Genomic DNA, 72089 nt, shown 5'->3' with positions numbered 1-72089 from the left:
GCAACCAGTAACTAGTGGTGTTCCACAGGGGTCAGTGCTGGGTCCCCAACTCTTTACAATCTATATTAACGATTTGGAGGAGGGGACCGAGTGTAACATATCAAAGTTTGCAGATGATACAAAGATGGGAGGGAAAGTAGTGAGTGAGGAGGACATAAAAAACCTGCAAAGGGACATAGACAGGCTAAGTAAGTGGGCAGAGATTTGGCAGATGGAATACAATACTGGAAAGTGTGAGGTTATGCACTTTGGCAGGAAAAATCATAGAGCAAGTTATTATCTTAATGGCAAGAAACTGGAAAGTACTGTAGTACAAAGGGATCTGGGGGTCCTGGTGCACGAAACTCAAAAAGTTAGTATGCAGGTGCAGCAAGTGATTAAGAAGGCCAATGGAATGTTGGCTTTTATTGCTAGGGGGTTGGAATATAAAAACAGGGAGGTATTGCTGCAGTTGTACAAGGTATTGGTGAGGCCGCACCTGGAATACTGCATACAGTTTTGGTGTCCATACTTAAGAAAAGACACACTTGCTCTCGAGTCAGTACAAAGAAGGTTCACTCGGTTAATCCCGGGGATGAGGTGGTGGTCATATGAGCAGAGGTTGAGTAGATTGGGACTCTACTCATTGGAGTTCAGAAGAATGAGAGGCGATCTTATTGAAACATATAAGATTGTGAAGGGGCTTGATCGGGTGGATGCGGTGAGGATGTTCCCAATGATGGGTGAAACTAGAACTAGGGGGCATAATCTTAAAATAAGGGGCTGCTCATTCAAAACTGAGATGAGGAGAAACTTCTTCACTCAGAGGGTGGTAGGTTTGTGGAATTTGCTGCCCCAGAAAGCTGTGGAAGCTACATCATTAAATAAATTTAAAACAGAAATAGATAGTTTCCTAGAAGTAAAGGGAATAAAGGGTTACGGGGAGCAGGCAGGAAATTGGACATGAGTCTGGGTTCGGAATGGTCATGGCCCTGTGGGTAGTGGAGCGGGCCCAGGGGCCGTGTAGCCTTGTTCTGCTCCTACTGTGTTCTAATTCTGTTAGATTTCAGGAGATGGTTTTATTCCTGTTCCTGGCTGGAGATCGCCTTTACAGAAGGTAAGTACTGTAGAAAATATAGGGACAGAGTGATCTCCTGGAAGAATTTCGATCGCCTAGATGGGTCGGAGAGGAATTTCCCAGATTTTTTTCTCCCAAATTGGCCATTGGGTCTTTATCTGGTTTTTCGCCTCTCCCGGGAGATCACATGGGTTCGGGTGGATGCAGAGTGATAGAAGATTTGAGGTTAGGATCAGATCAGCCATGATCTTATTGAATGGTGGAGCAGGCTCGAGGGGCCGATTGGCCTACTCCTGCTCCTATTTCTTATGTTCTTATGTTCTTAACTTAGTCTCCTGCTCCTGGAGTCATTATCACTCTCCTGATCTTCCGAACTACTGTCTGTCATTTTTTTTACTTTCTTGTACTTTTCCTTAGTAGTTCTTGTAGTGTTGGTTTTCTTTCCCGACCTGCAGACTCTTGCTATATGTCCCATTTTCCCACATTGCCTGCATACTTTGTCCTTAAACCAGCAGTCCTTCTGATCATGGGTTGTTCTGCCGCAGCGATGGCACTTTTCTGCTCCATACGCCATTTCGTTAGCGCTGTATTCTTGTGGTTTCTGTTGTATTTCCGCAGCTCCCCGTGCTGCTGCTTCGTAGGATACTGCCACGCTGAAAGCCTGTTCTAGCGTCAGGTCCTTTTCCGAAAGTAGTCGTTTCTGGGTTCCTTCACTCTGGAGCCCGCAGACAAACTTATCCCGTAAGGTATCTGCCAGTCCTGCTCCGAACTGGCAGCGCTTCGATAACTTGGGTAGTTCCGTAAGATAGTCAGCATTGCTCTCATCTTTGTGCTGGTTTCTTTTATAGAACTTGAATCTTTCTGCTATCAGCAGTGGTGTAGGGTTTAGGTGTTCCTGTAAGATATTAACAATCTCTTCAAAACCTTTCTCCATTGGTTTAGCTGGGGTAATTAAATTCCGCAATACGTCGTACGTTCTCGCGCCCATCAAATTTAATAATACCGACACCTTCTTTCCATCGGCCACCTCATTTGCCTTGCAGTACACTTCAATTCTTTCCACATACGTGGTCCAGTCTTCTAACTCGTTGTCGAAAGCAGTGATACTGCCACTCTTCGGCATCTTGAGTGATTTAAAATGGCGCCTCCCGCGCTTTTTCTTCTTCCCCAATGGAATAAAATGGCGCCTCCCATGCTTTTCCTTCTTCCCCAATGGAATAAAATGGCACCTCCCGCACCTTTCCTTCTTCCCCTTGCTGCCACGCTGCTCCTAGCGTTCCACAGGGTAATGGCGGCGACCCGCGGCTTCGGCGCGTATCACTTTTCCTTCCCCTCTTTTATTTTCTCTACGCTGCCCGGTTCTTGAGCACCGACCGCGCCCTGTGTGCTCCACCCTCTCTCTCTCTCTTCCTCCCGACGACGCTGCGCGGCCCCTTTGCAGAGCCGCTCGATCGAGCCCGAGCCCGCCGCAGTCCGGAAGGGTCAGCGCACTACCTGCTACCAGCACAACTTGCTGGAACACCTCGACTGGGGAGCCAGGCCCAGCTCTCCACAGCCTCCCCTGCAACTCTCCGATAGATCCCTGGGCGGTTGCCCGCGGTCGATGCCCCCCGTTCTGACTTCGACTTCCAAGAAGCTTCTCTTCAGGGAAAAGATCCCCGTGAGGTGATGCAGTACTGCAGGTGAGTTCGAACCTGCCCGTCGCCAGTGTAGTGTCCGGGTATCAATAATACTCGGACTGCAGGAGAACAATAAAACAGGTATTTACTGAACAGAGGTTAACTCTTTTGCTTGTACCCAAAAAAAACCCCAAATTGAACTGTAAACAAAAGTTCAACTAAAACTTAACAAATCATATTAACATTTGGTTATCTGGGTTGATGATGCACTCCAGTCCCCGCGGCGCCCACCGGTCGCGGAAATACTCAAGCGCACCGGCGGACACCGCGTGCTCCATCTCCAGGGCCACCCGGGCGCGAACATGGCCGCGGAAGAGAGGCAGGCAATCCGGCTGGATGACCCCCTCGACCGCCCGCTGCCTGGACCAATTGATGGCTCTTTTAGCCAGGCCCAGGAGCAGGCCCACAAGGAGGTCCTCCAACCTGTCCGCTCCCCTCCGCACCGGGTGACCGTAGATCAAGAGCGTGGGACTGAAGTGCAACCAAAAATCGAGGAGCAGCCCCTTCAAGTAGTGAAAGAAGGGCTGCAACCTCTCACACTCCATATAAACGTGAAACACGGACTCCTCCAGGCCGCAAAAAATGCAGGCGGCCTGGGAGTCCGTGAACCTACTTAAAACCTTATTGCACGGGACCACTCCGTGCAACACCCTCCAGGCCAAGCCCCCGATGGAACAAGGGAGGACTCCCGCGTAGAGAGCCCTCCATTGGGGACCTCCGCCACCGCCAGTCGGCAAGACGCCACGCCAAGGCGTGTCCGGACGGTAGACGAAGATGGCAAAGTGGAGAGTGTGCAGGAGCAGCCCGTACAGGAAACCCCTCCGCGCGGAATGAAAAGGCACGGAGGGTATTTCCTCGAGACGGCTCAAGTTGTGAGGCGTCGGTTCCCGAGGGGAGTTTCGGGGCCGGGCGCCGAAGAGGAATTCCGTCTGAATGGGGGTAAGCTTGGACGGGATCGCCCCACGTGCTTGAGCTGCCTCGATACACCTAGTGGAGTCGGGGCCCAGTGCCGCTTTCACCGATTCGATGGCTTCGACCGCGAGCCGGACGTTGGCCCAGGACAGGCGCCGCGCCAGCTCCTCCGGCGCCATCCAGCCCGCTCCTCCGCCATCGAGCAGGTCCCCGACTCTGGTCACCTTGCCAGGCACAGCCCTGCCCTCTGTCAGCCGCCCGAAACCGCGTTCGTGGAGGTGCGGATTCCTGAGCAGCGGCTCCCGAAGGAGAGCCGCCCTCCTGATGGGGGAGAGCTCCGCCTGGAAGCGACGTAGTTCCAAACCCATAGTAGTTCCTGGTAGAAGACAGGCAGCTCCTGCAGGCCGGCATGCCTGCCGCCCACATTCGCGAACAGCAGCTGCGTGTCGTAATTGAGGCCGTGCAGCTGGCGGAAGAAAAACGTCGCCAGCGCACACCATCTCGGAGGATTCTCGATGTACAGGTATCTCTGCAGCGTCTGAAGACGGAAAGTCGCAGCCTGGGTGCGAAGGCACACCAGCGCCTGACCTCCCTCCCTAAGCGGGAGACACAGAACCGCGGCAGAGACCCAGTGCTTCCTTTTGTCCCAGAAGAAGTCGATGAGCTTCTTCTGCATTTTGGCGACAAACGCAGGGGGAGGGATCAAAGTGACCAACCGGTACCACAGCATGGCGGCCACCAGCTGGTTTATGACCAGCACTCGACCCCTGTAGGACAACACTCGGAGCAGTCCTGTCCAGCGTCCTAGGCGAGCGGTGACTTTGGCCTCCAGCTCTTGCCAGTTCGCCGGCCAGGCGTCCTCGGCAGGGCTAAGGTAGACTCCCAAATAGAGGAGGTGCGTGGTGCTCCAGGCGAAAGGCCTGAACTCCTCCGGCAGGGAGTCCACCTGCCACTGACCCACCAGGAGTCCGGAACATTTCTCCCAGTTGATCTTGGCGGAGGATGCGTCCGAGTAAATCTGCTGGCATTCCCGCATCCTCCACAAGTCAGCGGGATCCGTGACCGTGAGGAGCACGTCATTGGCGTAAGCCGAGAGGACCACCTCCACGCCCGGCCCTTGCAGAGCCAGTCCCGTCAACCTCTTCTGCAAGAGGCGCAGGAATGGCTCCACGCAAACGGCGTATAACTGACCGGACATGGGGCATCCCTGACGCACCCCCCTCCCGAAGCGAAGGGGCGCCGTCAAGGACCCGTTAACTTTAATCAGACACTCCGTGGCGGCGTACAGAAGTCGGATCCGGGTGACGAAATGAGTCCCGAACCTGAATGCGCGCAGAGTCCCGAAGAGATACTCGTGATCCACCCTGTCGAACGCCTTCTCCTGATCCAGGGAAAGGAAGGCGACCGACAGACCAGCCCTCTGGGAGTGGTGGACCAGGTCCCGGACCAGATGGATGTTATCGTGGATGGTCCGGCCCGGGACCGTGTAGGACTGGTCGGGGTGGATCATGTGGGCCAGCACGGTGCCAAGGCGAGCAGACATGGCCCTGGCAAAAACTTTATAGTCCTTGCTGAGGAGGGAGACCGGGCGCCAGTTCTTAAGGAGGCGGAGATCACCCTTCTTAGGCAGCAGGACAATGACCGCCCTGCGCCAAGAGAGGGGCATCTCCCCGGTCGCCAAACTTTCCCCCAGGACCCGCGCGTAGTCGCCCCCAAGACGTCCCAGAACGCCCTGTGGAAGTCCACGGTCAGCCCGTCCAGCCCCGGGGACATTCCCCTAGAGAGCTGGCGGAGGGCGCCGGTCAGCTCCGCCAGGCTTAGCGGAGCGTCCAATTTTTCGGCGCCCTCCGGGCTGACCTTCGGCAGGTCCTCCCACAAAATTCTGCGCGCATCCTCGCTGGACGGATCCGCAGAGAACAGAGCCCCGTAGTAGGTGCGGGTCTCCGCGCTGATTCCCTCTGGATACGAGACCAGAGATCCGTCGTCGGCCAGCAGCCCCAAGAGCTGCTTACGGAACCCCCATCTTTTTCTAGCGAGTAGAAGAAAGGGGAGCCGCGGTCCAGGTCCCGCAGGAGCTGGATCCGCGACCTCACGTACGCGCCTCGGGACCCGACGAGCTGCAGGTCCTTCAGCGCGCCCTTCTTCTCTTCGTACACCTTCCGCAGGGCCGGGTCCTCGACGGCCTGACCGAGACGGGACTCCAGGTCGAGCACCTCCTTCTCCAACCGCCTGACCCGGGCCTCCCGCCTCTTGGTCGACCCCTTCGCGTACTCCTGACAGAAGAGACGGATGTGAGCCTTGCCCACATCCCACCATAGCCTCAAGGAGGGGAAGCCCCCCTGCTTCCTTCTCCAGTCGGCCCAGAACAGACGAAACGAATCCCGGAACCGTGCGTCCTCCAGCAGCAGGTTGCTAAAATGCCAGTACGCGGACCCCCCCCGCGCGTGCAGCGGAGCGAGCTCCGCCCACACCAGGTGGTGGTTCATGCACGGCACCGGCCACATGGAAGCCGCCGGAACGCCCGGGAAATGTAAAGGCGGTCGATTCTGGACCTTCCTCCCCCAGACCTCACGCTAGTGAAGGCGTTGGAGTCGGGGTGGAGATTTCGCCAGACGTCCACCAAGTCGAAGGACCCAACCAGGTCCCTCAACTTCTCCATCGCCGCCGGGCTTCGCGGGGGACCCGAACGGTCCCTCGCCTCGAGGGTGCAGTTAAAATCCCCCCCAAGGATGACGCACTCGCCCACGTCGACGGAGCCCAACAGAGCGGACACTTCTTTGAAGAAGCGCATTTGCTGCGCACCGGTCTGAGGGGCGTACACGTTCACTAGATGGAGCGGCACGCCCCCCAGGCGAACAGCGACCTGGAGCAAGCGGCCCGGCACGTGCTCCTTGACCCCCAAGATCTCCGGCTGAAAATGCGGGGCCAGCAAGATAGCCACCCCGCTGGAATTGTTGGAGAGGTGACTCATGCTGACCCCTCCTTGCCACTCCAGGAGCCACGTGGCTTCGTCTCCTGGAACGGTGTGGGTTTCTTGCAGGAAGCACACCGCATACTTCCCGTCCCGAAGGACTGAGAAGTTATTGAATCTGCGGCGCGCCTCCCTGCTGCCGTTGATGTTGAGGCTGGCGATGGTTATCTTCATGTCAGAAGCATAGTGCAACCTCTACCTACACCTAACGGGGGGAGGAAGCGCAGCCGGTGGTCAGCTGCCACTTCCTCAGCAGCCCAGTGAGAAACGTTGTGAGCCAACGCAGCTCGAGTGGGTTCACACCCTCGTCCGCGCCCATGATATTAACGGCAGCGCGGACGGATACGATGAGCAGCGCCAGCTCCGACCACCTGTCGAGGGGCAGCCGGACCTTATTGCGCCGACCCAGGCATGTGGCCATAAAATCCCGGAGTTCCCTTACGGGCTGCGCCAGCCAGCCCCGCCTCCGCCCGGATCCCACCCCTAGGATCGGCAGCAGAGGATTTCTCCCTGGTCTCCTCTAGGGGTGCTGGGCCAGAAGACGGCGGCGGTTCAGAGCTCCCCTCCGCCTCAGACGCCGGAACGACCGGAGAAACCGGGGAGAGAACAATTCCCAGCTCCTCCAGTACGTCCGGCACCAGAGACGCAGCCAGGGGGCCATCCTCCCCCCGCCACCAACCTCCGACCCAGCGGATGGAGGGTTTTGAATTAAAAGCTCTACCAGGACGAACAGCCCCTGGGAGATGTCCGGGTCGCATTGGGCGAGCTCATTATCCTTGAGCTCGCCTGACCCAGACCCCAGGCCGCCCGACCCGGCGAGGGGTAACGGCACCGATAGAAGGTCAATTTCAATTACCACCACGGGTTGTTCTGCGACCCCCCCCGCGGGCATGGTCTCGTCCCCATCCCCGGGAGGCACGCGTCGGACAGACACATCTGCCTCAGCCTCCCGAGGGACAGGCGACCCCTGCCGATCGCTGGTGATGAAGACAGCGGGGGGGGGGGGGGGCGCAGTACATGCGGCGGGCGACGACTCCCCCTGCTCGGAGGGACCTTCCTCCTCCCGGACCTCCTCCTCTTCCAGGGGGTCGCGCCTTCTTTTTAGCATGGAGGGAGCGAGGGAGACCTCCATGTCTGCAAAGGCCTCCTCCTCAGCTCCCTCCGGCGGAGCAGGTTTGTCGGGTTCCTCAGGCCCGAGTTCGGCTGCAGGTATCAGCGTTACCGCTGCGGCGGTTGTGGCCACAGGCTCGGGCACGAGGCCCCTCCCGCTCGCGTCTGCTGCGATTAACTCCGCGAGGAGCGCGGGTGTGAGGGGCTCAAGGGGCAAGGGCTGGCCATCCCCGGGGGGACCCGCCCTAAGGTGTTTATTTTTTCGCCGCGCCTTCTTTCCGGCCGGACACGCTCCCTCCCCCCCGCCGGAGGCCTTGGTGGCATCGGCCCCCGACGTCGACCGCGCATCAGACGTTCCCGACGCGCGGGCAGATCCGGGGGGAGGAGCGGCGGCGGCGCCAGCCTCGGCCGCATGAGATGATCCGGCGGCCTTGGAGGCGGGGCAGTTTTTCCGGATGTGCCCCACCTCCTTGCAGGCGTGGCACCGCACACCGTCCGACATCCAGAAGACGCGATAGGCGGTCCCCCCGTGGTGGACGACGAATGCCCCGTCAGTGTCCTCCTCCCGTGCCAGCTGGATAAACAGCTGGCGCCGGAAGGAGAAGACGTGGCGAAGGCTGGCCTCCCGGAAGCCGAGTGGGATGGGTGTGATCCCCAACCTCACCTCCCCAAGTTGAAGTAGATGGGGAAGGAGGAGCTCACCAGGAACATAGGGCGGGACGTTGGAAACGACGATCCTCTGCGCGGTGGCCTCGAGAGGATCCACCGGCAGGAAGGTCCCGCCCACGGTGAGCCCCTTGGCGACGGCCAGGGACACCGCCCGCTCCGACCCCCGGAAGAACACAGCCTTCCCATACATTTTTGAGGCCACGACGATGGCTGAGGGGCCAACAATCCCAGCCATGGCTTTAACGCAGGCCTCAATGGTCATAGTGGGGTGAGTGTAGCTCTTCACCCCAAGCTTTTTTGTTATTAATCTGAATGGTGACGGGGCAGCAGAAGCAGCGGGAGCAGCTGTGGCTGTGGCTGCCACTCCCGCATAAGTCCTGGCTTGCCCCGCCACCGGCGAAGATGCAGTCGCCATTATGGGGTGTTTTTATAAGGGCTACACTCACCCCAAGTCACAGGCCTGAAGGTGTTAATGGCCTCGGGTTAAAAAAGTCATCCCTTGAGCAGAGGGAGCTGTTTAAATTGAAGGCACACCTCTCCCCCTTATTGATTGAAATTGGGAGAGGGGCCTTCTCCCCTCTGCTCAATAGGCAATTAATAATTAAAGATGAAATGAGGTGCCTCAGAGAGAAAGGCAGAGAAAGACAAAGAGAGATAGGGCGGGTGGGAAGGAGGGAGGCCGCAAAGGCAGGGTCATCACTCAGGATGGTGGGTGGGTGGGTGTCGGCAGGGGTGCACTCTCCGATGAAAAATTAAAGTCTTTGAAGGTGGTCTTCTAGCAGGGGGAGAAGATGTCTTCACCTGGGAAAGCTGGAGATGCCCCAGGCTCAGTCCCACACCAAGTCTTAATGATGTACAATTGGGCAGATCACCTAGGCAGCTCCAGCTATCCCAGGTCAGGCAATAGGAAGGGGTGCTTAATTAGTGGTGTGTGTGGCCTAGTGTTTTACAAGAGCCACACACACACACACCCCTTGATGATCCGGCCCTTTTTTCTTCTTTTCTCCCCCCACCTAAAATACAAAGTCTTTGGGAGAGTGCACCAAATAACACCCACCTGAAAGATGATGTTGTTCTTCCCTCCTTCCAAACAGTTGGTGGTTGTTGGATGTTTCTCTCCCCTCTCCCCTGGAATGGAGGCCAATTTGGGGAGGCAGTAATGGGAAAGGCCTCTCCCCTGGTTGGTGTTGCTGCTGGCCTCCCTTCTCCTTCTCCTCCTCCGTCCTCTCCCTCCAGGCACCTCAGTTGCTATGATGATGGTAGAGGTGGAGGTGGTGGTGGTCCAGCGTTCTCCTCCTCTGCTTGGTCAGGGGACCACTACTTTAGTCCACTCTCCAAGTCTGGCAGCTCCCCCTGCTTGTGCTTGCAGCTGCACAGCCAGCAATGCTGTGAATACTGAACAGAGGGTACTCTTTTTGTTCGTACCAAAAAAAACCCAAATTGACTGTAAACAGAAGTTCAACTAAAACTTAACAAGTCATATTAACATTTGGTTATCCGGGTTGATGATGCACTCCAGTCCCCGCGGCGCCCACCGGTCGCGGAAATACTCAAGCGCACCGGCGGACACCGCGCGCTCCATCTCCAGGGCCACCCGGGCGCGAACATGGCCGCGGAAGAGAGGCAGGCAATCCGGCTGGACGACCCCCTCGACCGCCCGCTGCTTGGACCAATTGATGGCTCTTTTATCCAGGCCCAGGAGCAGGCCCACAAGGAGGTCCTCCAACCTGTCCGCTCCCCTCCGCACCGGGTGACCGTAGATCAAGAGCGTGGGACTGAAGTGTAACCAAAAATCGAGGAGCAGCCCCTTCAAGTAGTGAAAGAGGGGCTGCAACCTCTCACACTCCATATAAACGTGAAACACGGACTCCTCCAGGCCGCAAAAAATGCAGGCGGCCTGGGAGTCCGTGAACCTACTTAAAACCTTATTGCACGGGACCACTCCGTGCAACACCCTCCAGGCCAAGTCTCCGATGGAACAAGGGAGGACTCCCGCGTAGAGAGCCCTCCATTGGGGACCTCCGCCACCGCCAGTCGGCAAGACGCCACGCCAAGGCGTGTCCGGACGGTAGACGAAGATGGCAAAGTGGAGAGTGTGCAGGAGCAGCCCATACAGGAAACCCCTCCGCGCGGAATGAAAAGGCACGGAGGGTATTTCCTCGAGATGGCTCAAGTTGTGAGGCATCGGTTCCCGAGGGGAGTTTCGGGGCCGGGCGCCGATGAAGAATTCTGTCCGAAAGGGGGTAGACTCGGACGGGATCGCCCCACATGCTTGAGCCGCCTCGATACACCTAGTGGAGTCGGGGCCCAGTGCCGCTTTCACCGATTCGATGGCTTCGACCGCGAGCCGGACGTTGGCCCAGGACAGGCGCCGCGCCAGCTCCTCCGGTGCCATCCAGCCCGCTCCTCCGCCATCGAGCAGGTCCCCAACTCTGGTCACCTTGCCAGGCACAGCCCTGCCCTCCGTCAGCCGCCCGAAACCGCGTTCGTGGAGATGCGGATTCCTGAGCAGCGGCTCCCGAAGGAAAGCCGCCGCTCCTGACGGGGGAGAGCTCCGCCTGGAAGCGACGTAGTTCCAAACCCATAGTAGTTCCTGGTAGAAGACAGGCAGCTCCCGCAGGCCGGCACGCCTGCTGCCCACTTTCGCGAACAGGAGCTGCGTGTCGTAATTGAGGCCGTGCAGCTGGCGGAAGAAAAACGTTGCCAGCGCACACCATTTCGGAGGATTCTCGACGTACAGGTATCTCTGCAGCGTCTGAAGATGGAAAATCGCAGCCTGGGTGCGAAGGCACACCAGCGCCTGACCGCACTCCCTAAGCGGGAGACACAGAACCGCGGCAGAGACCCAGTGCTTCCTTTGTCCCAGAAGAAGTCGATGAGCTTCTTCTGCATCTTGGCGACAAACGCAGGGGGAGGGATCAAAGTGACCAACCGGTACCACAACATGGCGGCCACAAGCTGGTTTATGACCAGCGCTCGACCCCTGTAGGACAACACTCGGAGCAGTCCTGTCCAGCGTCCTAGGCGAGCGGTGACTTTGGCCTCCAGCTCTTGCCAGTTCGCCGGCCAGGCGTCCTCGGCAGGGCTAAGGTAGACTCTCAAATAGAGGAGGTGCGTGGTGCTCCAGGCGAAAGGCCTGAACTCCTCCGGCAGGGAGTCCACCCGCCACTGACCCACCAGGAGTCTGGAACATTTCTCCCAGTTGATCTTGGCGGAGGATGCGTCCGAGTAAATCTGCTGGCATTCCCGCATCCTCCGCAAGTCAGCGGGATCCGTGACCGTGAGGAGCACGTCATCGGCGTAAGCCGAGAGGACCACCTCCACGCCCGGCCCTTGCAGAGCCAGTCCCGTCAACCTCTTCCACAAGAGGCGCAGGAATGGCTCCACGCAAACGGCGTATAACTGACCGGACATGGGGCATCCCTGACGCACCCGCCTCCCGAAGTGAAGGGGCGCCGTCAAGGACCCGTTAACTTTAATCAGACACTCCGTGGCGGCGTACAGAAGTTGGATCCGGGTGCCGAAATGCGTCCCGAACCCGAATGCACGCAGAGTCCCGAAGAGATACTCGTGATCCACCCTGTCGAACGCCTTCTCCTGATCCAGGGAAAGGAAGGCGACCGACAGACCAGCCCTCTGGGAGTGGTGGACCAGGTCCCGGACCAGATGGATGTTATCGTGGATGGTCCGGCCCGGGACCGTGTAGGACTGGTCGGGGTGGATCATGTGGGCCAGCACGGTGCCAAGGCGAGCAGACATGGCCCTGGCAAAAATTTTATAGTCCTTGCTGAGGAGGGAGACCGGGCGCCAGTTCTTAAGGAGGCGGAGATCACCCTTCTTAGGCAGCAGGACAATGACCGCCCTGCGCCAAGAGAGGGGCATCTCCCCGGTCGCCAAACTTTCCCCCAGGACCCGCGCGTAGTCGCCCCCAAGACGTCCCAGAACACCCTGTGGAAGTCCACGGTCAGCCCGTCCAGCCCCGGGGACATTCCCCTAGAGAGCTGGCAGAGGGCGCCGGTCAGCTCCGCCAGGCTTAGCGGAGCGTCCAATTTTTCGGCGCCCTCCGGGCTGACCTTCGGCAGGTCCTCCCACAAAATTCTGCGCGCATCCTCGCTGGACGGATCCGCAGAGAACAGAGCCCCGTAGTAGGTGCGGGTCTCCGCGCTGATTCCCTCTGGATACGAGACCAGAGATCTGTCGTCGGCCAGCAGCCCCAAGAGCTGCTTACGGAACCCCCGTCTTTTTCTAGCGAGTAGAAGAAAGGGGAGCCGCGGTCCAGGTCCCGCAGGAGCTGGATCCGCGACCTCACGTACACGCCTCGGGACTGGACGAGCTGCAGGTCCTTCAGCGCGCCCTTCTTCTCTTCGTACACCTTCCGCAGGGCCGGGTCCTCGACGACCTGACCGAGACGGGACTCCAGGTCGAGCACCTCCTTCTCCAACCACCCGACCCGGGCCTCCCGCCTCTTGGTCGACCCCTTCGCGTACTCCTGACAGAAGAGATGGATGTGAGCCTTGCCCACATCCCACCATAGCCTCAAGGAGGGGAAGCCCCCCCGCTTCCTTCTCCAGTCGGCCCAGAACAGCCGAAACGAATCTCGGAACCGCGCGTCCTCCAGCAGCAGGTTGTTAAAATGCCAGTACGCGGATCCCCCCCGCGCGTGCAGCGGAGCGAGCTCCGCCCACACCAGGTGGTGGTTCATGCACGGCACCGGCCGCATGGAAGCCGCCGGAACGCCCGGGAAATGTAAAGGCGGTCGATTCTGGACCTTCCTCCCCCAGACCTCACGCTAGTGAAGGCGTTGGAGTCGGGGTGGAGATTTCGCCAGACGTCCACCAAGTCGAAGGACCCAACCAGGTCCCTCAACTTCTCCATCGCCGCCGGGCTTCGCGGGGGACCCGAACGGTCCCTCGCCTCGAGGGTGCAGTTAAAATCCCCCCCAAGGATGACGCACTCGCCCACGTCGACGGAGCCCAACAGAGCGGACACTTCTTCGAAGAAGCGCACTTGCTGCGCACCGGTCTGAGGGGCGTACACGTTCACTAGATGGAGCGGCACGCCCCCCCAGGCGAACAGTGACCTGGAACAAGTGGCCCAGCATGTGCTCCTTGACCCCCAAGATCTCCGGCTGAAAATGCGGGGCCAGCAAGATAGCCACCCCGCTGGAATTGTTGGAGAGGTGACTCATGCTGACCCCTCCTTGCCACTCCAGGAGCCACGTGGCTTCGTCTCCCGGAACGGTGTGGGTTTCTTGCAGGAAGCACACCGCATACTTCCCGTCCCGAAGGACCGAGAAGTTATTGAATCTGCGGCGCGCCTCCCTGCTGCCACTGATGTTGAGGCTGGCTATGGTTATCTTCATGTCAGAAGCATAGTGTAACCTCTACCTACACCTAATGGGGGGAGGAAGCGCTGCCGCTGGTCAGCCACCACTTCCTCAGCAGCCCAGTGAGAAACGTTGTGAGCCGACGCAGCTCGAGCAGGTTCACACCCTCATCCGCGCCCATGATCTTAACGGTGGCGCGGACGGATACGATGAGCAGCACCAGCTCCGACCACCTGTCGAGGGCCAGCCGGACCTTATTGCGCCGACCCAGACACGTGGCCATAAAATCCCGGAGTTCCCTTACGGGAATGAAGGGAGACTCGGCAAGGGGCAAGAGGTCATCCATTGCCTCGTCGGCGCTGGAGTCCGAATCGTCCTCCGTGCCCATCACCGAGTCCCCATCCTCCTCCAGGGGGTCGTCACCAGCGGCCGACCCGTCCTCCGCGCAGTGCGAAGCGAACGGCTCGGCCGCGCCAACCAGCCCCGCCTCCGCCCGGACCCCACCCCCAGGATCGGCAGCAGAGGATTTCTCCCTGGGCTCCTCTAGGGGTGCTGGGCCAGAAGACGACGGCGGTTCAGAGCTCTCCTCCGCCTCAGACGCCGGAACGACCGGAGAAACCGGGGAGAGAACAATTCCCAGCTCCTCCAGTACGTCCGGCACCAGAGACGCAGCCAGGGGGCCATCCTCCTCCCCGCCAACAACCTCCGACCCAGCGGATGGGGGGTTTTGAATTAAAAGCTCTACCAGGACGAGCAGCCCCTGGGAGATGTCCGGGTCGCATTGGGCGAGCTCATTATCCTCGAGCTCGCCTGACCCAGACCCCAGTCCGCCCGACCCGGCGAGGGGTAACGGCACCGATAGAAGGTGAATTTCAATTACTGCCGCGGGTTGATCTGCGACCCCCCCCACGGGCAGGGTCTCGTCCCCATCCCCGGAAGGCATGCATCGGAAGGACACATCTGCCTCAGCCTCCCGAGGGACAGGCAACCCCTGCCGATCGCTGGTGATGACGACAGCTGGGGGGTGGGGGGCGCAGTACCCGCAGCGGGCGACGACTCCCCCTGCTCGGAGGGATCTTCCTCCTCCCGGTCCTCCTCCTCTTCCAGGGGGTCGCGCCTTCTTTTTAGCACGGAGGGAGCGAGGGAGACCTCCATGACTGCAGAGGCCTCCTCCTCAGCTCCCTCCGGCGGAGCAGGTTTGTTGGGCTCCTCGGGCCCGAGCCCAGCCGCAGGTAATGGCATTTCCGCTACGGTGGTTGCGGCCACAGGCTCGAGCACGAGGCCCCTCCCGCTCACGTCTGCCCCGATTAACTCCGCGAGGTGCGCGGGTGTAAGGGGCTCAAGGGGCAAGGGCTGGCCATCCACGGGGGGACCCGCCCTAAGGTGTTTATTTTTCCGCCGCGCCTTCTTTCCGGCTGGACACGCTCCCTCCCCCCCGCCGGAGGCCTTGGTGGCATCGGCCCCCGACGTCGACCGCGCATCAGACGTTCCCGACGCGCGGGCAGATCCGGGGGGAGGAGCGTCGGCGGCGCCAGCCTCGGCCGCACGAGATGATCCGGCGGCCTTGGAGGCGGGGCAGTTTTTCCGGATGTGCCCCACCTCCTTGCAGGCGTGGCACCGCACACCGTCCGACGTCCAGAAGACTCGATAGGCGGTCCCCTCGTGGTGGACGACGAATGCCCCGTCAGTGTCCTCCTCCCGCGCCAGCTGGATGAACAGCTGGCGCCGGAAGGAGAAGACGTGGCGAAGGCTGGCCTCCCGGAAGCCGAGCGGGATGGGTGTGATCCCCGACCTCACCTCCCCAAGTTGAAGTAGATGGGGAAGGAGGAGCTCACCAGGAACATAGGGCGGGACGTTCGAAATAACCACCCTCTGCGCGGTGGCCTCGAGGGGGTCCACCGGCAGGAAGGTCCCGCCCACGGTGAGCCCCTTGGTGACAGACAGGGACACCGCCCGCTCCGACCCCAGGAAGAACACAGCCTTCCCATACATTTTTGAGGCCGCGACGATGGCTGAGGGGCCGACAACCCCAGCCATGGCTTTAACGCAGGCCTCAATGGTCATAGTGGGGTGAGTGTAGCTCTTCACCCCAAGCTTTTTTGTTATTAGTCTGAATGGTGACGGGGCAGCAGAAGCAGTGGGAGCAGCTGTGGCTGTGGCTGCCACTCCCGCATACGTCTTGGCTGGCCCCGTCACTGGCAAAGGTGCAGTCGCCATTCTGGGGTGTTTTCTAAAAAAGGGCTACACTCACCCCAAGTCACAGGCCTGAAGGTGTTAATGTGGCCTCAGGTATTTTTTTGGTCCTCAATTGAGCAGAGGGAGCTGTTTAAATTGAAGGCACACCTCTCCCCCTTATTGATTGAAATTGGGAGAGGGGCCTTCTCCCCTCTGCTCAATAGGCAATTAATAATTAAAGATGAAATGAGGTGCCTCAGAGAGAAAGGCAGAGAAAGACAAAGAGAGGGAGAGGGGGCGGGGGTGGGAAGGAGGGAGGCCGCAAAGGCAGGGTCGCCACTCAGGATGGTGGGTGGGTGGGTGTCGGCAGGGGTGCACTCTCCGATGAAAAATTAAAGTCTTTGAAGGTGGTCTTCTAACAGGGGGAGAAGATGTCTTCACCTGGGAAAGCTGGAGATGCCCCAGGCTCAGTCCCACACCAGGTCTTAACGATGTACAATTGGGCTGATCACCTAGGCAGCTCCAGCTATCCCAGGCCAGGCAATAGGAAGGGGTGCTTAATTAGTGGTGTGTGTGGCCTAGTGTTTTACACGAGCCACACACACACACACCCCTTGATGATCCGGCCCTTTTTTCTTCTTTTCTCCCCCCACCTAAAATACAAAGGCCTAGAAATTCACTTTGGGCCCGCCAGCTGGCGTGCGCCCAAAAGTTAGCGCTGAGCGCGGAGCCAGTTGCGCGCGTCAGATATTCAGTTTTTGCGCCCCAAGTCAGAACCGGGTGCTATTCCAGGGTGTGCCCGCCCCCGCTTGGGGCGCTGAAACTGAATTTCAGCGCTCTAGGCGCCGCTGCGCCACCCGCTGCGGAGCGGCAGGCTGCGGTACTGCAGGCCTCCTCCTTCTCTTAAGGGGGAGGTGCCTGCAACGGGGAGATTGCCGCTGGATAGTGCCGACAAATGAGCCCGGCACCACGGAGAAGTGCCGGGTTCGCAGAAAGCAGCCGGCAATGCCGCGGGGGGGGGTGGAGAAGGCCGGGGAAGGAGGTGCGGGCAGGCGGCCGCCGAAAAAGCGGCCGGCTGCACCTCCACCTTAAAGCGCCCCACTAAGGCTACAGTACGGCCCCGTTTTCTGATCGCTGTTTGCAGCCGCTGCGGAAGAGGCGGCCGCAACTAAATATGGGGGTCGGGCCGGTATCGGGGCGGAACCGGGGCACTGCGCACACCGATGACATCATCGGTGCCGGCGCAGCGCTAACGGCTACCGCCGCCATTACCGCTGCGCTGAATATCAGCGCAAACTCCTCTATTGGCGCAGAAGCCCTCTTTGGGCGGTAACTGGCCGCAAAGCTGGCAGCGCCTTACTGAATTTCTAGGCCAAAGTCTTTGGGAGAGTGCACCAAATAACACCCACCTGAAAGATGATGTTGTTCTTCCCTCCTTCCAAACAGTTGGTAGTTGTTGGTTGTTTCTCTCCCCTCTCTCCTGGAATGGAGGCCAGTTTGGGGAGGCAGTAATGGGAAAGGCCTCTCCCCTGGTTGGTGTTGTTGCTGGCCTCCCTTCTCCTTCTCCTCCTCTGTCCTCTCTCTCCAGGCACCTCAGTTGCTGTGATGATGGTGGAGGTGGAGGTGGTGGTGGTCTAACGATATCCTCCTCTTCCTGGTCAGGAGACCACCACTTTACACTCTCCACTCTCCTGGTTTGTCTGCTCCTTCTCCTCTTGCTGACTGAGGCAGCTGCACAGGCAGGAAATGCTGGAACAGAGGGTAACTCAAGACTGAAGTACAGAAGCCTGCTAGGGCTTTTTAGACAGGTGTGGTCACTGCCGGTACTGCAGTATAAAATCAGTTCTTCTCTTAAAGGTACATACACAACAATTATGGTTCTGGGATCATTGCATACTGCCTAACTATTAAAATAAGTTATCCACAAGCTTTATTCAGGTACAACCAGTTTGAACCACTTCTATTGTCAGTGTCTAGCTTGTCTGTGTATTTTTTTATTCCTTCATGGGATGTGGGCGTCACAGGCAAGGCCAGCATTTATTGCCCATCCCTAGTTGCCCTTGAGAAGGTGGTGGTGAGCCGCCTTCTTGAACCACTGCAGTCCATGTGGTGAAGGTACTCCCACAGTGCTGCTAGTTAGGGAGTTCCCGGATTTTAACCCAGTGATGATGAAAGATCAGCGATATACTTTTAAGTCAGGATGGTGTGTGACTTGGAGGGGAACTTGGACGTGGTGGTGTTCCCATGCGCCTGCTGCCCTTGTCCTTCTAGGTGGAAGAGGTCGCGGGTTTGGGAGGTGCTGTCGAAGAAGATTTGGTGAGTTGCTGCAGTGTACCTTGTAGATGGTACACACTGCAGCCACGGTACGCCGGTGGTGGAGGGTGTGAATGTTTAAGGTGGTGGATGGGGTACCAATCAAGTGGGCTGCTTTGTCCTGGATGGTGTCGAGCTTTCTGAGTGTTGTTGGAGCTGCACTCATCCAGGCAAATGGAGAGTATTCCATCACACTCCTTACTTGTGCCTTGTAGATGGTGGAAAGGCTTTGGGAGTCAGGAGGTGAGACACTCGCCACAGAATACCTAGCCTCTGACCTGTTCTTGTTGCCACAGTATTGATGTGGCTGGTCCAGTTAAGTTTCTGGTCAATGGTGACCCCCAGGATATCGATAGTGGGGGATTCAGCGATGGTAATGCCATTGAATGTCAAGGGGCAGTGGTTAGACTCTCGCTTGTTGGAGATAGTCATTGCCTGGCACTTCTGTGGCGCAAATGTTACCTGCCACTTATCAGCCCAAGCCTGAATGTTGTCCAGGTCTTGTTGCATGCGGGCATGGACTGCTTCATTATCTGTGGAGTTGTGAATGGCACTGAACACTGTGCAGTCATCAGCAAACATCCCCATTTCTGACCTTATGTTGGAGGGAAAGTCTTGATGAAGCAGCTGAAGATGGTTGGGCCTAGGACACTGCCCTGAGGAACTCCTGCAGCGATGTCCTGGGGCTGTGATGATTGACCTTCAACCACCACAACCATCTTCCTTTGTGCTAGGTATGACTCCAGCCAGTGGAGCATTTTCCCCCTGATTCCCATTGACTTCAGTTTTACTAGGGCTCCTTGATGCCAGACTTGTTCAAATGCTACCTTGGTGTCAAGGGCAATCACTCTCAATTCACCTCTGGAATTCAGCTCCTTTATCCATGCTTGGACCAAGGCTGTAATGAGGTCGGGAGCTGAGTGGTCTTGGCGGAACCCAAGCTGGGCATCAGTGAGTAGGTTATTGGTAAATACCGCTTGATAGCACTGTCGATGATACCTTCCGTCACTTTGCTGATGATTGAGATTTGACTGATGGGGCGGTAATTGGCCGGGTTGGATTTGTCCTGCATTTTGTGGACAGGACATACCTGGGCAGTTTTCCACATTGTCGGATAGATGCCAGTGTTGTAGTTATACTGGAACAGCTTGGCTAGAGGCGCGGCTAGTTCTGGAGCACAAGTCTTCAGCACGATAGCCGGGATGTTGTTGGGGCCTATAGCTTTTGCTGTATCCAGTGCGCTCAACCGTTTCTTGATATCACGTGGAGTGAATCTAATTGGCTGAAGACTGGCTTCTGTGATGGTGGGGACCTCGGGAGTAGGCCGATATGGATCATCCACTTGGCACTTCTGGCTGAAGTTGGTTGCAAACGCTTCAGCGGTGTCTTTTGCACTCACGTGATGGGCTCCACCATCATTGAGGATGGGGATATTCTTGGAGCCTCCTCCTCCCGTTAGTTGTTTAATGGTCCACCACCATTCACGACTGGATGTGGCAGGACTGCAGAGCTTTGATCTGATCCGTTGATAGTGGGATCGCTTAGCCCTGTCTATAGCATGTCTAAAGGTAACAAAGGTATGGATGAGGGTTTCAGCAGCGGATGAGCTGAGGCAAGGGCGAAGATGGGCGATGTTACGGAGGTGGAAATCTTTGTTATGCTGTGGATATGTGGTCGGAAGCTCATTTGAGGGTCAAAAATGACACCAAGGTTGCGAACAGTGTGGTTCAGCCTCAGACAGATGTTAGGGAGAGGGATGGAGTCAATGGTTAGGGAACGGAGTTTGTAGCGGGGGACCGATAACAATGGCTTCGGCCTTCCCAATATTAAGCAGTCTGACAATTTAGACACTGTGGATACTGGCAGCAGCATTTGGATATGTTGAAGTTTACAGAAATGGTGGGACAACAGCAAACAGGAAGACCCCATTGGTAAGAAATCATGAAAGCAATTCACATATTACCAAAAGAAAAATCCTTTTAAAGTGATCCCTTTGACGAGAAATTACAGGAAAAGGGCGACCTTGTGAAATTTAGGGAGAGAGTTACAGACCAATTACTATGCGGCTAAAGGCAAGACCGCCGATGGTGGAGCGAAGGGAGGGAGAGATACGCAAGAGTCCAGAGTCAGAAGAACAGCGAGTTTGGACTGATATAGGACTGGGGAGATCACCGAGGTAGAGAGGGATGAGGCCCTAAAGGGATTTAAACATGAGAGGATGTGGATTTTAAATTTGAGGGTAATAATGGATCGGGGATGAACGTAGGTTAGTGAGGACTGGAGTGATGGGTGAGCAGGACTTGGTGTGGGATAGGTTACTGGCAGCAGCGGTTAGATGTGTCGAAGTTTACAGAAATGGTGGGACAAAAGCAAACAGGAAGACACCTTTGGTAAGAAATCATGAAAGCAATTGACATATTACCAAAAGACCAATCCTTTTAAAGAGAACCCTTTGACGAGAAATTACAGGAAAAGGGTGACCTTGTGAAATTGTTAGCAGGAAACTGCACGAAAGGAGTGATAACGATGAAGAATTTAGAATGAGAAACAACCATTTGTTCCATCAAGCTGCTGCTTAGACAGACTGTAGTGTATGTACCTTTAAGAGAGAACTACTTTTACAGCTCCTGTATACTGTAGTACCGGCAGTGACCACACCTGTATATAAGCCTTGAGCATGCCTCTGTACTGTCAGTCTTTAGACTACCCTCCTCCAGTAAACACCTGTTGATTGTTAAGTTACAGCCTCCATCTAGTTATTGGAAAACATACTACTTTAAGAATCATGGATTCAACACAGACCATGCACAATGCTACCCTGTAATACTCTGTAACACACTAGTTTAGTCTCTCCAAGGAAGGCTTTCCACAAATAATCATTAATTCCCAATGGTGATCATCATAACTGCAGTATATTTATCCATCCCTAAACTTTTACTATTCATGCTAAGTTTAATGATAACACACAGTGATCAGAGAAAAGCTTCCTCCCAGATTATTATTGATCTCTTTTATAAAGGAATTAGTTGATGCAGCGTAACTGCTTTGGCAAGAAGCTGCAAGATGAAGGCGATCTGCACAGGACTAAAAGTGGCAGATGAGGAGACTAGATCGATCTTGACAAATTTATATCAATCACAGAAAAAAATACCGTAAAATATAAATTGTTTGAGCTTCAAGCATTATTTTTTTTGTCTAAACAGCAATGTATTTGGATGTAGTTTTTTCAAAGCTCTATTTCTGTATTGATGTTAAATAAGCTACCTATTGATGTAATAATAATCTTATGCCTGCGCACACTTTGCCAATTATAAATGATGGAAACTGCCTATGCAAACTGCAGCAACACTATTGGTAGAAGGCGTAATTACAGCATGACACGCTTATATAGCCGTTTGCATTATAAATGTGGACATAGGAATTTCTAATGGTAATATAAAAATAAGGACAGAATGGCCCAGGAATTCAGGTCGGGGGCTTCCCGCGGGTGCAAGCCCCCGACCTGCACTTACCTAGTGCGCCGGCCGTTGAGCTGTGGGCCCGCGTGGGATTCCGATCCTGGGCCTGCTCCAACTGTCGGCGCGCAGTGCTTGCGTATCCCAGGGGCGCAGTTAGTTCGATGCATCCCCTGGGATCACGTGGGCCATGGAAAGCCAATGGTAGCAGGGAATGCTTCATTCATAAGTTTGACAGGAAGAGCTGTCAAACCTATAAATGCTATAAGCCCCAAAACATCACTAAAATCTCAAATAATTTTTTTTAAAAATCACATTTTTAAAATAAACTATAAATTACATGAAATAACTATTTTAAACAATAATTTAAATTTTTGAAAAAATTAATTACATTTTCTAACGGGGCTAAAAATAAACTTACCTTTCTTTAAAGCATTTAAAAATAATTAACATGTGGAAAAAATGTTTTAATTTTAATTAACTCACCATTTACCTTGTTAAAAGCAGGCCTTGTGCCTGCTTTGTAAAAGTGTAATTCCTGGAGACTTACCCTCCCGGAGAACCCTGCAAAAAAAACGTAAGCTCAATGCGCGCGCGCAGCCTCTCCGGCGCACGCGTTCGACCTCTGAACCCCTTCTTTCAGGGGAACGGAAGTGCCGGTTTCCCCCGCATGCGCATTGCATGCATGACACCGGCACTTTCGTTGGGCCTACGCGTGAGTACCCCGTGCGTATTCACGCGTTGGGACCCGAATTTCTGGGCCAATATATACAGAATATATTCTGTTCTGATGAAGGGTCCCAGTCCTGAAACGTTAACTCTGTTTCTCTCTCCACGGATGCTGCCTGGCCTGCTGAGTATTTCCAGCATTTTCTGTTGTTATTTTATACCGAATATATGTCTTTAAAATGGGGACTAAATTACAACTGGACATCCAGGTCCAATTCTCCCCTGACACCTAACCTCAATTCACCTGAAGACTCCTGTGTGCACTGCGGCAGGAGATCAACTGGTTTATTAATAAAATCATTGTATCTGTCATGCCTTCTTTTGAAAAGGTATAAGTAAGCTCTTCCGAGGTTTTGGCGCTGTGCGGACCTCCTGCGATTTTAAAATTGTGTTGCGGTGCCGCTGATGTCATTGAGCCACGAATTTCACCTTTTAATTATCCCATGCCTGCCTGAGGTGGGCAGCCTCGACACTGCCAGAATTCCGGCAGTTAAAGTGGCGGGGATGGGAATGCTGCAGGAACATAGCGGCTTCCATCTGGCTGCCATTTTAACCGTCCCTGCCCACACTTTTCCTGCTGGGCGGACTGGGTTAAAATTGAAGTGTGCTCTTCATGGAGAAAGAGGCAGCATGTGTGCAGAGGAGATTTCCCTTTCCTTGGCATTTATATGGAGAACTAAAAACATCTTCCGGATCTGCTTCCAGGTCCACTAAACCTGGGAGACTGAGTTGACTTGCTCCCTCCTTTGCTGCATCTTCTGCAATAGGACTTAACCTAAGTTTTCGTCATTGAAACGGGTGGATTTTCCCAAATTGCTCTTCGCAGCCATTTTTGCAGAAACCAAAACTAGATTGATTCCTGGGATGAGAGGGTTGTCCTATGAGGAGAGATTGAGTAGATTGGGCCTATACTCTCTGGAGTTTAGAAGAATGAGAGGTGATCTCATTGAAACATACCAGGTTCTGAAGGGGATTGACAGAGTAGATGCGGAGAGGTTGTTTTCCCTGGTTGGAGAATCTAGAACTAGGGGGCATAGTCTCAGGATAGGGGGCATAGTCTCATTAAGATTGAGATGAGGAGGAATTTCTTCACTCAGAGGGTTGTGAATCTTTGTAATTCTCTACCCCAAAGGGTTGTAGATGCTGAATCGTTGAGTATCTTCAAGGCTGAGATAGATAGATTTTTGGACTCTAGGGGAATCAAGGGATATGGGGATTGGGCGGTCGAAGATCAGCCATGATCTTATTGAATGGCGGAGCAGACAGCAGGCTCAAGGGGCCGTATGGCCTACTCTTGTTCCTAATTCTTATGTTCTGTTCTTAACTTCAAATAGTGATTGGGTCTGAAAAAAAGTGCCAAAAAGTAATCTATAAATGCTACTGGCTGGCTCAATTCTGCGACTGGTAGCAGTTCAGCTTATAGGCCTGATGTTCTGTACACAGTTTCCATATGCAGAGAGCCTAGGCAAATAAAGGGATGGTCCTTTATGTAAAGAGGCCCACCCCCGTGCTACCGATATGATGCACCCACGCTAAGCCGTGTACGGCCCTGATTTTGTTGTGATTGCAAAAGTGGGGCTTGTTTAGAAAGAGTGCACTGGAACGGGGGTTGGGGGGGGGGGTGCGCGAGAGAAAAGAGAGAACAATTGAGAAAATGAGGTACTAAGTAAAATAGAAGAGAGTAGAGAGGAGGGAAATGGAAAATGATACTGCAACATGGACTGTTTAGAATTAGCTTCCTTTTGTAGTTTGTAATAATATTGATTTATAACATTCAGCGTCAGATTACTTGCCTGAAACTAATTCAGGTTCACTGCAAAAGGGCTACATATAATATAGTTTCCATTAGATTGAACTGAACTATCATGCCAGTGCTGCAAATTTCCGCCTGACAACTAACAAGGTCAAGTTATTTTTGAGTTTTGGGAAGCAGAAGAAAGAACCATCCTGCCTGCTTTGTGAGCCAGAACAGAACTGCTGACCTTCTGTTTGCAATGCAACTAAAGGATGTTTCTTTTTTAGAGTTGATGGCCTAGAGTTTTATCATTGGTAACTGGGTGTAGAGCTCCTGCTGTTGGAAGTGCCTATTGAAAATGTGGGCGTGAGCCTCCCCCTCACAATTTTTCTTACATCAATTTTAACCCTGTGGTGGGTGGTGGTGGGGGGGGGGGGTACCTTCAAATTTCCAATATCCACTCCTAGAAGCTGAAACTCTACATCCAGACACTGAAGATGAGAGGAGATCCTATTGAGGTGGCCAAGGTCCTTAAGGATATTGACAATTAAACCCTGAGAAACCGTTTACTATGGTCCCAAGAACAACAACAAAGTAACATGGGATGAGGCATAGAAAAGGTAAGATGAACAGACAGATCAGATAAAGCCAGCTCCCACAGAGGGTGGTCAATGTTTCGAATGGGGATCGGGCGGTCGATGATCAGCCATGATTTTATTGAATGGCGGAGCAGGCTCGAGGGGCCGTATGGCCTACTCTTGCTCCTAATTCTTATGTTCTGTTCTTATGTTCAAATGGTGATTAGGTCTGAAAAAAAGTGCCAAAAAGTAACCTATAAATATTTTATTTTCAAAGAAAGTTGGACAGGAACTTAGCGAGAAAATCGATTGAGGGATATAATTAGCGAATGGTGCATTCTGTTTTTGAACTTTGTGCTGGCCAGATGGACCAAAATGGTCTTTTCTGATTTTGTGCACATCTGTTCCTATGGCACCAGTTCAAAATTCATGAACCACAAGTGAAATAAAATACAGAGACACATACCTCCACAAGGCATAGTGAATACCATAGGTATGCTGAAGCATGGATTCCACTGCTTGGAGAAGTCTAGTGATTTCTGCACAGGGCCTGAAAAAATATCCAAAATGATAGCAGTGAGCTACGCTGCATAATTATGCTCTCGGAGAGTCACAATGCCGCAGGTGAAAGCGGAGGGTCAGGAAGGCAGTGAGGAGGATTCTTAATTAGCCCAAGAAAAAAGTGTTGCCAGTTTAACTAGCGCTAGAGCAAGGGAGACAAATCCAACAATATATAATCAACAACTGTTCCAATTAAAAGTCAAAGTCACCCCAGCACAGGCATTGCTGAGTACAAGTTCTCAATAAAATGTTATACCAAACCTCTTTTTGACCTCGGCCACCCTGGATGCACATCCATTCATCTCCTGCTGCAGAAATGTGCTCCAGTACAAGCGAAGTCTACACAAAGTAGAGATCTAATTTCAATCATTTATTACTCCTTCAATACTTGGTGTGCTGACACTGTTATTTTTATTTTTACCTTGGTCCTTTCCCTTTGTGACTCTGTAAAGCGAGTACATCCTGCTCCCTAATCTAGTGCTCCTTCTAGGCCTGCGCTACTGGGAGAAGAAAGTGAGGTGACCTGCTACTGAATGTCTGAGTGTTCCCAGGATGGTGGTGGCTCTCAACCTCCATCAGTTGGGTCATGGATTGAAACATAGAAACATAGAAACATAGAAGATAGGAGCAGGAGTAGGCCATTTGGCCCTTCGAGCCTGCTCCGCCATTCAATGAGATCATGGCTGATCATCCAAATTCAGTACCCTGTCCCTGCCTTCTCCCCATATCCCTTGATCCCTTTAGCCTTAAGAAATATATCCAACTCTTTTTTGAATATACTTAGTGAACTGGCCTCCACCGCCCTCTGTGGCAGAGAATTCCACAGGTTCACCACTCTCTGGGTGAAGAAATTCCTCCTCATTTCAGTCCTAAATGGCTTACCCCTTATCCTTAGACTATGACCCCTGGTTCTGGACTCCCCGGCCATCATAAACATCCTTCCTGCATCTAGTCTGTCCAGGCCTGACAGAATTTTATAGGTTTCGATGAGATCCCCTCTCAATCTTCTAAACTCCAGTGAGTATAAGCCCAATCGACACAATCTCTCCTCATACATCATTCCTGCCATCCCAGGTATCAGCTTGGTGAATCTTCGCTGCACTCCTTCCATGGCAAGAACGTCCTTCCTCAGATAAGCCGACCAAAACTGCACACAATACTCAAGGTGTGGTCTCACCAAGGCCCTGTACAACTGTAGCAAGACATCCTTGTTCCTGTACTCGAACCCTCTTGCTATGAAGGCCAACATGCCATTTGCCTTCTTAACCGCCTGCTGCACCTGCATGCTTACCTTCAGTGACTGGTGCACAAGAACACCCAGGTCTCTTTGCACTTCCCCTTCTCCCAATCTATTGCCATTCAAATAATAATCTGCCTTCCTGTTTTTGCCACCAAAGTGGATAACCTCACATTTATCCACATTATAGTGCATTTGCCATGTTTCTGCCCAATCACCCAATCTGTCCAAGTCGTACTGGAGTTTCACGACATCCTCCTCATAGCTTACCCTCCCACCCAGCTTTGTGTCATCTGCCAATTTGGAGATATTACATCCAATTCCTTCGTCCAGATCATTAATATATATAGTGAACAGCTGGGGTCCTAGGACCGATCCTTGCGGTACCCCACTAGTCACTGCCTGCCACTCGGAAAACTATGGTGGCTGCCTGGGGATTCCCTCTTTGTACTTGTGTGGGGTGGCTGGCTGGCATGCATATTGTGCACCCTATGTGAACATTTCCCCGTAGGCACTAGCCATTCGTTCAGGAGCCTAGACTTGCAGGTTGCATTTTTTGGGTGAGCTTCACTGCTCATTTTCTGACTTAAAATTGGGTGAGATAGTGCTTTCAGAAACTCCATTTGATGAGCCACATATTTACAAATAGGCACGATTTTGATGATATCTGTGATTCTTTTATTTCAGAGAAGTTTCCCAAAATTTCTTCACTATCTATTTATTGTTTCCTTTTTTTTAATTTTTCCTGTTTTGGGACAATAATTTTTTGACTTAAAATGGTAGATGTTTCTTAAGTATTTATTTCTTCGTTCATTTTTGTGCCTCCTGTATTTGGACATTTTTGTTTTAAAATGGAACTTGATCATCTATACACAGCATGTGACTCAGCAGCCCACATATAAGCAACTGGAGTCTATTTTCCATTGCACATCTCATGTTCAATTTGGTAATGCATTTTGCTGTTTTGTTATGGCTGTAGGGTGTGAATGAACAGAGAGATCTGGAGTTCAAATAATAATACCCTCCAAATGCGAATGTGGGTGGATAAAGCCATAAAAATAGAGGCCTAAAGAGATAATGATAAATCTGTACAAGGCAATGGGTGGTACACAGAACACTTTAATAGAAGCCATTTCAAATGTATAGCATGGATTCACAAGGATGATGCCAGGGATGCAACATTATAGTTATGAGGAGAAACTTAAAATACTGGTATTATTGCCACTGGAACAGAGAAGGCTAAATTCTGGTTTAAGTAGAGTTCCTTATGAGCTGGTATGGTTCTTGGGTCCATGTCCCTAATACAACTTATATCTTGAATGTTAACCTATGAACCATAGGATGCTTTTCCATTTTATAGCAGCTTCTCTTTAAAAAGGTTTTGCACCTCCTCCCAGTACAGAAGAGCAATCACCTCTGAAAAAGCTTAGATGCTGCTGTAAGGGGACAAAAATGACTTCTTAGAATTAAAAGTTAGAAGTAACTATAACTTCTTAGAATTAAAATTAGTGGAAAATAAGTTTGTCTCCTATCCTTGTTTAGGAATGTAGAACCCTGAAAAGACAGGAACTGTAAAACTAATAAGCTGATCTTTTTGTCTTTGCTTAAGATAAGGCAGGACATACAGGTGGGATGAGGTAAGCACTCCTGTCCAGAGCAGGAACAGATAAATTAGCCCGCGAATGCTGTAAAGATGGGTTTCTGTGAACCATTTAGCAACCTCCCTGATAAGGGTCATCGAATGGACACAGTCCTTCGCCTATTCTGTAGACCAATCAATGATTGTAGAAGGAGGGTGCACGAGAGGTGCACGCCTCAAGTTAGGATATAATTGCTGTACGTATTTGATACTCGGTGGAAGAATCCTTTCTCTGGGATGAGACTGAGATTTTCCCCATGCATGTGCATGAATAAAGATCGTGAAACTTATCCAAGGTGTCCGTCTGGTGAATTTGTGGTTGCTATAGGGCAAGTGTTGACCCCTTATCTCAGGGGGTCCACTTGAGAGGAGGGAAGACTTCTCTTTTACCCCAACAATTGGTGTAGTCGGCAGGATACAGACTCTCCGACCCGAACAATGTGGCCGCTGTTGGGGTGAGTATCTTTTAAATACCACCTACAAGTTAGAGCTGATACATTGTGGGACAGAAGGGGAGATAATCTGTATAAAAGAACTAAGTATAACAAATCATGAACTGACGGGAACTGAGGAATAAGCATGATATGGGTTATGAGTAGGTCCTGAAGCACGGCCAATGAGGCAATACCAGCGAATGTATACGGCCGGGGCAGACAAGAAGGAATACAAGAATAACCTAGGGGTGACGTACCGACCCCAGCAATAAAATAGGCGAGTTGCAAGTAGTGCAGAAAGTTTAAGCATACCTCTGACAACAAATCGCCAGAACAAAATTGTTGCAAGTACGGTCTCACTCTGCGAGAGCATTTAAGAGAGGTGCCGCTGACAACAATCCAGTTGCAAGTACCGTCTCACTCTGCGAGAGTAAAGTAAGGGACGTACCGCTGACAACAATTAACCATGGGAAGTGAAAAACTCGAGTGGGGACCGGTGGGGTCTCTGACACGCTATTTAGCAGACAAAAATAAAAGATTAATTGACAAAATGGTTAAAAACGATTGGCAACTGAACGGCCCACCGGTAAAACAAAGAGAATGGTGGGCTAAGGATACAAAATTAAAGGAAGAAAAGCTCATCATTTTAGTGGCTCACGCATATTATGAGTTGAGTAGACGTACTCGAATTTGGACCAAAAACGGGTGCTAAAATTGTACCCGAGTACCAGTAATTTAAGAAAAGGAATGCTGGAATCTCAGTTTGTGTGAAAGTGTGTGTTAAAAGTGTGGAAGTTTTCTGTCTTTGAAAGTGTCTGTTGTGATTGTTTTAGCTCCACCCACTCTTTTTTTACAGAGAGCTAAAAGCTGTTTAACCCTTTGAAGACTTGTCTTGAATGATGGACAAGCGTGTGTTGTTTTAAGTTTGTTAATTGTTTCACAAAAGATAAGCTTCAGCCTTGAAGTTACAGTTGCCAAGGTGCCTGGAAGAAAATTAATTTGAATGTTTACAAGGCATGAGTGATTGTTTTGTTGTTAATGTGGCTTCTTTCTTTCTTTTCCAAGTGATACTGGTTAGTTTACAAAAAAAATTGATCTGGTTTAAATTGGAGTTATGAGGTTAATTAACCTATTAAAACCAGACTTTCATTGTGGCCACGGTGAAATTCTGGTTGGTGTAAATTTGTGTAGACCGCATTGAATAAGATAACTCTACTTCGCGAGAACATCTGATAGTGACAGGTCCCTCTACAATATTTAATTGACTACGGTACTGGGAGCCCTACAGAATGCGGGACTAAAGGTAAGCCCTAGAAAGGTACAGGTAGGGAAGGACGAAGTAATCTACCTAGGATACATAATAACACAAGGGATGAGACAAATGCCCGAAGACAGAAAGGTGGGTTAATAAAGAACAGTACATTGAGAGCCAGGTGATAAATAATCAGAATCAGTGTGACGTGTGGTCATTGAAGGAAGCAGATCAGAGACTTAGGGCTGCTCCATCGGGAGTTTGTGATTCTGTGTAATACAGAGGATTTAAGGAAAATGTCCAGTAATATGAATAAGCTGGAGCTAGGAGGGGATCCTTTTAAAAGCTATAGCAGACGTAGAGCAGGGTGCAAATGAGACTCCGGCAGCATTTGCCGACAGACTATGGCCCACATGGGAGGGGCACTAGGACCGAGAGGACAGCTAGCAGGAGCAGCATGCAACCACTGGCTGTGTGCTTTGATTTCTCACAGTCTCCCGTACTTACAAGCAGCTATAGCAGATTTTGATCCAGAAGATGGGGTAAATACAAAGGCTAAAGTTGTGAGGAAAATGACCCTGCGCTTTGAGGTGTGCCAGACAGATAAAAGGAATATCGGGGTAATGAATAAGCCAAAGGGCAAGGTTTGTGAAATGAAAGGGGGAAGCCCTCAGAGATGGCAGCAGGAAGGGTCCGCGCCAGAGAGTGGGGGGGGGGGGTGGCGGCGGGGGGCAGTCAGGCAGGTACTAGGGATTTTTTGCCAGAACTTTATCCCAGAATATGCAGAAATGGCCCAGCCTATAGAGGATTTGACCAAAGGGGGGAAACCATCCCAGGAGCCGCTGGACTGGGGCCCCGACCATGAAACAGCTTTTGTAAAGTTAAACAAGCCCTCATAAGTGCTCCTGCCCTGGGATTACCAGACCAGAATAGGCCAGTCCACATCTATAACTACCACAATAAGGATCATTACAATGCGGTAGTAACCCAGGTGCATGGGGATAGACAAAGGCCGGTAGCGTACCACTCCACTAAGCAGCAGCCTGTAGCTGCAGGATTGTCCAGATGCATTGCTGCCCTCGGCTGCGCTGCGTGGGCCATCAGAGTTAGTCAACCAATAGTGATGTCAGGACAAATTATCCTACATACCCAGCATACCCTAGTAGAGTTGCTTAACACAGGAAGGCTAAGAAATGTATCAGATGCGCGTAGGGCCACATGGGAGGCGATGCTCAGACCCCCCAATGGCACAGTAACAATAGTTAAAGACAACGGTAACAATCCCGCAGGGTGGATTATAACAGAAGGAGAGGAACATCAGTGTAACATGACAGGAAGTGAAGGGGAAAATAGTGATGTTAGTGAAGCCCCACTCGAGGAAGCAGAAATTGATCTCTATGTAGATGCGTCCAGACGATATATAGACGGGACACCATGAACAGGATGGGCAGTGGTAGATTGCAATGGACAAGTTAAAAGGGAAGGTCGGCTAGAAGGAAGCCTATGGGTTAAGGCAGCAGTATTGGTGGCTCTCACTGAAGCCCTGAGGTTAGCCGAAAGAAAAAGGGTAAACATATATACAGATAGTCGATATGCCTTTGGGGTGGTGCATGATTACATGGTAGCCTGGAGCAGGCGAGGATATATGACATCAGGAGGAGGACCCATAAGATACGAGAATATAATCAAGGAATTAGTGGGAGCCTCCCTCCTACCCCAAGAGTGCACAATAATAAAAATTAAAGCACACATGAAGATCACTGACCGACACCAACAGGGCAATGCATGGGCAGGCGAGGCAGCCAAGCGGGCAGCTGAGAAAGGGAATCTGACCAATGAAGCCCAAGTCGGTGCGTGTGCCATTGGGCCCGAGGAGGTGAACATGCTTAAGGTATCGGAAGAAGCCACCCCACGGGACAGGGATGGGTGGACATGTTATCCCGAGTCCTGATAGAAGCATAGAAACATAGAAGATAGGAGCAGGAGTAGGCCATTCGGCCCTTCGAGCCTGCTCCGCCATTCAATGAGATCATGGCTGATCATCCAAATTCAGTACCCTGTCCCTGCCTTCTCCCCATATCCCTTGATCCCTTTAGCCTTAAGAAATATATCCAACTCTTTCTTGAATATATTTAATGAACTGGCCTCCACCGCCCTCTGTGGCAGAGAATTCCACAGGTTCACCACTCTCTGGGTGAAGAAATTCCTCCTCATTTCAGTCCTAAATGGCTTACCCCTTATCCTTAGACTATGACCCCTGGTTCTGGACTCCCTGGCCATCAGAAACATCCTTCCTGCATCTAGTCTGTCCAGGCCTGACAGAATTGTATAGGTTTCGATGAGATCCCCTCTCAATCTTCTAAACTCCAGTGAGTATAAGCCCAATCGACACAATCTCTCCTCATACATCATTCCTGCCATCCCAGGTATCAGCCTGGTGAATCTTCGCTGCACTCCTTCCATGGCAAGAACGTCCTTCCTCAGGTAAGGTGACCAAAACTGCACACAATACTCAAGGTGTGGTCTCACCAAGGCCCTGTACAACTGTAGCAAGACATCCTTGTTCCTGCACTCGAACCCTCTTGCTACAAAGGTCAACATACCATTTGCCTTCTTAACCGCCTGCTGCACCTGCATGCTTACCTTCAGCGACTGGTGCACAAGAACACCCAGGTCTCTTTGCACTTCCCCTTCTCCCAATCTATTGCCATTCAAATAATAATCTGCCTTCCTGTTTTTGCCAACAAAGCGGATAACCTCACATTTATCCACATTATAGTGCATTTGCCATGTTTCTGCCCAATCACCCAACCTGTCCAAATCGTACTGGAGTTTCACGACATCCTCCTCAAAGCTTACCCTCCCACCCAGCTTTGTGTCGTCTGCCAATTTGGAGATATTACATCCAATTCCCCCGTCCAGATCATTAATATATATTGGCCCAGTAATTCCTGTCGGGGGCTTGCCACGCGTGCAAGCCCCCGATGTGCACTTACCCGGCGCGCCGACATCTGAAACCTGGCCCGCAGTGGATTTCCTGTCAGTGGCCCGGTTCTGATCTCGGCGCGCTGTGCTAACCTGACCCAGCGGCGTAGTTAGTGCGATGTGCCGGCTGGGATCAGGTGAGCACTGTTCAGCCAATCAGGGGAGGGGAAACTTCATTCATAAGTTTGATAGTAAAGACTGTCAAACTCATGAAAAGAACGGCACCCCAAAACACTACTTAAACTTTAAATAAAATTTTAAAAAGCACCCCAATAATTAAATTAACTATGAATAACTTTAAAAAACTATTTTAAACAATTAATCAAATTTTTGAAAAAAATTAATTTTTAAAAAATAGGGTCTAAAACTAAACTTACCTTACTGTAGATTCTTTAAAAATAATAAACCTGTGGAAAAAAAAATTCTAAATTGTACTAAAAGCCCACTTACCTGTAAAACTAAGTACTTACGTGTGGTTTTTCAATGCGTAAAAACCGGAGCCCTTTACACATGCGCAAATCTGTAAAAATACAGGAAATCCAAGTCGCACGCGCTGCCCAATACCGCGCATGCGTTCAGCCTCTTAACCCCTTGGGTCAGAGGACAGGAAATGCCGGTTTTCAGCGCATGTGCTGTGCATGCTGAAAACCGGCAATTCCTCCTGGCACACGCGTGAGTACCCCGTCCGTACTCACGCATTGTGACAGGAATTACTGGGCCATTGTGAACAGCTGGGGTCCTAGGACCGATCCTTGCGGTACCCCACTAGTCACTGCCTGCCACTCGGAAAACGACCCGTTTATTCCAACTCTTTGCTTTCTGTCCACCAACCAGTTCTCTATCCAAGTCAATACCTTGCCCCCAATCCCATGTGCCTTAATTTTGCACGCTAATCTCTTATGTGGGACCTTATCAAAAGCCTTCTGAAAGTCCAAATACACCACATCCACTGGTTCTCCCTTATCTATTTTACCAGTTACATCCTCAAAAAATTCCAGTAGATTAGTCAAGCATGATTTACCTTTTGTAAATCCATGTTGACTTTGTCCGATCCTGTCACTGCTTTCCAAGTGCTCTGCTATTACATCTTTTATAATGGACTCCAGCATTTTCCCCACTACCGATGTCAGGCTTACCGGTCTATAATTCCCTGCTTTTTCTCCACCACCTTTTTTGAATAGTGGGGTAACATTAGCTACCCTCCAATCCATGGGTACTGTTCCAGAGTCTATCGAGTTCTGGAAGATGACCAGCAATGCATCTGCTATTTCTAGGGCCACTTCCTTAAGTACCCTGGGATGTAGATTATCAGGCCCTGGGGATTTATCAGCCTTCAGTCCCATCAATTTTCCTAACACCATTTCCCTACAAATACTGATTTCTTTCAGTTCCACCCTTTCATCAGACCCTATGTTCCCCGGCATCTCTGGGAGGTTATTTGTGTCCTCCTTTGTGAAGACAGTACCAAAGTATGTATTTAGTTGGTCTGCCATTTCTCTGTTTCCCAATTATAAATTCCCCTGATTCTGACTGCAAGGGACCTATGCCTGACTTCACCAATCTTTTTCTCTTCACATATGTATAAAAGCTTTTACAGTCAGTTTTTATGTTCCCTGCAAGCTTACTCTCATATTCTATTTTCCCTTTCTTAATTAATCCCTTTGTCCTCCTTTGTTGAATCCTAAACTGCTCCCAATCCTCAGGATTATTGCTTTTTCTGGCCAATTTATATGTCCTCTCCTTGGATCTTATGCTATCCCTAATTTCCCTTGTTAGCCACGGTTGAGTCACCTTTTTTGTTTTATTTTTATGCCAAACTGGGATGAACAAATTCTGTAGCTCATCCAATCAGCCTTTGAATGTTTGCCATTGCCTATCCACCGTCAACCCTTTGAGTGCCATTCCCCAATCAATCCTACCCAACTCGCTCCTCAGACCATCGTAGTTTCCTTTATTTAAATTGAGGATCCTAGTCTCTGAGTCAACTACTTCATTCTCCATCTTAATGAAGAATTCGATCATATTATGATCGCTACAACCCAAGGGGCCTCGTACAACAAGATTGCTAATTAATCCTTTCTCGTTACATAATACCCAGTCTAAGATGGCCTGATCTCTGGTTGGTTCCTCGACATATTGGTCCAGGAAACCATCCCATAAACACTCCAGGAATTCCTCCTCCACAGTATTGTTACTAATTTGGTTGGCCCAATCTATATGTAGATTAAAGTCACCCATGATGACTGCTGTGCCCTTATTGCACGCTTCTTTAATTTCCCTTTTAATGCCATCCCCAACCTCCGCCTTACTGTTTGGAGGTCTATATACTACTCCCACTAATGTTTTTTTTTTCCCCTTAGTATTTCTCAATTCTACCCATACAGATTCCACATCATCAGGGCTAATATCCTTCATTACAATTGTATTAATCCCTTCTTTAACCAGTAATGCTACCCCACCTCCCTTTCCTTAAGGGCAGCCCCTAGCCGGACTACAGGACTGACGCCCTTTGAGTTAATGACAGGAAGGTCAATGAGACTGCCCGAGGTACTGGTCACAGGAAGTGAGGACGTACGACCATATAAAGATAGAATATGGAGGTTTGTGATGGAACTCTGTAAGCAATTACATGACCTGAAAGCACAGGCTAGGGATCAGCAAGTAATTAAAGACTTAGAGAACGACATCAAGGAACAGAAAGTCCAAATACCCCAGGTAGGCAGTCAGGTAATGGCAAAGATAAAGCCAGAGAAACCCGGGTTCTCGCCAAAATGGACCGGCCCCCATCAGATAATAATGGTAAGTGACACGTGCGCATGCGTAGATATAAGGGGCACCGGCAAATGGAAACCCTAATTAACCGGTGATGACCGGGAAATATTATGTTTTACAGGATCTGATCCCTTATTGGGGGAGCCACGGGAGAAGCTGTGCAGGCCGACCAAAAGAACTAACAAGGCCTGTATTACAGAAACTTGAGCGACGTTAGCTCTGATCAGGAGCAAACGGGGGATTGGTAATAAAGAAAACCAAGGATAAAATACACTCTGGGGCACGCCAACGAATAGTTACGGTGTTCCTAAACCTAACGGATATAACCATCCCCAGCTTTTGTGGAAAGGAAACCATAAGCCTGTACAATAACTTAACCCTACGAGCTCTTGAAGGCCCTGAATCAAATGACATTTAATGTGAAAAGGAAAACAGGTAGAAAAGGGGACCGGGAGATAAGAGGGATACTAGAAATGGCAGGCGTGGGATACGTGGCAGAGGTTGCGACGGTGAACACTATAGACCTGCATACCATAGACGATCGGGTTGATGCCCTAATCCGAATCTTACAAGAATTGTTGGGTAGGGAAGGAGATAACCAAAGACTGCAGGCACAGCTAGGTGATGGTATGGAGGGAGAATTGCTACAAGTGGCCCACACGTTGCGGGACCACGCCAGAACTATAAATTTGATAAACAAAGCAGGAGAAGACATGAGCCAGCAACTACAGTCGGAAATAGTTTGCGCAGGGTACGGAGCATGGATACTTAGTGAAAGAGCAACTCCAAAATGGAGAAGTGCCGGATTGGATACCGAATGATGTATTTACCAATTGGACCTTAGATAAAAACATGACTCATACGTGTGAGGTACGGAGGAATAGTCATGCGTGGATACCAAAAGCTAGATGCATAACCGGACTTTTAAATATCATAGGATTTGTACTATCAATACCGCAATATGATGTAACAAAAGGAGATGCCTTATACCAAACAAACAATATAGGGGAGATAAGGAACCAAACTCGCTTGCGCTACCATGACTTGTCCAGACATGTGATTAAAGAAAACAACAGTATGAGGGGTATTAACATAGATGACTGTTATAGAAATAACCAAGTTGTTTTTGTTGAGTCTGTGTTTCCAAATGGAGTTATGCTGAATAACTGGACATAGACTACAGAAATAATTAAACAGGTCTTTAGCAATTGAGGGTCAGGGCTGAACTGGAATACACTTTGCTCCACAGGGTTTATATACCGGTGTGGTCACCACCGGTACTACAATGTACAGGAGCCATCAAAAAGTAGTCCATCACCTTAAGGTATCCTCTTAAGGTGGTACAGGTTACATACACTACAATTCCTCCCCTTTTAGCTTAACAGTGTACACCCCAATTTAAACATTACATGGATAACATATATACAACTTTCACACAAAATTGTTCAAAGATTCAGTCTCTGAGGAGGCCTCCTGATCCGGGCCAGATAACGCCTTTCAGGGGTCTCTGGTTCTCGTTGCTGGGGTGACTCATCCATTTGATCTCCTATGGATTGAACATCATCATGTACGTTCGAGTCTGAGGTAGATGCTACAGGCTCAATAACTTCTTCAACTGGTGTCTCTGCCGTAGACATGGGGTCGACCCTTGTTCTCGATTCCACAAGTTGGTCAGCATGACGTCGTATTACGTTCTCTCCAACGTCTACCGTGTACATCAAGGGTCCTTGTCGGGCACGAATTGTTCCGGATTGCCATTTATCATTCCTATAGTCCCTGGCCAACACTGGTTGTCCTATTTCGAAACTCCGAGTGGCCTTGTTATTTACGTGCTGGAATTGCTTGTTTTCGACTTCCCTACGCACATTGGGTTTTAACAAATCCAACCGGGACCGCAACCTCCTGTTATAGAACATTATGGCAGGGCTTTGATTTGTCACTGCATGTGTGGCGTTTTGATATGCCATCAGGAAATTGTCCACCTTGTGTTGTAGTGGAATATGGTCTTTGCTCATGGCCTTTATCGCCTTTTTGAACGTTTGTACAAATCTCTCGGCCAACCCATTTGTAGCCGGATGATATGGGGCAGATGTATAGTGTTTCACCCCATTCTTTTTCATGAATTTCTGGAATTCTTCTGACACGAACTGTGGTCCGTTGTCTGAACATATTTGTTCCGGCAACCCATTCCTTGCAAATATGGTTCTTAGAACTGCGATCGTCTTTTCAGAGGTAGTGGTCGACATCTTAATCACTTCTGGCCATTTAGAATGTGCGTCTACTGCTATCAAAAACATGGAATCCATGAATGGACCTGCAAAGTCGATATGCACACGTTGCCATGGGGTTGAAGGCCATTCCCACGGATGCAGCGGTGCAATTGGAGGTGCGTTTTGAACTTTTTGGCACCCTGAGCAGCTTTTAGTCAGATCCTCTATTTGTTTGTCGATACCTGGCCACCACACATAATCCCTAGCAAGGCTTTTCATCTTGACTCCCCCCAGATGACCTTCATGCAATTCCTTCAGAACTCTCTCCCTTAATTTAGGAGGAATAATCACCCTTGTTCCATACATCAATGTTCCTTGACAGACGGACAGCTGTTCTCGTCTGGCTGAGAATGCTGGTAACAGTGGGTCGCCATGTGCTGGCCATCCCTTCACTGTCAAACCGTAGACCCGAGACAGTGTCGGGTCGTTTCAGGTCTCTCTCTCAATACCCGCATTGGTGACTGGTAAGCATTCGATGATGGTCGAGTGAAATATCTCGACAGGGTCAACTGCCGGTGCCTCTTCCGCTGTAGGTAGTGGCAGGTGCGACAGCCCATCAGCATTACCATGTTGCTTTGTACCTTTGAATTCGATATCATATTGATGTGCCCCTAGGAAAAGGGACCATCTCTGAAGCCTCTGCGCCGTCATAACCGGAACACCCTTCTTAGGGTTAAAAATGGAAACCAATGGCTGGTGATCTGTCAGCAGCGTAAACTTTTGGCCTTGCAGGTAATGGTTAAATTTCTTAACTCCCCACACGAGGCTGAGAGCCTCCCTATCTATCTGAGCATAGTTGCGCTCTGCGGAGGTCAATGATCTGGATGCGAACGCGACTGGCCTTTCCAAGCCATTTGGAAACTTATGTGAGAGCACTGCCCCGATACCATATGGAGAGGCATCACAAGCTAAGCGAATAGGCAGCGTTGGGTTAAAGTGAGCCAACACTTCCTTAGAGGTGATCAGTGCCTTGCCTTTTTGAAAAGCCCGCTTACAATCATCGCTCCACTTCCATGGTATTCCCATTTGCAAAAGAGTGTTCAGCAGGTGTAATACCATGGATAAATTTGGAAGAAACTTATGGTAATAGTTAACCAACCCAAGAAACGACCTCAACTGGGATACATTTTCCGGAGCGGGAGCTTTCACAACAGCTTCAATCTTGTCAGGTGACTTATGGAGCCCCGCCTGGTCAATGACGTGGCCGCAGTACGATATTCGCTTTTGAAAGAACTCACATTTCTGGCGATTAAATCTGAGCCCATATTCTTTCAATCTGGTGAGCACCTGCTCCAAATTCGCGAGGTGATCCTTATCATCATCTCCTGTAATCAGAATGTCGTCCAGGTAGCATTGTGTGCCTGGAATTCCCTGCAATACCTGCTCCATGGCCCTTTGCCAAATCGCTGGAGCCGATGCCACTCCAAAAACCAGTCTATTATACCGATATAAGCCCTTATGTGTGTTGATCGTGAGATACTGGCGTGGCGCTTCATCAACTTCCATCTGTAGGTACGCCTGCGCCATGTCTATCTTGGTGAAGTGTTTCCCGCCAGACAGCGAAGCGAAGATATCTTCAATCCGCGGAAGCGGATATTGCACCGTGTGAAGAACCGGATTAACAGTGATCTTGAAATCGCCACAGATGCGAACCTTCCCAGGTTCCCCCGGCTTGTTGCTCAACGAACGCTTCATGACAGGAACAATGGGTGTGGCCCATTCGCTCCTGTCCACCTTTGACAGTACTCCTGAACGTTCTAGCCCTTCCAGCTCTGCTTCCACAGCAGGTCGTATCGCATAAGGTACCGGTCTGGCTTTGAAAAATTTTGGGTTTGCATGTTCTTCAACCTTGATGTTTGCCGTAATTCCTTTCAGTGTTCCCAGTCCCTGTTGGAACACCTCCTTAGCATCGTCCAATATTTTGGACAGTCGTTTAGGTTTGACGTCGTCCTCTTTACAGGAATCTACAGTTAGTGCTTGTATGGAATGCCAGTCCACATTTATTCTCCGGATCCATTCCCGTCCCAGTAGTGGCGGACCTCCATCAGGTAACACATACAAGTCAATTTCCTGACTTTCTTTACCATTGTAGACCACGTTTACTTTTATCTTTCCGATGGGGTATACTATTTGCCCCGTGTATGTTTTCAATACAATCTCCGTATCCCTCAGGGGAATGTGCGAGAATAACCTTTTGTAATCTTGCTTATTCATGACCGTCAATGCCAATCCAGTGTCCAATTCCATCTTCACTTGGACTCCTGCTATCCGAAGCATGGCCCAGATAGTTTGGTGGTCTGCTGTGTTACCCACATTATGTATTTTTAGACAACCCAGTTCCTTACTGCTGGAGTCTGAATCCATCTTCTGTTCATCCGAACTGTTCTCTGTCACCTTGTGTACTTTTTTGTACTTCTCCTGCGGCGACTTTTTGCTGCTGGTCTTCTTTCCTGACTGGCATACTCTCGCTATGTGACCAAGTTTGCCACATTGCCTGCATTCTTTATCTTTGAACCAGCACTGGTTCTGGTCATGCGTTGTCCTTCCGCAACGATAGAACTTTACTGCGCCCAATGCCATTTCATTGGTGCTGAATTCCAATGGCCTTTGCTGTATCTCTGCAGCGCCTCGTGCTGCTGCCTCGTGCGATGCTGCAATGCTGAAAGCTTTGTCCAGCGTAAGATCCTTTTCCTCTAGCAGTCGCTTCTGGGTTCCTTCCCTTAGGAGCCCACACACAAACTTATCTCTCAGTGCGTCTGCTAGTCCTGTACCGAACTGACAGTACTTTGATAACTTGCGCAGTTCGATTAAGAATTCAGCGTTGCTTTCCTCTTTAAGTTGAATTCTTTTGTAGAATTTAAATCGTTCCGCTATCAGCAGCGGCGTGGGGTTTAAATGCTCTTGCAGGATAGTAACAATATCCACGAAACTCTTTCCTACCAGTTTATCTGGTGTTACAAGGTTCCTTAATAACCCGTACGTCTTCGCACCCATCGTGCTTTCTTATCCTCCGGTACCTCATTCGTTGTACAGTAAACTTTGACGCGTTCCACATAAGTGGCCCAATCTTCCACATCGCTATCAAAAGCAGTGATGTTACCCGTTTTTGGCATCCTTGTTGAGTTTCCTTTCCTTCGGATATGATTATTATTTTATTTTATTTTTTTCAAAATGGCGGCTTCCCGCGCTTGGCGGCTTTTCCCGCGCTTGTCTTCTTCCCCCGCCGACTCAAAATGGCGATTACCGCGCTGTTGCCGTTCTCGCCTCCCAGCGGTCCTTTATTTTCCCCTACGCTGCTGCTCTTGTTCCCCGCCGCTCCCGCGGTCCTTGTGGACATAAACGCTTTTCTGGCTGCTGCGCGTCTCTGCCCCGATTGCAGTCCGGCCCCTGACACCAGCTGCGGTCGTGTTCTCCGCCCTTTTCGTCGTTTCCCTCCCCTTCTCTTACTGACAACTCGGCCGACTTCCCCCCCCCCCCCCGTGCCGCTCGATCGGGCTTACCCACCGCTGTCGTCGAAGGGATGTTCACTGATGTTTGACTTCGTGGCCCGAAACCAACCTGGGTTCCCGATTGCCTCCCGTGCTATGCAGTGCCCAGCAGGATGTTGAGGGTGGATGTCCTTGATCGACGCCCATTTCAGAGGCGAAGCTTCCTTTGATGCAACTGCCGCTAGGTAAGATCAGACTCGTCGCCACTGTTGAGTCTGTGTTTCCAAATGTAGTTATGCTGAATAACTGGACACAGACTACAGAAATAATTAAACAGGTCTTTAGTAATTGAGGGTCAGGGCTGAACTGGAATACACTTTGCTCCACAGGGTTTATATACCGGTGTGGTCACCACCGGTACTACAATGTACAGGAGCCATCAAAAAGTAGTCCATCACCTTAAGGTATCCTCTTAAGGTGGTACAGGTTACATACACTACAGTTTTATGCCGAGATCCACCAAGAATGACCAAGGATGACTGTGGTTATGGCCGAACGGAAGGGTGCACATTGAGTAACATGCCAATGACACGGGATTCCGAAACAACCGCCGCCCCGCGGGGGAATGGAGAATGGTGTGTGAGCACCCGCCACCCTGCGAGGTAATGGAGAATGGTGTGTGAGTACCCGCTGCCCCACGGGGGAATGGAGAATGGTGTGTGAGCACCAAGACACGGCCCCTCGGGGGAATGGAGAATGGTGCGTGAGCACCAAGGCACCGCGGGGAATGGAGGATGGTGTGTGAGCACCAAGACACCGCCGCCCCACGGGGGAATGGAGAATGGTGTGTGAGCACCAAGACACCGCCGCCCCGCGGGGCAATGGAGAATGGTGTGTGAGCACCCACTGCCCCACGGGGGAATGGAGAATGGTGCGTGAGCACCAAGGCACCGCGGGGAATGGTGAATGGTGCGTGAGCACCAAGACACCGCCGCCCCGCGGGGGAATGGAGAATGGTGTGTGAGCACCAAGACACCGCGGGGAATGGTGAATGGTGCGTGAGCACCAAGACACCGCGGGGAATGGTGAATGGTGCGTGAGCACCAAGACACCGCCGCCCCACGGGGGAATGGAGAATGGTGTGTGAGCACCAAGACACCGCCGCCCCGCGGGGCAATGGAGAATGGTGTGTGAGCACCCGCTGCCCCGCGGGGGAATGGAGAATGGTGTGTGAGCACCCGCCGCCCCGCGGGGGAATGGAGAATGGTGCGTGAGCACCAAGGCACCGCGGGGAATGGAGAATGGTGTGTGAGCACCAAGACACCGCCGCCCCGCGGGGCAATGGAGAATGGTGTGTGAGCACCCGCCGCCCCGCGGGGGAATGGAGAATGGTGTGTGAGCACCCGCCGCCCCGCGGGGGAATGGAGAATGGTGTGTGAGCACCCGCCGCCCCGCGGGGGAATGGAGAATGGTGTGTGAGCACCAAGGCACCGCCCCACGGGGGAATGGAGAATGGTGTGTGAGCACCCGCCACCCCACGGGGGAATGGAGAATGGTGTGTGAGCACCAAGACACCGCCGCCCCGCGGGGGAATGGAGAATGGTGTGTGAGCACTCGCCGCCCCCGCGGGGAATGGAGAATGGTGTGTGAGCACCCGCCGCCCCACGGGGGAATGGAGAATGGTGTGTGAGCACCAAGGCACCGCGAGGAAATGGAGAATGGTGTGTGAGCACCCGCCGCCCCGCGGGGGAATGGAGAATGGTGTGTGAGCACCCGCCACCCCGCGGGGGAATGGAGAATGGTGTGTGAGCACCAAGGCACCGCCCCGCGGGGGAATGGAGAATGGTGTGTGAGCACCCGCCACCCCACGGGGGAATGGAGAATGGTGTGTGAGCACCAAGACACCGCCGCCCCGCGGGGGAATGGAGAATGGTGTGTGAGCACTCGCCGCCCCGCGGGGAATGGAGAATGGTGTGTGAGCACCCGCCGCCCCACGGGGGAATGGAGAATGGTGTGTGAGCACCAAGGCACCGCGAGGAAATGGAGAATGGTGTGTGAGCACCCGCCGCCCCGCGGGGGAATGGAGAATGGTGTGTGAGCACCCACCGCCCCGCGGGGGAATGGAGAATGGTGTGTGAGCACCCACTGCCCCGCGGGGGAATGGAGAATGGTGTGTGAGCACCCGCCACCCCACGGGGGAATGGAGAATGGTGTGTGAGCACCCGCCGCCCCGCGGGGAATGGAGAATGGTGTGTGAGCACCAAGGCACCGCGAGGAAATGGAGAATGGTGTGTGAGCACCTGCCGCCGCGCGGGGAATGGAGAATGGTGTGTGAGCACCCGCCGCCCCGCGGGGAATGGAGAATGGTGTGTGAGCACCAAGGCACCGCGAGGAAATGGAGAATGGTGTGTGAGCACCCGCCGCCGCGCGGGGAATGGAGAATGATGTGTGAGCACCCACCGCCCCGCGGGGGAATGGAGAATGGTGTGTGAGCACCAAGGCACCCAATATGACAGTTACGAATAAGGGAGGGACCACCTCCTGTGCCATCACGGATACTGATTTCTGCTTTACCCCACAAGAACAGACACATATAAACGGGTATCTATATATCTAAAAGGATCGATCTGTCTGTCTGTCTATGCATCACTCAAAAGTTATAGAGCGTACCTACACATATGTTATATCAAAAGAAAGCTTATGATTAGAGAAGTCTCCTAGGCATATTTACTTTTTGGTCAAACAAAAATTGTTCGGACAGTAGACAAAAAACGATCAAAAAACGGAAAGAAATCTGCTCATTAGCGGTTAACCAATCCTACCACTCATTAGCGTTGAGTGACGCGATGGTTGACCAATCTGCGCGCTGCATCATGGTGGTGTTTCATGGCATTTGTGGGCAGGGCCTAATCCTTCAAACTGCCTTTAGTGAGGTGAGTGGCGGCCATTACAGACCGGCCGGGCCTGAAGCTCAAAAATTTCTCTCTCTCCTTCCCCCCCGTCTCTCTCTCTCTCTCTCTCTCTCTCCCGAAGCGGGAGTACACCCTCGCGGCCATCAGGCACCATTCCCTCCTTCCTCCTCGACCAGCGAAAAGCAAGCTGCAGCTAATCGTGACAGGTGAGGACGGTGTTTGTTGTCCGGTGACTCGGTCGGTGTGCCACAGCGCAAGCTCAGCTGGGGTGACTCGGGCCGGCCCTGAGGCGCTAGGGAGGGAGAGGGGAGGGAAGAACAGAGAGGAAAGCAGGGAGAGACAGGGGGTGGGAGAGAGAGAGGGGGAGGGAGAGAGAGAGGGGGAGGGAGGGAGAGAGGGAGGGAGAGGAGAGGGGTAGAAGGAGAGAGAGGGGTGGGAGGGAGAGAGAGGGAGGGAGAGAGAGCGGGGAGGGAGGGGGAGAGAGAGAGGGGAGAGACAGGGGCAGGGAGAGAGAGGGGGGCGAGAGAGAGGGGCAGGGAGAGGGAGGGGGAGGGAGAGAGAGAGGGTGAGGGAGGGAAAGAGTGAGGGGTGGGAGAGGGAGGGAGTGCTCACCTTCTTCCTTCCATCCTTCCTTCGCAGGGGTCCATCGGGCCAGGCCAGAGGCGCTCCCTCCCCCCCCTCTCTCTCCAGGCTAATCCCAAACTAAATCCAGCAGTCTTTCTCTCTCTCTTCTCCCCTGTCTCTCTCTCTTCTCCCCCCAGTCTCTCTCTCTCTCTTTTCCCCATCTCTCTCTTCTCCCCCCAGTCTCTCTCTCTCTCTCGCCCCTAGTCTCTCTCTCTCTTCCCCCTGTCTCTCTCTCTCTCTCACTCCCCGTCTCTCTCTCTCTCTTCCCCCCAGTCTCTCTCTCCCTCTCCCCCCCAGTCTCTCTCTCCCCCCGTCTCTCTCTCTCTCCCCCGTCTCTCTCTTCTCCCTCAGTCTCTCTCTCTCTCGCTTCCCCCCAGTCTCTCTCTCCCCCCCCAGTCTCTCTCTCTCTCTCTTCCCCCCAGTTGCTCTCTCCCCCCAGTCTCTCTCTCCCCCCCGTCTCTCTCTTCTCCCCCCAGTCTCTCTCTCGATCCCCGGTCCTCTCTCCCCCCCCCCCCAGTCTCTCTCTCTCTCTATCCCTCTCTCTCTCTCTCCTTCCCACACAGACAGACAAACTCATTTATATATATAAAAATTATTTCTACTTCTTTCATAACAACATGCTCTCAAAAAACCCTCGGCACCGCCGGGCACTCCAGCAAGTATCATATATCCTGAACTAAAAGAAGAAACTATTAATGGGACAGTGACGGACACTATCTGAGAAGGGTATACAAAGGCAATAAGGTCACAAGGAAAACCGATACCCGAACTGAATGAAGAACAGACCCAACTGGAGCATGACATTCAGAAGCAGAGACAAAAGTATGTGATTCTGATGGAAGCAATAAATAAGCTACAAAAGGACACTGAAGAAATGTTGGCTAGTTGGCCTTGGTATACTAAGTTTTGGAATGCTGGACTCAATGTGCAAATACACCCCTGGATAAGGATAATATCACATGTATTGGTTGTCGTACAAGGCGTTGTATCGGTGATCTTGTTGTTGTTATCCTGTCAAAAATGTAGCAGGAATAAGAGACAAGCCATAGCGAGAGCAATAAGTAAAAAACTGGATAAGGCACATTTAAAAAGTCCGGCAGAAAGGACTTACCTTATAATAACCTCGATGGGAAAGTCAACAGCCGGATCCTGCAGTTTGGGAAGTAGCTACCCAAGCGGAGGGACAAACCTGGGGCTCACCCACGAGAAAGTAATAGGGAAATGGCCTGGCTTGGGCATATAGCCAAGGGTCATAGGGGGGATTGTAAGGGGACAAAAATAACTTCTTAGAATTAAAAGTTAGAAATAACTATAACTTCTTAGAATTAAAATTAGTGGAAAATAAATTTGTCTCCTATCCTTGTTTAGGAATGTAGAACCCTGATAAGACAGGAACTGTAAAACTAATAAGCTGGTCAAGTTATAGTTACTTCTAACTTTTAATTCTAAGGAGTCATTTTTGTCCCCTTACACTGCTGAAAATTAAAACAATCAGGCAGTGATGCCAACTCTGAGTCTGAGGAGCAGCACATTTGCCTGTCATACACCTACCACTTCCAATATCACTGTGCTGCACCTCCAGTCAGGGCTCCTGAGGCAGGTCCTGAATCGTGTTTGTTACCACTTACCATTTTGCAGTGTCTTTGCTTGTTGGAGTCAGATGCCTGACAACATACTTGGCAATGCTTCCTTTTGCTGAAGCAATTTTAATTCAAAATCTCCTCTGTTGGAATCCTGTGCAGGTAAGATCCAAATTATTTTATTTATTGATTTATTATGGGGAGCTCAGGTCGGTCTATAAAGAAATAAATAATGCCTTTCACAAAATTAGGACATTGTGGCAAAACCACTAAGTGACTTACATAATTGTCTGTAACCAATGTTATTACCTTTAGCATTAATTGTCTGTAACCAATGTTATTACCTTTCAAGTTGGCTCTGGTTAAACAGAGCTAGATCGACAACATCGCGATCTGACGCAATGACGTCATCGCGTGGGTCACGTGACGTCCCCTTCGGCGGGAAACGTGATGACGCCATGACGTCAGAGGTAGAGGGCGGGACCAGTCAGCCCTCGTGTGGATTGAAAGAGAAAAGACCTGTTTTGAGCTTCTCCTGTAGTTTCTTGTTTTGTAAAGTTCTTAGACAATAAATTCAGTTTGTTAACTTCCAGTAAGTTATAGATTCTTTGTTAGGAGTGCAGAGACTCCTACATTGGTGACCCCGATTCCTCGCGATCGTTTTTCGCGGTGAACGCCGAACACAGGTCAGTGATGGAGGCCAACGCAGTGGCCTTGAAGCTCCCCCAATTCTGGGAACAACAGGCAGCCTCTTGGTTTGTGCAAGCCGAGGCGCATCGTTCAGGATCAGACCAGATATCTCCACGTGGTCTCCGCCCTCGAGAGCTCGACGGCGTCGAGAATCATCAGCCTGCTGGAGAGTCCTCCGACTGCTGACAAGTATGTCGCCATCAAGACATGATTGCTGCAGGTATTTGGTCTCACCAAAGCGGAGCGCGCTTGCCGTTTACTGACTCTACCAGGGTTAGGAGACTCCAAACCCTCGGAAATGATGAGTCATATGCTGACTCTCCTGGGGTCCGAGCCCCAGTGCTTTCTGTTTCGTGAACTGTTACTTACTCAACTTCCTGAGCAAGTACAGGCGTCCCTCGCCCGAGCAGAAACCGCAGACTGCGTCACGCTCGCCGAAGAGACGGATAAGATTTACGCGGTCCGGCAACAATACTGCGCCCTCGCGCAACGCCCCGCCACGAAGAGCCCGGCCCCGGCTCCGACAAAGGCGCCTCCGATGACCGGTTTCTGCTACTACCACGCTCGTTTCGGCCCGAAGGCCCGCTGCTGCCGCTCGCTGTGCACTTTCGTTACCAGACCGACGAATAGACCGCCGTGAGTAATGCACGCCGGTCCCGGCACTTCCCCCGCTGCCGTGATGGCGATCGGTGCTTCCGGGAATTTCGGAGTTGGTCCAACAGACTTGTCCGACCTCCTCAGCGATTGACTCTTTTAGTTAAAGACAATTCTGGGGGGGCATATGTGGCAAAACCACTAAGTGACTTACATAATTGTCTGTAACCAATGTTATTACCTCTCACATTAATTGTCTGTAACCAATGTTATTACCTTTCAAGTTGGCTCTGGTTAAACAGAGCTAGATCGACAACATCGCGATCTGACGCGATGACGTCATCATGTGGGTCACGTGATGTCCCCTTCGGCGGGAAACGTGATGACGTGATGACGTCAGAGGTAGAGGGCGGGACCAGTCAGTCCTCGTGTGGATTGAAAGAGAGAAGACCTGTTTTGAGCTTCTCCTGTAGTTTCTTGTTTTGTAAAGTTCTTAGACAATAAATTCAGTTTGTTAACTTCCAATAAGTTATAGATTCTTTGTTAGGAGTGCAGAGACTCCTACAACATCCCAAAGTGCTTTACAGCCAATGAAATACTTTTGAAGTGTAGTCACTGTTGGAATGTAGGAAACACGGCAGCCAATTTGCACACATCACAGCACACAAACGCCAATGTGATAAAGGCCAGATAATCTGTTTTAGTGATGTTGGTTGAAGGATATATATTGGACATGATACCGGGGAGAACTCCCCTGGCTACCATGGAGCCATGGTTGAGACCAGAAGCATGTTTATGGTGGCTTCTGAGAAAATCATTAAAAACTTCTGATCTTCTATTAGTTTTGACATAGTGGAGTGGTTCGACACAAGATGGTGACTGCCAAGTGGGATAAGAGATTGCCATCTCAAGACAAAGGAAAATCAGGAGGTAAATCCGCAGTAGTGAGTGTACACACAACCCCCATTCCCAGGGTTAGTACCTGTAAATCTCACAAATCACACTGGATGTTGGTTTACATATCTGCGGTCAGGACGTTATTATGCTGAGATTTGACGACAGAGGAAGGGACGACCTTGGATCTGGACTGGAGGCGACGGAGGTTGAACAGTTTCCCATTTGTTCTGTAAATTAGCTCCACTCCAGTGGGGAGCTTACTGAGGGTGAGATGGAGCATTGCCGCAAAGAAGATCGAGAAGAGCATTGGTGCGATGACACAGCCTGCTTGACCCCGGTCCGTACATGAATTGGGTCGTGGGGGAACTGTTGGTCAGGATCATGGCTTGCATGCCGTCGTGAAGCAGGCAGAGGATGGTGACAAACTTTTGAGGGCAACCGAATTTGAGGAGGACACTCCATAATCCCTCATGGTTGACAGTGTCAAAGGCTTTTGTGAGGTCAAAGAAGGCCAGGTACAGTGTTTGGCGCTGTTCCCTGCATTTCTCTTGTAATTGCAGTATGCAGATGACGCTTGCGTCTGCGCACACTCGGAGGTTGAACTCCAAACCATCGTTAACACCTTCACCGAAGCGTACGAGAGCATAGGCCTTACACTAAACATCCGTAAGACAAAGGTCCTCTACCAACCTGCCCCGCCACACAGTACTGCCCCCTGATTATCAAAATCCATGACAAGGCCTTGGACAATGTGGACCACTTTCCATACCTCGGGAGCCTACTGTCAACAAGGGCAGACGTCGATGACGAAGTCCAGGACCGCCCTCAGTGTGCCAGTGCAGCCTTTGGTCACCTGAGGAAGAGAGTGTTTGAAGACCAGGACCTCAAACCCGGCACCATGGTCGACAGAGCAGTAGTAATACCCGCCCTGCTGTATGCCTCAGAGACATGGACAATGTACAGCAGGCGCCTCAAAGCACTGGAGAGGTACCACCAACGCTGCCTCCGCAAGATCCTGCAAATTCATTGGCAGGATAGGCGCACCAACGTCAGTTTTCTCGCTCAGGCCAACATCCCCAGCATCGAAGCTTTGACCACGCTCGATCAGCTCCGATGGACAGGTCACATTGTCCGCATGCCCGATACGAGACACCCAAAACAAGCGCTTTACTCGGAGCTCTGACACGGCAAGAGAGCCGCAGGTGGGCAGAGGAAACGCTTCAAGGACACCCTCAAAGCCTCCTTGAAAAAGTGCAACATCCCCACCGACACCTGGGAATCCCTGGCCCAAGACCATACAAAGTGGAGGAGAAGCAACCAGGAAGGCGCCAAACACCTCGAGCCTCTTCGCCGGGAGCAAGCGGAAGCCAAGCACAAACAGCGGAAGGAGCGCACGTCAACCCAAACACCCCACCCACCCGCCCCTTCAACCACCGTCTGCCCCACCTGTGACAGAGACTGTAGGTCCCGCATTGGACTCATCAGTCACCTGAGAACTCATTTTTAGTGTGGAAGCAAGTCATCCTCGGTTCCGAGGGACTGCCTAAGAAGAAGAGAAGATTACGCTGAGAGAGATATTTATTATGGACGTGACTGCTGCCAACAAATGAATTGGTTGCGCATGCACAGTTTCAGTGTTTTTTTGTGGTTCAGAGTGAAAAAAATTCTTAGGTGAAACTATGCTGTGAAGCTGTTTGCAGCGACTGTTAAAAACATCTGTTCGTTGCTCTGTGAGGAGGCTGTCGCAGTTATATTGTAAGTGCTTATTTTGTGTGGGCTCTGTTCATTTTTAATTGAGATGAAACTTTATAAGATAACATGGACACCATGTCGTCTGGAGAAAGTTTGGAGGCTCGGTTTAAAAAAAATTGAATCCATGTCAAAGGATCCCAAGTGCGAAGTGAACAGTGAATGTTTGCTGGTAAGTGTGAAGATTAATGATGAGTTTAATGCATTTCTACTGAACAGAGCCACATCCGGAAAAGAAAATCTGGGCCAGCAAAACTCAGCATATGTCTATTTTTATGAATTTTCTTCTCCTTTCCCTTCACACGGAGCTCGCGCACCAAACAAATAAATCTCCACAAGCCTCCCCTGGGAAATAATTATACATCAATACTTGAAGCAACCCGCGATATTATTATACATTATTATTCATAAACCACCACAGATTTATGCGCAGAACGCTTCTGCGCCACTTCCAGTCGTTGGCAGCAGTTGGCACAGTCACTCCGATTTATTATTGAGCTGCATTGTTTTTCTTCATCTTATATATTTGTGTTGTAGAGGCACTTAGGCATTCATGGGAGTTTGCCATATCGTCTAGGTTTTTCTTCAGTTATTTCTTTTCTTAAATATCACCACTGATTAAGTCATTAATTTTTACAGCCTGATTTCTTTTTTGTTCATTCCAAACCAAGGAGCATTGGGCCCTATCTGAATCTACAGAATTGAATGACTAGAGCAACTGAATACATTAAAAATGATTTTAAATGTGTGCCACAGTCCAAGCAATTACTTTGGTCTGTGCCAATTAAATTGAACACTAATGGAACTATTGATGTCCTTTCAAACTGACATTTTGACAAAGGTCAAAGTAACCACATCACACAGACCGGCTAATTAATCTAACCATTTATTGTAATAAAGTTGAAATCCCCAGTTTCTTTTGTATGGTATTCCCTTTTCATGTTTTAAAGCTCCAGCACCCGGCAATTTTTTTATTTTGTTTAATTTTAAATTACTTATCAAAATTTCCTCACTTGGAAAAGAAAAATCAATCTCTGATTTATTTTAACTGGTTAGATACAATGCTGCAAGATCAGTTGCTTTTCTTTTAGGAAAATCTTTGGAATGGCCAGTCAACCATGTAACCATGACTGGAGCCTCGGGTGACTGGCAGACTGGAATGTGTGGCCCATTCTTATCAATATAGTTGAGTGGCAATTTAAAAAATAAACAAATAAACAGTGTCAGCTGTGGCTCAGTGGGCAGCACCCTTACTTCTGAGTCAGAAGGTTGTGGGTTCAAGTCCCACTCCAGGGACTTGAGCACAACATCTAGGTTGACACTCCCAGTGCAGTGCTGAGGGAGTGCTGCACTGTTGGAGGTGCCGTCTATCGGATGAGACGTTAAACCGAGGCCCCGTCTGCTCTTTCAGGTGGACGTAAAAGATCCTATGGCACTATTTCAAAGAAGTGCAGCAGAGTTATCCCTGGTGTCCTAGCCAATACTGATCCCTCAATCAACATCTAAAACAATTTATCTGGTCATTATCACATTGCTGTTTGTGGGAGCTTGCTGTGTGCAAATTGGCTGCCGCATTTCCTACATTACAACAATGACTGCACTTCAACAGTACTTCCTTGGCTGAAAAGCACTTTGGGATGTCTGGTGGTCGTGAAAGGCGCTATATAAATGCAAGTTTTTCTTTTTTCAAATATAGCAAATGTTAAATTGTTATTCAGTCTTAATTATTTAATAGAATCAGAACCTATTTTGCAGCTTTAAATTAAATAATTAAAGTAACTCATTCTAATTGTGTAATTTTATCCAAATGACTCAGCTTCAGTGCTTTAGCACATTTGACCCTTTTATGGTTAATTGGTTTCTGATGCATCCAATCTTTAAAAAAAGTTCAATGGACAATCAATTGTGTGGGATGTTGATGTTATTCCTGTAAGTAAATTTAACAGGCTTGGTGGAAGGGAAATTAAACTTGGTGATCTCATTGTGCCTGAAAACAATTGTACAAGATTATCATGATTAAACCAAACTCTTCAATATTTCAAAAAACATGTATTTTTGAGATGCGATGACGAGTAGTAATTCTGCTTTTGAGATATATTATGCTGTTTATTCCAGAATTTAATTAAATTGATTGATTTCTTAAACTGTGTCTATTAGTAGCAGCTAGCTTCTGTATGAGTCTGATTTATATATTATTCTGCTTGATTGAAACGCCAACTTCAATAACCAATGCAGCTTGCTGGTTGAGTCTGACTGGCTACGACACCGAGCAGCCCACACGTATGTTTTGGGAGGAGGCCGGAGGTGACGCAGTTGTAGGTGAGCCCGATCTATTTTTTCTGGAGCCAGTAGGAGCACTCCTGGCTCCACATAAATGTACCTTATAGGAAGTTGGGAGGCCATTTTTTGGCCAGTCTCTTTAAGGATCGCTGGTTAGCCTGCTCAAGACCTGTAACAACTGGGTGGAGCTTGCACGGCACAAGCTCTGCCCATTTGTACACATTGGGGTCCTACAAGCAGCTTTAGGTCTCCGATTTGCATACCCAAGGCGCTCAACTCCTGTTTCAGGTGGGTGCCCATGATACCTAAAAGACTTCCAATATGGCACTTGCAGGGCTGATTGGGTGCAGGCGGTTACAACCCAAAATGTATTCGCTTACCATTCCTTTTAAGCTCAAAAAATGGGCAAACAAAGTTTAATTTCTCCCTCAAAAGCTTTCATTCTTCCAGAAGCCCATTTGCAGGTTTCAATAATAAGTAGCAAATCACCTGCCCATCTATCTGCTACATTCACCAGAGGTCACATCAACACCCTCCCTTTGCACTCCTTCCTCAATACTGTGTAATTGCAGTGCATTACTGATTAAAATTAATTCTAATCAGGACCTGTAGTTCTGCATATTTATTTAGAAACATAGAAACATAGAAGATAGGAGCAGGAGTAGGCCATTTGGCCCCTCGAGCCTGCTCCGCCATTCAATGCGATCATGGCTGATCATCCAAATTCAGTACCCTGTCCCTGCTTTCTCCCCATATCCCTTAATCCCTTTAGCCTTAAGAAATATATCCAACTCCTTCTTGAATATATTTAATGAATTGGCCTCTACTGCCTTCTGTGGTAGAGAATTCCACAGGCTCACCACTCTCTTGGTGAAGAAATTCCTCCTCATTTCTGTCCTAAATGGCTTATCCCTTATCCTTAGACTGTGACCCCTGGTTCTGGACTCCCCGATCATCAGGAACATCCTTCCTGCATCTAGTCTGTCCAGTCATGTCAGAATTTTATAAGTTTCAATGAGATCCCCTCTCATTCTTCTAAACTCCTGCAAGTATAAGCCCAATCGACCCAATCTCTCCTCATACGTCATTCCTGTCATCCCAGGTATCAGCCTGGTGAATCTTCGCTGAACTCCTTCCATGGCAAGAGCATCCTTCTTCAGATAAGGCAACCAAAACTGCACACAATACTCAAGGTGGTCTCACGAAGGCCCTGTATAACTGCAGCAAGACATCCTTGTTCCTGTACTCAAACCCTCTCGCTACGAAGGCCAACATACCATTTGCCTTCTTAACCGCCTGCTGCACCTGCATGCTTACCTTCAGCGACTGGTGCACAAGGACACCCAGGTCTTGTTGCACTTCCCCTTCTCCCAATCTATTGCCATTCAGATAATCTGCCTTCCTGTTTTTGACACCAAAGTGGATAACCTCGCATTTATCCACATTATATTGCATCTGCCATGCTTCTGCCCAATCACCCAACCTGTCCAAATCATCCTGGAGTTTTTCGGCATCCTCCTCACAGCACACACGGCCATCCAGCTTTGTGTTGTATTATTCAGATTATTCAAAATAATTTGAAAATAGGGCAATGTGGCTTCAAGATCCATACTGAGAGTAAAGAGCAGAATGCTTGTTGGATAACAATAAATAAAATGAATTTTGTCATAGTTACTCAATATAAAATATGTTGACTGTCGAACATTATAGTTACTATGCATTTAATTAAATCTGTAAATCATAGAGTCTTACAGCACTGAAGGAAGCCATTCAGCCCAATGTGCCTGTGTTGGCTCTTTGAAAGAGCTATCCAATTCGTCCCACTCCTCTGCTCTTTCCCCATAGGCCTACATTTTTTTCCTTTTCAAGTATTTATCCAATTCCCTTTGAAAGTTACGATTGAATCTGCTTCCACCACTCTGACAGGCCGGGCATTCCAGAACATAACAACTCGCTGTGTAAAAAATTCTCCTCATCTCCCTTCTGATTCTTTTGTCGATTATCTTAAACCTGTGTCCTCTGGTTATTGACCCACCTGTCAGTAGAAACAGAGAATCTATCAAAACCCCTCATCATTTTGAACACCTCTATTAAATCTCCCCATAACCTACTCCGCTCTAAGGAGGACAATCATAGCTTCTCTAGTCTCTCCATGTAACTGAAGTCTCTCATCCCAGGTATCATTCTAGTAAATCTCCTCTGCACCCTCTCCAAGGCCTTGACATCCTTCATAAAGTGTGGTGCCCCGAAGTGGACACCATACTCCAGTTGAGGCCTAACCAGTGTTTTATAAAGGTTTAGTATAACTTCTTTGTGTTTGTACTCTATGGGCTCGATTTTGTCAATGGGGAGCTTTTGGAGGCGGGATTCCCACATTTTGGGTTGTAGTCCCGCCTCCATCGACTTGTGGCCAACCCACGCTATTTTCCCTTGATTGACCTTGTTAAGCCCGCCCAGCGGGCTCAGCAGGCCAATTAAGGGACACCTGGTTACTTGTGACATCAGCGATTGACATTTCTTCTGTCAAGAGCTTTTGACAGATGAAAAATCAGCGTTTGACAGCTCTGTGAATCTGTCAAACTCTGACAATCTGTCTTCTAACTTGAGTCCTTCTGCTCAGACTCAGTTAGAGAGCTCTCCAGACCAGAAAGCAGAGGCTGCAGCTTTTGACAGTTCAGCGGCCATTCTGCTTTCTGTGCCGGTGAGCTCAGGGGCTCCCGAGAACTGAAGGAAGGAAGCCTGCAGGAGAAAGTAAAGGTAAGCAAAACTTATTAAAACACTTTACACTTACCTCACACACTTACCTCTGCACACATGCACCCATCACTCACCTGCACAATGGACATCTCGACCCCTCCAACCCCTGCAGACCGACGGTCCGCCTCGCTAAATTGTCGTGGTTCGGAGCCGTCGGACAGCCCACACTTCAGGGCTAAAAATAGGGATTAGGCAAAAAACTGCCTGTTAACTACCTGTTAACAGGCAGTTAATTGGCACTAATCCCCTTCCCGCCTCGGGGAGGCGGCTCCCAGCACAGGTCGGGTACCCGCCTCCTGGGACATTGGCACGGAGGCCGGTTGGGGGCGGGATGGGTTCCTGCCCCCCGATTCTGCAATTTTCCCACCACTCCCGCCTCCAAACCCGCCTCCTCGGAGCTTGGAAAATCGAGCCCTCTGCCTCTATTTATAAAGCCAAGTATCCCATAGGCTTTTATAACCACTTTAACAACTGTCCTGCCACAGTCAAAGATTTGTGTATGTGAATTCTCATGCACCCCATTTCAAATTGTACCATTTAGTTTATATTGCCAAGTCCTTCATTTGCTCTAAAATTCATCTAGATGTCTAGTTGGCTCCAATTTCACATGGTGTTAAGTTCAATATGGTGGCACCATAATGATAGAAAGAGCTCTGTGATGGAGGTAACAGAGTAGCCAACATAAACTGACCATCTCAGACTGAAGTCAAAGCTCTTGTGATTTACATTGTGATGGCAAAGCTTGGAACAATAACGAGGAGCAAAGTTATTCAACCATGTGTCAAGGGAAATGCTGAGCATACAAGGCAATAAATAGACAAGTGTACTATGGAAATGATGAAGCCACATGAAGTGTTTAATTGTTAAAAATGGGTGCTGTTTTTGCTAAGTATATATTTATTGCCTTGATTTATCACTTGATTTTAGAATCCTGACAGTTTCTTTCCCCAATGCAAAGGGAAATAGAAGCAATTTGCCCAAGTATAACAGATAAAGTACTGATTGTTACAGATCCGTTGTGATGTCAGCATTGTCTTATTATGACTTCAGCTCACACAAATTAGTGGTGTACAATTGTGGCTTGCAGTATGTGACAGAAATGTCAGGTTCCTTTTGAGTAATCAATGTCTGTTGTTTATAATTGCTGTTATACATCAACATTTTCCTGCCAATTACATGACCCTATTCAATTGATGTTACTGTATCATGATGATACCATATGGAAAGCTGACAACTCAAAAACAGCCAAGTTTACAACATGTAGCCTCATTGAAAGTGGCAGTGGGGCACAAGCAGATTATAATGTAAGATGTAAATACACCAAACATTGCATTACTTGTTCAGTGGAAGATTGTGGCAAAAAAATTTGGGATTTTACTTTATTATTTTCAGAGAATTACAGGCTATTATCTTTATTGGTGTTCCCTGATGCTAAATCTGATTGTAAACTTGTTTTTAAAATGATTGCTATGATTGCCATAGTGACATGGAGACACTCCTTTCCTCCTCCTGCCAGTTCACACTGGAACTCTTCTTCCTTCCAGAATGCATTGTAAAGGATTAGTTGTACACTCATTAATTTTAGTGGGTGACAAGTATGCTGGTGCCCAAGAAAGAATATGGAGAGTTGTCTGGTGTGTTAACTTGCCTGCCCTGGTCAGGTCATGGGACTTTTTGTGGCACTGGTCTGCAGTCCATGGGTAAGAGAGTTGACATTCAGTGCCAGTGCCACCTCCCTCCACATGGAACAAGTGACATTCCTGGCAGCTTTCCTGCCACGGACACCAGGCAGTCTGTATCGCTAGATCTCAGCTTCATCTAGCAGGATCTGTTTCTGAGAAATTGTGGCATCTTCCTCTCTGTGCCATGCCGTAGTCTCTTGTTTGGTTGCCTGTGCCAGCTGCTCCTGTGGTAGACCATCTTGAAGAGTGATATGAAAACAGTCTTGAGCTATGCAGTCAAGCTAGCTGACAGTCAAGTGAGTGAGCTAATCACTTACTTGTCTATTGTTTCCCCAGCCTGCTGCTGCAGTCTTCACTTGGGACTGGCTGCACTCTGATTTGCATGCACCAGAGCACATTATCCCATTTGGCGAGTTTTACATCAATTACTATTCCAATGGATATAGAAATCAACTGATCCGGGACATTCTTGTGTAAATACCTCTCCCAGGCCATTGGCGGGCACAAGTCTTTTTCCATTGGCGTTGAAGTAGTGCAACAATGCACTGCGTGGAAATTTGGGGCCAAGTATTTTGTTCAAAGCAAGAAACTGATTTTTTTATAGATTTATGTTGGAAAAAGGTATCAGAATTGTTTCAGGTTTATAGGGAAAGCTCGATTTATCTTGCTCTCTGAATTCTGTAATATAAACCAGACTCTGAGTAAAGTTAAATGATCAAACACTGTTTACCTACCAACAGGAGTACATCATTTTTTATCATTTAGCACTTGACCACTTCTGTGCACAGATACAATGACATATTAAAAACAATTTAGTGTTATTTAACTATTACAAGCAAGATAATATCCCTATTAACATAATCATTACAACAGCAGTATTCTAGTTGAAGATTATCACAACATTAACATTAGCAGAATGGAATTGTATGCTTCCTGTCCAAGTCGATTACACTGATTAAAAATAAGATCTTATCACCCTCTTAGTCCAGTGGCAGTTTAGTCTCAAAGTAATTAGTCTTCTACGGTGCCAATTCTGTTTCAGGTGCTTGTCCTTAGCAATTTGTCCTCAATCCTATTCTCCCCCGGCTTATCAGCAGACTTCTCTCTTGTTACTGTATTTCTTATACATGGGAACTTGATCTACAGTTGGACTAATTTTGTTTTTCTGCACTTTTCTCTAAATGTTTTAGGATTCACGGTCATTTTCATATACACATTTTCTCCTTGGCTCTCGCCGCCTTCTTCCTCAGATCGTTTTAATTCCAATATTCAATCAAGACGTCAACTCTATCTTCAGTAATATATCAACAAAGAGAAAAGCCAGTGACTAGTGGGGAACCGCAAGGATCGGTCCTAGGACCCCAGCTGTTCACAATATATATTAATGACCTGGATGAGGGAATTGGATGTAATATCTCCAAATTTGCAGACGACACAAAGCTGGGTGGGAGGGTATGCTGCGAAGAGGATGTCGTGAAACTCCAGTACGATTTGGACAGGTTGGGTGATTGGGCAGAAACATGGCAAATGCACTATAATGTGGATAAATGTGAGGTTATCCACTTTGGTGGCAAAAACAGGAAGGCAGATTATTTTTTGAATGGCAATAGATTGGGAGAAGGGGAAGTGCAAAGAGACCTGGGTGTTCTTGTGCACCAGTCGCTGAAGGTAAGCATGCAGGTGCAGCAGGCGGTTAAGAAGGCAAATTGTATGTTGGCCTTCGTAGCAAGAGGGTTCGAGTACAGGAACAAGGATGTCTTGCTGCAGTTCTACAGGGCCTTGGTGAGACCGCACCTTGAGTATTGTGTGCAGTTTTGGTCGGCTTATCTGAGGAAGGACGTTCTTGCCATGGAAGGAGTGCAGCGAAGATTCACCAAGCTGATACCTGGGATGGCAGGAATGATGTATGAGGAGAGATTGTGTCGATTGGGCTTATACTCACTGGAGTTTAGAAGATTGAGAGGGGATCTCATCGAAACCTATAAAATTCTGTCAGGCCTGGACAGACTAGATGCAGGAAGGATGTTTCTGATGGCCAGGGAGTCAAGAACCAGGGGTCATAGTCTAAGGATAAGGGGTAAGTCATTTAGGACTGAAATGAGGAGGAATTTCTTCACCCAGAGAGTGGTGAACCTGTGGAATTCTCTGCCACAGAGGGTGGTGGAGGACAGTTCATTAAATATATTCAAGAAGGAGTTGGATATATTTCTTAAGGCTAAAGGGATCAAGGGATATGAGGAGAAGGCAGGGACAGGGTACTGAATTTGGATGATCAGCCATGATCTCATTGAATGGCGGAGCAGGCTCGAAGGGCCGAATGGCCTACTCCTGCTCCTATCTTCTATGTTTCTATGTTTCTAAACAAATCAACAGCAGCTACAACGTAAGCTAGAGCAGAATCTCTTCCTTCAATATTTCAAGGTCATTTCACTCAAACAATCTGACTGTGAATCATTCCTTTATCAATTTAGGAATGGTCGCCCATCTATCAGAACATTTCCCCGTGGTCGATTAATTGCTAACAAATTTTGGCTCTGATTTTTTGACTTCTGCTGCTTCTAATACTCTTCATAGAATCATGGAAATTTCAGCACACAAGAAGGCCTTTCACCAGTGTTCCAGTGATGATGCTAACTCTACATTGGAACTATTTACTGTAAACCCATTTCTTTGCAATTCCCCTGTAAACTTTAATATTTTTTCCCTTTCAACTGTTTATCAAATTCCCTCTTGAATGCCATGATTGACTCAGCTTCAATAGCCAATTGTGGCAATAGGTCCCATATTCATAATCTCTGTGTGAAAGAAATCTTTTAAAATCCCATTCATGCTTACAGAACTAATCCCAAATTTAAGCTTCCTTGTTACTGATTATATCTGGTTCTTAATTATGCCACTTCAGGATGACCATCTGTTGTTAAGAAGATTCCTGTCCAGTGATTAACCCAATGCATGTTTATCGCTGAATAGTTATTTTCAGCATTTGTAAACTATTACACTAAGGCTCTTCAGGGCCCCAGTTCACAATTTACAATTTATTCCTATCTAGCCTTATTCACTTGGGCTATATTTTCTACCATTGACAATAAATGGGCAAACAATCTAGCCTGATTTTCCTACAAGTACACATCATTGAGCCCGGTAATAGTGCAAGAGGCAGAATTTCCCCAGGGCTTCTCTAATCTCACACCATAATTTCAGCAGAAGTTCGGAACAACTCCCACAGAAATTCCAGGTGCATAGGCTTTCCATGCCAAAGTTGACCATGAAATCATTCCTGACATTGTAAACTGGAGCTCATGGAATTTCTGAAGTTCTCCTGATTGTCCACCATAACTTCAGCAGAAAATCAGAGGAAACCCTAGAGAAAGAGTATAAGCAGCCGGTTATGCCATTCCCTTGAGGTTTCCGCCGAGTCCAGAACCAGGGGTCACAGTCTAAGGATAAGGGGTAAGCCATTTAGGACAGAGATGAGGAGGAATTTCTTCACCCAGAGAGTGGTGAACCTGTGGAATTCCCTGCCAAAGAAGGCAGTAGAGGCCAATTCAATAAATATATTCAAGAAGGAGTTAGATATATTTCTTAAGGCTAAAGGTATCAAGGGATATGGAGAGAAGGCAGGGACAGGGTACTGAATTTGGATGATCAGCCATGATCTCATTGAATGGCGGAGCAGGCTCGAGGGGTTGAATGGCCTACCCCTGCTCCTATCTTCTATGCTTCTATGTTTCTAAGTTACAGTGGACAATTGGGGGTACGTATCCACCCATGGAAATTCTACTCCAAAGTCTTCGAAAATGTCTTTCAAACCATTCATTTTGATGACCCAGTTGAGAGGTTTAAGGCTCAAGATGAAATTCCCTTCAAGGAAATCAGCAGAGTGATACCTACAAGAACTGAATTCACTGGCTGAGGTTTTCCACTTCTGTCCTCACCAGCATGGATTTAATGCCTATTAAAGTGAATAGGAGAACAGAAGTGGAAAACCATGGCAACTAAATATTATGAAACCAGTATTGGCAAAATAGTCAAGTGACATGGTGTAAGAGTTTTAAACTTAAACTTATTTAAACTTATATTACTAACTTGCAGCACAAACTGGATTTGACCATTATCAAGAGTTACAGTAATACAGTAATATTCTCAGCTGTTGCTATAATCTTTGAACTTTCTCTCCCAATTTCTGATTTCAGTCCAGAGTCCTGCTGCTGATTTAAAATTGGAGACGTGCCAAGTTTGATGTCACCCAAGTATAAGACAATCCCTCCTATTTTTAGGCCCAAAAAAACATACATTTCTTGTCTCTCGTGTGAACAGCTCACATGATCGATCTCCATCTCCCTCAATTCTCTCCCACCATGACTACTGAGCACTTTCTTGGACCCCATACTTGCCAACATTGTTAGAAGCTCTCTTTGCTGAAGTTCTATCCCCCTCCCTTTCAAACCTGGCATTACCACACCCTCCTTAAAAGCCTACTTTTGAATTGTTTTTAAAATGATCATTGTTGGTGATGTGGGCTTTACTGGCAAGGCCTGGCATTTACTGCCCATCCCTAGTAGCCCTGGAGGAGGTGGTGGTGGGCCTTCTTCTTAAACCACTGCAGTTTGTGAGCTGATCATACCCCCACAATGCAGTTAGGTAGGGTGCTCCAAGATTTTGACCCAGTGACGATGAAGGAACTGCCATATATGCCCAAGTCAGAATAGTGTGTGACTTGGAGGGGAACTTGGCACCTGCTGCCCTTGCCCTTCTGGGTGGTGGAGGGCATGGGTTTGGAAGTACCGATCCATCAGCTGAGGGAGGACGGTAGGTGATAATCAGCAGGAGGTTTCCATGCCCATGTTTGACTTAAAACCATGGGACTTCATGGGGTCTAGTGTCAATTTTGAGGACCCAACTGTATACCATTGTGCTCCCACCTCTGGTGGGTCTGTCCTGCCAGTGGGACAGGATATACTCGGGGATGATGGTGGAGGAGTCTGGGACATTGGCTGATAGGTTTAATTTTGTGAGTATGACTATATCAGGCTTTCACTTGACTAGTCTGTGGGACAGCTCTCCCAGATTTGGCACCACTCCCCAAATGTTAATGAGGAGGGCTTTGCAGGGTTGACAGGGCTGGGCTGCTTGTCATTTTTTATGACCCTTTTTAATGCTTAGGTTATAGCCAAGTGCTTCTTGTTTTTTTTCTCGCGATTTGATACAACTGACTGGCTTGCTAGGTCCCTTCAGAGGGCCGTTAAGAGTCAACCACGTTGGTGTGGGACTGGAGCCACATATCCACAAGACCAGGTAGATTTCCTTCCCTAAAGGACATTATTGAACCAGTTGGATTTTTATGACAATCTGACAGCTTTATGGTCACTTTTACTGATACCAGCTTTTTGCCCCCAGATTTTTTAAACTGCATTCAAATTCTCAAACTGCCATGCTGCGATTTGACCTCATGTTCTATGGATTATTAGACCAGGCCTATAGATTACTAGTCCAGTAACATAACCACTATGCTACCATATCCGATTTTCTTGAATTGTCTGTTTTCTCCATCTATTGTTCCATCTTTAATTTCCCTTTCTTCTCTAAGGTCCTTGAACATGTCATCACTTCCCAGCCCTGTGCCCATCTCTCCCAAAACTCTTTGTTTGAATCCCTTCAGTCCCACGTCTGCCTTGCTTAAAGCACCAAGGCCATCCTGGTCAAAGTCATAAATTATATCTTCTGTGACTGCTACAGCAGTAAGGCAGCCCTCCTAGTCTTCTTCACTTCTTTTCTGTTGCTTGGTTCCATTCCTACCTGTCCAAATGGAGTCAGTGGATTTCCAGTAATGGCTTCCTTTCCCACCCCCACATAGTTATTCCTGGAGTTCCTCAAGGATCTATCCTTGCTCCCCTCTTCTTCCTGATCTACATACTGCCCCTCAGTGATGTAATCTTCAGGCACAAGGTCAGTTTTCATATGTATATAATAGAATCAGAATAATATAGCACAGAAGAAGGTCATTTAGCCCATCGAGTCTGTACCAGCTCATGCGAAGAGCACTTAGTTCCACTCCCTGCTATTTCCCCATATTCCTGCAATTTTTTCTCCTTCAAGTAAGTATTCCCTTTTGAAGGCTGCTGTTGAATCTGTAGCCACCACCCTATCCGATGTTGCATTCCAAATCCTAACCACTCGTTGCGTAAAAAAGTTTTTCCTTATGTCGCCTCTGGTTCTTTAGCTAATCTCCTTAAATCTGTGCCCTCTGGTTATTGACCCTTCAGCCATTAAAAAAGTTTCCCTTTGTTTACCCTTCATGATTTTAAACACCTCTATCAAATCTCCTCTCTGCTCTAAGGAGAACAACTCCAGCTTCTCCAGTCTATCCATGTAACTGTAATCCCTCATCCCTGGAACCATTCGAGTAAATCTCTTATGTACCCTCTCCAAAGCCATCACGACCCTCCTAAAGTGCGGTGCCCAGAATTGGAAACAATACTCCAGCTGGGGCCAAACTAGTGTTTTACTGAATTAAGGAAATCTTTATAAAGCTAAGGTGTCAGAGGTGGCTCAGTGGTAACATTCTTAGCTTTGAGTCAGAAGATCATGTCCCATGCCAAAGACTTGAGCACATAATCCAGGCTGATACTCCAGTGCAGTATTGAGGGAGTGCTGCACTATCGGAGGTGCCATTTTTCGTATGAGACGTTACTCCAAGGCCCCTTCTGCCGTCTTAGATGGACGTAAAAGATCCTGTGGCACTATTTCGAAGAAGAGCAGGAGAATTCTACCCGGTGTCCTGGCCAATATTTATCCCTCAACCGACGTCACTAAAACAGATTATTTGGTCATTATCACATTGCTGAGCGCAAATTAGCTGCTGCATTATCCTACATTAGACCGGTGACTACACTTCAAAAGTATTTAATTTAAGCTGTAAAGCGCTTTGGAATGTCCTGAGGTTGTGTAAAGGTTTATATCAATGCAAGTCTTCCTTTTTTTAAGCCAGACAGAACCACTTCATTTTTTGTCACACCTGTGGTGTATGTGCCTTTAAGAGCCCCAGGTGTGCGTAATGCCGGTAATTGCCACTTGGGCTATATAAGCCTTTGTATTGTATATATCCTTTAGAACCCCCCCCAGACTTGCTTAGTAAATACCTATGAACCAACTCCTGTCTTCAGTGTCTTTATCTACACACGGACACTACAGTGGCGACGAAGTGGAAACGGACTTACCTGCAATTCGGCAGCACCTCAAGGACATCGATTCCTCCAGCGTCCAGAAGACTCAAGGAAGTTATAGAAACTGTGGTTTCACCAGCTGGCCAAGCTGGTGGCAGGTACTGCGCTAATCCTTCCTGGGCGTCAGGCTGGGGCTCCAGCGTCGGGCTCTACAGCTGAGACAGGCAGCGAAATCGGAGGCAAGCAATAACGGACTGGGAGGGTGCACTCGGGAGACGGCCGGCGCGGCAAGCAGGTCAGCGTTTAGACCTCCGTCGGGAACGAGTCTCCAACAGTGAATAAACGGAAACCACAGTAAAACAGCGTTGTTATCGGTAGCAGCGGCGGGAAAGCGCAGGAAGCGCCATATCGTTGCTACAGAGAAAAAAAAAGAGCGCGGGAAGCGCCATATCTTTTTTTTTTTGAAACGCCTAAATCTGGCAATATTGATGCTTTTGATAACGAAACAGAGCCTAGCTTTGGCAATATTGATGTTTTTGATAACAAGATAGAGAATTGGACCACATATGTAGAAAGAGTGGAGGTGTTTTGCACCGCAAATGGAATAGAAGATGAAAAAAAAGCTTCAGTGCTTCTGGATCTAATGGGCGCAGAAACATACAAGCTGTTACGCAACTTAATCACTCCAGCCGAACCGATGGACAAGAATTTTGAGGAGATTGTTGATACCCTACACTGCCAATTCGAGGCAGGACTGGCAGATTCTCTGCAAGACAAATTCATCTGCGATCCCCTAAGTGTAGAAACACAAAAAAAGGTATCTTCTGGAAAAGATTTAACACTGGACAAGGCTTTCAGTGCAATAGGAGCGGCAAAGATACAGCAAAGGCAACAGGACTTCGGCACCCATGAAATGACATGGGGTTTCAAGAGATGTTATCGCTGCGGCAGATCCAACCATGACCAGAGGGATTGCTGGTTCAAAGAAAAAGCATGCAGGCGATGCGGAAAGATGGGACACATTCCACGTGTATGCCGATCTGAAAATAAAAAATCCACTAACGGGAAAAGAATCAATAAGGAAAAGCACAGAAAGGTACAAATGATGACGGACAGTAGCTCCAAAGACCAGAAGAGCGATAGCGACTCCGGGAACAAGAGACTAAGCTCTCTCAAATTACATAATGTAATTGCCAATGAAGATTACCAGACCATCTGGGTTACCCTCATAATAGCAGGGTCCCCAGTTAAAATGGAGCTAGATACAGGATCAGCTCTAACCGTAATAAATCGACGAGATTACGAGAGGCTATTTTCGCATATACCTCTAAAAGACACATCCATTATCTTAAAAACATATACGGGGCAGAAAGTATACCCCAAAGGAAAAATAAAGGTGCCTGTGGTATACAACGGCAAAGAAATACAAAAGTTGTATTTATACATTCTACAAGATGGTGGTCCACCGTTGTTGGGACGTGAATGGATAAGGAAGATACGTTTAGACTGGCACTCCATTCAGGCACTGACGGTGACCAGTAAGGAAAAAAACAAGGATGACATCATACCTGAACGATTAAAAGACATCTTGGCCAACGCCAAAGAAGTGTTTCAAGAGAAACTAGGAACCTTGAAAGGCATCACCGCCTCAATAAAAGTGGAAGATGCAGCAATTCCAAAATTTTTTAAGGCAAGACCGGTGCCATACGCAATACGTCTGGCAGTCGAGGCAGAGCTGGAGAATTTGGAAAAGGCAGGCGTATTATCCAAAATAGATTGGAGCGAATGGGCAACACCCATCGTTCCAGTCATGAAAAAAGCATTGAAAAATAACTCTGAGGAACAGAGAAAAATTCGCATCTGTGGGGACTTTAAGGTGACTGTAAACCCGGTCCTTCACATGGTACAGTATCCTCTTCCGAGGATAGAAGATATTTTCGCCTCACTATCCGGAGGAAAACGTTTCACAAAAATTGACTTGGCACAGGCATATCTACAGATGGAGGTTGAGGAGACCTCTAAAAAGTATCTCACAATAAACACACACAAAGGCCTGTACCAGTACAATCGACTGGTTTTTGGAGTAGCATCAGCTCCAGCTATCTGGCAAAGAGCTATGGAGCAAGTCCTGCAAGGGATTCCGGGGACTCAGTGTTACCTAGACGACATCCTTATAACAGGAGAAAACGACAACGAGCACCTTGCCAATTTGGAACAGGTGCTCACTAGGCTGAAAGAACGGGGCCTACGAGCAAATCGCCCCAAGTGCGAATTTTTCCAAAATCAGATATCATATTGTGGCCACATAATTAATAAGGAAGGGTTGCATAAGTCACCTGAAAAAATTGAAGCAGTTATAAAAGCCCCAGCACCTGAAAATGTTTCACAATTGAGGTCATTCCTGGGATTAATAAATTACTATCATAAATTTTTACCGAACTTATCAACTATTCTACACCCTCTTAATGATCTTCTACACACAGGAGTGATTTGGAAATGGAACGAAGACTGTAAACGTGCCTTCCATAAATGTAAAGACTTAATCACATCCGAGAAAGTTTTGGCTCATTACAACCCATCACTACCAATCAGACTGGCGTGCGATGCATCCCCTTACGGCATAGGAGCGCTATTGTCCCATAGATTCCCTGATGGCTCGGAACGGCCGATAGCTTTTGCGTCACGCTCATTGAACTCAGCTGAGCGTAACTATTCCCAGATAGACAGGGAAGCACTCAGCCTGGTATGGGGAGTGAAGAAATTCAACCATTACCTACACGGACAAAAATTTACCTTGCTGACTGACCATCAACCCCTCATCTCCATATTCAACCCTAAGAAAGGTGTCCCCATTATGACGGCACAAAGACTACAGAGGTGGTCCCTTTTTCTAGGGGCACACCAATACAACATTGAATACAAAGGGTCAAAACAGCATGGGAATGCTGACGGTTTATCGCGCCTGCCGTTGCCAACGATAGAAGAGGCACCTACAGTAGACCCAGTAGAGATATTCCACTCTACCATAGTGGAATGTCTACCGGTGACAAATTCTGCCATTGAAAGGGAGACCTCTCTCACGGGTCTACGATTTAACAATGAAGGGATGGCCAGCACATGGCGAACCACTGTTGCCAGCATTCTCGCAAAGAAGAGAACAGCTGTCAGTGTGCCGAGGAACCTTGATGTGTGGATCCAGAGTGGTGATTCCACCCAAACTCCAGGATAAAGTGCTAAAGGAGCTTCACGAGGGGCATCTGGGTGGAGTGAAAATGAAGAACCTAGCTAGGGCGTTTGTATGGTGGCCAGGTATCGATGGAGACATCGAAGACATGACCAAGAGCTGCCTAGGATGCCAGAAGGTCCAAAATGCTCCGCCACAGGCCCCTCTACATCCATGGGAGTGGCCCTCATCTCCCTGGCAAAGGGTGCACATCGCCTTTGCTGGTCCATTTATGGACTCAATGTTCTTAATCGCAGTTGATGCACACTCCAAGTGGCCGGAGGTAATAAAGATGTCCTCCACCACCACGGAAAAAACCATCACAGTATTAAGGACCATATTTGCCAGGAATGGGCTGCCGGAACAGATATGTTCTGATAATGGACCGCAATTTGTGTCCGAAGAATTCAGAAAGTTCTTAAAGAACAATGGGGTAAAGCACTACACGTCCGCCCCATACCATCCCGCCACCAATGGATTGGCTGAAAGGTTTGTCCAGACCTTTAAGAAGGCCATAAAGGCCATGGGTAATGAAGACATAAAACTTCAGCACAAGGTGGATAACTTCTTATTTGCATATAGGAATGCAACACATATGGTTACAAACCAAACTTCCGCCATGATGTTCTACAATAGAAACCTAAGATGCCGGCTGGATTTGGTCAAGCCCAACATCCGAAGGGACGTGGAGAACCGGCAGTTTCAGGGCATGAATGAAAGGCCAACTAGGGCCTTCCAGATAGGCCAACCGGTTTTGGCCCGGGACTACCGTACCGAGAAATGGCAGCCTGGAACTATCTGCACACGACTAGGACCACTGATGTATACCGTGGACATCGGAGAAAGCATAATAAGGCGCCATGCTGACCAAATCATCAAGTCATCCGAAAAGGAACAACCTACACCACCACGCTATACATCTAACGATGAAGTAGAGATACCCATATCTACCTCCGATCCGGTGATACTGGAACCCGATGAACCCGACACTGGCCTTCAAGCCGAATCAGCCTTGCCAGAAGAACCTACTACACCACCAGAAACTACTACACCCCCGAGGCGTTATCCGGACCGAGTCAGGAAGCCTCCTGAGAGACTAACTTATAATTAATTAATACAGCAATGTATATTATTTTGCATATAACATGTAATTAATAATTACTTAAAATATGATGTACTAGTTAGCTAGAAGGGGAGGAATTGTGGTGTATGTGCCTTTAAGAGCCCCAGGTGTGCGTAATGCCGGTAATTGCCACTTGGGCTATATAAGCCTGTGTATTGTATATATCCTTTAGAACCCCCCCCAGACTTGCTTAGTAAATACCTATGAACCAACTCCTGTCTTCAGTGTCTTTATCTACACACGGACACTACAACACCTAGAACAGATTATAGAATCATAGAATGGTCAGATAGAATGCAAAAAGAAAAAGATTAGTGAGGACAAATGTAGGTCCCTTACAGTCAGAAATGGGAGAACTTATAATGGGGAACAAGGAAATGGCAGTGCAATTAAACAAATACTTTGGTTCTGTCTTCATGAAAGAGGACACAAATAACTTCCCAGAAATGCTAGGGAACCAAGGGGCTAATGAGAAGGAGGAATTAAAGGAAATTAGTATTAGTAAAAAAATAGTGCTGGAGAAATTAATGGGACTGAAAGCCGATAAATCCCCAGGGCCTGATAATCTGCATCCCAAAGTACTAAAAGAAGTAGCCATGGAAATAGTGGATGTATTGGTTGTCATCTTCCAAAATTCTATAGGTTATGGAACAGTTCCTGCAGATTGGAGGGTAGCAAGTGTAACCCCACTATTTAAAAGAGGAGGGAGAAAACAGGGAACTACAGACTGGTTAGCCTAACATCAGTAGTAGGGAAAATGCTAGAGTCTATTATAAAGGATGTGATAACAGGACACTTAGAAAATATCAACGGGATTAGACAAAGTCAACATGGATTTATGAAAGGGAAATCGTGTTTGACAAACCTACTGGAGTTTTTTGAGGATGTAACTGGTAGAATAGATAAGGGAGAGATGTGGTGTATTTGGATTTTCAGAAGGTTTTTGATAAAGTCCCACATAAGAGGTTAGTGTGCAAAATTAAAGCACATGGGATTGGGGGTAATATACTGGCATGGATTGAAAATTGGTTAACAGACAGGAAACAGAGAGTCGGAATAAATGGGTCTTTTTCAGGGTGGCAGGCGGTGACTAGTGGGATACCGCAGGGATCAGTGCTTGGGCCCCAGCTATTCACAATATATATCAATGATTTGGATGAGGGAATCAAATTTAATATTTCCAAGTTTGCTGATGACACGAAACTTGGTGGGACCGTGAGTTGTGAGGAGGATGCAAAGAGGCTTCAAGGCGATTTAGACAAGTTGAGTGAGTGGGCAAATACATGGCAGATGCAGTATAACGTGGATAAATGTGAAGTTATCCACTTCGGTGGGAAAAACAGAAAGGCAGAGCATTATTGAAATGGTGATAGATTGGGAAATGTTGATGTACAGAGGGACCTGGGTGTCCTTGTACACCAGTCACTGAAAGGAAACATGCAGGTGCAGCAAGCAGTTAGGAAGGCAAATGGTATGTTGGCCTTCATTGCAAGAGGATTTGAGTACAGGAGCAAGGATGTCTTACTATAGTTATACAGGGCCTTGGTGAGACCACACCTGGAGTACTGTGTGCATTTTTGGTCCCCTTAGCTAAGAAAGGATATACTTGCCATAGAGGGAGTGCAGCGAAGGTTCGCCAGACTGATTCCTGGGATGGCAGGACTGTCATATGAGGAGAGATTGGGTTGACTAGGCCTGTATTCACTAGAGTTTAGAAGAATGGGAGGGGATCTCATTGAAACGTATAAAATTCTGACAGGGCTAGACAGACTGGATGCAGGGAGGATGTTTCCCCTGGCTGGGGGGTCTAGATCGAAGGGTTACAGTCTCAGGATAAGGGGTAGGACATTTAGGACTGAGATGAGGAGAAATTTCTTCACTCAGAGGGTGGTGAACCTGTGGAATTCTCTACCACAGAAGGCTGTGGAGGCCAAGTCACTGAATATATTTAAGAAGGAGATAGATAGATTTCTAGACACAAAAGGCATCAAGGGGTATGGGGAGAAAGCGAGAATATGGTATTGAGATAGAGGATCAGCCATGATCATATTGAATGGCGGGGCGGAGCAGTCTCGAAGGGCCAAATGGCGTACTCCTTTTCCTATTTTTCTATGTTTATATGTTACAGCACGGAAGAAGGCCATTCAGCCTGTCAAGCCCATGCTTGTTATTAAATAATATCATCATGGGAGCTGCCTGCGAAGCACACAATACAATACAATAATACAATAATACAATACAAATCACTTTATTGGCATGATAAGGTACATCTTATGTTGCCAAAGCATCAAAATACATTTATGGTTGAACACATAAACGCGGTTCCATTCATACAGTGTATAAACAGGTATATCCCTGAGTTTATAAATATATTTTCGCCTTGTTTATATATACTCTTGTCTTAGTTTACTGGTTGTCCCTCTGTTCATGGCAAGCTGTAACATAGTGTGCCGCCAGTGTTACACAGCTTCTCTCCTCCCCCAGTAGGAATGGGAGTTTTTGGTTGTCAGTCAGATTTCTGAATTCAGGGCATATTTGTGAGAATTTTTGATAGAAATTCTCTCTGATGCCCTGATATTTTCCACAGGCTGTGAGGAAGTGCATCTCTGTCTCAACTACTCCCTGACTGCAGTGAGAGCATATCCTGTCTTCTCTTGGCAGCCTGGTCTGCCTGTGTCTGCCTTTTTCGATCGCTAGGCTATGTTCGCTAAGTCTGTACCTTGTCAAGGTTCTTCTCAGTTTGTTATCCTTTACCATGGTCAGGTAATCAGCTATGTTGTATTGTCTGTTTAGGGCCAAGTAGCAATTGAGTTTGCTTTGGGTTTTTGTTGTTTCTGCCCAATATGACAGATATTTTTCCTTTTGCTTAGCGACGATTGTGTTGGGTCGAATTCTTTGTGTTACCCTGTCACTGTCCTGGGACTGGTTATTGTTAGTATTGTTATTAGTTACTTTATTGAGTCCCAGGACTAGTTGACTGAGGGTATTCTTCTTTATGGTCAGCTCTTGGCATTTCAGGGCGTCGTAGTGATAGCATTGGGGGTTGCTCATTTGTAGGTGATTCCAAAATTTGGTGGCTCTTTTTTGGATAGTGATTATTAATGGGTATTGGCCTAGTTCCGCCCTGCATGCGTTGTTTACTGTTTTCCTTTGAGTCCGGAGGATACTTTTACAGAATTCCGCATGTAGGATCTCAATTGGGTGTTTGTCCCATTTTGCAAAATCTTGTTGTGTTAGTGGTCCCCAAACCTCACTGCCATAGAGTGCAATTGGTTCAATTACTGATTTGAAAATTTTGAGCCAAATGCTAATTGGGATTTCTATTTGGATTGATTTTTTGATGGCATAGAAAGCCCTTCTTGCTTTCTCTTTCAGTTCATTCACAGCCAGTTTGAAGTTTCCCGTAGAACTGATTTTTAAGCCCAAGTATGTGTAGTGAGTGGTTTGTTCAATTTTGGTTGTTCCTGCTGTGAAATTTATTGTGGGTCCATGTTGTTTGGATCTTTGCTGGAACACAAGGACTTTGGT

General features: G+C 48.9%; 1 long non-coding RNA gene and 1 pseudogene across 1 annotated transcript; one reads left to right on the top strand and one right to left on the bottom strand.

Moving 5' to 3' along the window:
• Nucleotides 1-24683: 24683 nt before the first annotated feature.
• LOC147120570 (uncharacterized) lies at nt 24684-45044 on the bottom strand. The gene is made up of 3 exons (XR_015078211.1): nt 44812-45044; nt 25176-25259; nt 24684-24938 (listed from the first exon to the last, which is right to left on the bottom strand). It is a non-coding gene; the product is annotated as an uncharacterized LOC147120570 (long non-coding RNA).
• LOC147120571 (uncharacterized) lies at nt 35956-43904 on the top strand (annotated as a pseudogene).
• Nucleotides 45045-72089: the final 27045 nt, after the last annotated feature.

Source organism: Somniosus microcephalus, chromosome 4, assembly GCF_052327205.1.
Source record: "Somniosus microcephalus isolate GS21.2 chromosome 4, FLI_Smic_1.0, whole genome shotgun sequence".
Classification (NCBI taxonomy): domain Eukaryota; kingdom Metazoa; phylum Chordata; class Chondrichthyes; order Squaliformes; family Somniosidae; genus Somniosus; species Somniosus microcephalus.
This window is presented reverse-complemented; position numbering and strand designations above follow the sequence as displayed.